Source organism: Dromiciops gliroides, chromosome 1 (genome assembly GCF_019393635.1).
Source record: "Dromiciops gliroides isolate mDroGli1 chromosome 1, mDroGli1.pri, whole genome shotgun sequence".
NCBI lineage: Eukaryota > Metazoa > Chordata > Mammalia > Microbiotheria > Microbiotheriidae > Dromiciops > Dromiciops gliroides.
Window position 1 is genome coordinate 9,007,391 of NC_057861.1, and position 50,889 is coordinate 9,058,279.

A 50,889-nucleotide genomic window follows, 5' to 3' on the forward strand; every position below is an offset into this window, starting at 1 on the left:
CTCCCTACCCCAAAGGCCATCTTCAGCTAAAGCACCACTTGCCATGTGCCCATCTCCTGCCAGGATGTGGTGCCCAGAGCCTGAGGAGGTGCGTGGCCCTGCCCATTTCGTGGCCCGCCCATCCCCCCTGTTTTGCCAGGCACCCCACTCCCGCCAGTGCCCACTGCCCCAGGCAGCTGCAGCCAGAGTTCTGGTGGGAAGGCAGAGGCTGGTGGCTTTATTGATCTGTAGGCTCGGCTGGCCAGGCCACCCTCTTGTCTCTGAGGCTGCCTCCCGCTACCTCAGCTGGTGTGCGGAGCCGGCCAAATTATGCTTCCCGCTGCCCTTCCCTCGGAGTTCCATGTAGGCGATGCTAGTGCTGCCGGAGGCCTTGGACGAGCCTGTGATAGTTAAGGGTGACCGGGGGCACTTCTGGGCGGGAAGAGCACTGGGGCGGCCGGGCGGCAGCCGGGAGGCACGGCCGGAGAGGCTGCTTTCACTGCTGGGGCGGGTGCTGGCAGGACGCTCCCGGCGGGCGCCGGATGAGCTGAGATGGCTGGAGAGGGCAGAGGGCATGGTGACCAAGGGCGGAGGCCTAGCCCAGCTGCCCTGCCTGCTCTCTCCCGGCTGCCCTGGCCGCTCTCTTCCGGCCCCCACCAGCCACGGACTTGTCCTCATTCAGACACTCACCCCGGGGAAGGTCTTCGAGAATGGCTGATGGTCCCTGTTTGGGTCCCTTTAGAAGGTGAAGACCAGAGCTGGGCCTCTGGGACAAGCTGGAGAGAACCAGAGGGTCAGAGATGAGAGGGGCCTCAGAACAGGGGATGTCAGCAAGGAGAGACAGACTCCAACCCTCCCTCTATCCAGCCCTCCCCCTTCCACACACATTTTAGAGATAAGGAAACTGAGTCCTGGGGAGGCCAGGAGGGGTCTCAAGCTCCCTGGGCCACTGACAGAACAGGATTGGAACCTGGGTCCTGACTCTGCCATGTCTCTGGCAGAACCTAGGCTATATGTATCCATGAATACTTAACCCCCCTCGCTCCCCAGGGAGATAATCCTTCCACCAGCACAGAGCTCGGCTCCCCCAGCTTATGTCACCCAGGTAGGTTTTGTGTGCCTTTTAAAATAATCCTTCCTGGACCATCCCAGGGTGTTGGAGGCAGGCTAGGGCAGCAGAAAACACAGTTTCCGGAGTCAGGACCAGGGTTCAAATCCTGTCTCTGATGCTGCCTCAGTTTCCTCAACTGTAAAGTGATTGCAATTGGCCCAGTTCTTGAGCCTCTGAGGCCCTCGTAGCTCTAGGCACATCATCTCCTGATTTGTTCTTTTCCATTTCATGGGCACAACGGGTCATTTAGGACTTTCCCCCCAACAACGGGCAGTGAAGTGGGGGGAAGTACAGAATCTGTCCTCATGGAAATTTCCTCCCCAGTCTGTAGCCTGCCCGGGGCCCCACAAGGCCAAGGAGAGACTGGACCCCAGGCCTTCCTCGTGCTAAGCCCTGAGGCTCTGGCCACTCCAGGGGGTCCTCTCTGCTCACAATAGGACCGTCATGGCCTTCCACAGGAGGACCCCGAACGGGCGGCCATGGTGAGGGAGGAGCCTGGACTGGGCCCCAGGCAGGGGTGCCCCTACTCTGAAGCCCCCTCCCAGGCCAGCCCTCTAGGACTCTGGCTTCTCCTAACCAGTGCTGGGGGCCTGTCCTGCAGGCCCCTCTGCCGGACAACGGGTGGGAAAAGATCTGCTTTGGGAGACGGGGGAGCTGGGTCCACATCTTGCCTTGGGCAATTGCCATCTTCTTGGCCCATTGCTTCCTCCCTCTGGGGGGTCCTGCCCTAAAGCCTTGGCTGGGCCTTCAGCCCTAGGCCCTGAAGGCCTCACCTTGAGGCCTCCTTGCTGGGCCACCTCCTTCAGCTTGGCCAGCGTGGCCCGGAGCCGGCCATTCTCCTCCTCCAGGACGCGGATGCGGATGTCATTGGCCTGCACCTGCCTCTCCATGTCCTCAGCCACGTTCCCGGAGCCTGTGGGGATGGGCGTCATGCACCTGGAGCTGGGCCTTCTCTGGGCTGCCCTGGCAGCCAGCGCAGGGCGGCTGGGGTTGTGGACAGAGGCCTGGAGCTGGGCCCACTCATGGAGGCCACCGAGGCTCTCCCACCCCCTCCAGCCCTGCTGTACTCTGGGGGAGGCTGGGGCCCAGAAAACTGTAGGACCCACTGGGGGCACACCCGCCCTCACACCCACATGCACTCCTCCATTCCTCACTCACACCCACACACCCAAGCACCTAGTTCTGCCCTTTGGGGTCAGGATTACGGCAGAGCCTCACACTGCACTCACCCACACCCTCAAACACAGACACACACATCCGTACACTTATACTCACACACACTCACTCAGGCTTGCACACATACACACACTCACCCTCCCTCACATTTGCACACATATACACACTCACCCTCCCTCACATTCATACCCACACAACCCTCTCTCATACTTGCATACCTTTACTCACACTTCAACACACACACACACACACACACACACACACTCATCTTCCTTCACACTTGCACACATATACATACTCACCCTCCATCACACTCACACTCTTAGACCCACACCCTCACACACACACACACGCACACACACTCATCCTCCTTCACACTTGCACACATATACATACTCACCCTCCATCACACTCATACTCTTAGACCCACACCCTCACCTTCACACACACACACACACACACACACACACGCACACACACATCCCCTGTGAGAATGTGATGAAGGATTTGGTCTCAGGCAGCCTGGGCACAAGGAAAACCGACTGTGCACTCATGAAAGTTCAAGGCACCGGGGGGAAGCTTCCAGAGGGTGCAGGTCACAAACACCCTGGCCTAACATCCTTAACACTCCACTGGCTCTGGGCGCTGTTGGGGAGGTAGTGAGCTCCCCAACCCTGGAGGCCTTAAGCAGGTACCAGATGGTGACCACTTGTCAGGGGGTATAACAGACACTCCTGCTCAGGCCCAAGGTCCCTTCCAGCTGTGAGTCTATACTTCTCATCCCTCTCTAATGGATGAGGAGACTGAGGGCCCAGAGGGACCACAGGGAGCAAAGGCAGGGCTGGCCTGAGCTCTCCCTGCTTCTACCTGGCTGCCTTTGGGTACAGTCTCCTGGGGCATGGATAGCTTCCCAGGGGGGCTGCCCTTCCTTAGGGTAGAATTGGGGGAGGGGGTACCTGAGGTTCCTCCTGGGGGCTTCAGTGGCATGGCATGGCTCGTAGTGGGCAGTATGGTAGGATCTGGGGTCTGATGAGCTGGGTTCAAAACCTGCCTCTGACCATAAATTCTACCGTTGAGACTTTGGATAAGTCCCTTCCAATCTCTGGGCCTCAGTTTCCCCTTTGTAAAACAAGGAGGTTGGTCTCACCAGCCCCACCTGCTGGAGATCTCTGTTCACTCCCCCCATAGGAGCTGACCCCCAAGGCCCCCTCAGAGGGGCTCTGGGCTGGCCCCTGCCCTCTCCTATCATCCTTGGTGGTATCCTTTATCATGTCAGTCCAACAAACATTTAGTAAGCACCTACTACATGCCACACTGAGCACTGGGGATGCAAAGAGAGGCCAAAGGAATCTGATCCTGCTCTCCAGGTGCCAGCAGGGTTCAGACAAGCTAAGTACAAGAAAGGTGAGAGCGAATCCCAGAGGGAAGGGCGACCCTAGAACGCGGGAGGCCCTAGAACCAGGGTGGGTGGGGAAAGGCTTCCTGTTGAAGGGAGGATCAGAGTCCAGGCCTGAAGGTACAGAAAAGCCCAAGGACCCTCACAAGCGAGGCTGGCCCTCCACTCATGCTCTCTATCGTCCTTGGGGTCATCGGTGCTGCTGGGACTTCCAGCCCCCAGGACCCTCGGGAACCTCAGTTCACGGGCTCCCAAGACGGCGCCGGCCCTCTGTGACCCTCCCTCGCTCCTCACTCTCTGGCGCCTGCCTGCCCCCACCTCCTCTCACCATTATCCTTGGGGTCACCTACGCCATGGAACCCTCAGCTGCCCCAGCAGCCTTGAGGCCGGCCCTGCGCCTGCCCACCCTCTCCAGGGCCTGTCCCCCTGCCCCGCCCCCAGCTCTTACTCTCAAACTGGGCCTGGCTGGGGACATGGAGGTCAGGGAAGGCCACCAGCAGCCGCTCCCTCTCCTTCAGCTCCTGGATCGACTTGTTCAGCTTGCAGATGGTCACCTGCAGGTCCTCTGTCACCCGTTCCAGGTCCTGTTTCTCCTGCTGGAGGCTCTGCAGAAGCTCCTGGGGCAGGGGATGCAGGGGAAGGATAAGGCCCGGCCACCCTGGCCTGAGGTCAGGCCCCTCCTTTAGGAGGGACTGCTGGGGCCAGCAGCCCGAGAAGCAGCCAATAAGCCAAAGTGAGGCTGAGCCCAGCGGTCTGCCTGGGGCCCCCCAAGGGGACGGACATCTCTGACCTATGATCCCCCCCTATTCCTTCTCCTTTGCCCTGGGCACCCCACCCTGGGTCCCCTGGGAAGGAGCCTGAAGGTTCACTGGGGCCATCCTCACGACAGCCTTTGAGGGGAGCTGCCATTTCTGCAGAAGGATAAACTGAGGCCTAGGGTCACCCTCGGCCCTTTGGCCCTCTGGCCTCCCAGTGCCTGCCCACCTGCTGGGCCTTGAGCTGGACCTCTACATGTTCCTTGTCCCCACACACAGCCTGCAGCTGGCTTTCGAGGTTGGCCTGCTGCATCTCGGCCTCTTCCAGGCTGGTACGGAGCTCCTCACGCTCTCGGTCCAGACTGTCCAGCTGCTGGAGCAGGGCTCTCTGCTTGGCCTGCAGGGACTGAGGAGACAGAGGGCAGAGGCCCGGCTGGCACACTTGCTGCCTTGGCTGAGGCAGGCTCCGTTTTCTTCAGCTCATTGAAGCCTGGGCCCAGCCCTCGGGATGGACAGCTACGGCAGCCATTTCCCAGAGCTCCCTCGGGCCAGAGGAGCTGGGCCTAGGCCTTGCCGAAGCAGGCTGCCCGGGCCCGCTCACTGGGCCGTGCCTCGCGAGGCTCTGCATCGGCCAGAGCTGCCTCCTTCAGCCGGGTCTCCCAAACCCTCATCCCTGGGGGCCCAGTCGTGATCCAGGGGCCCAGAGCTCTCAGCCTGAATCCTTTGGCCCTGCCACCAGCAGGCCCTTCCCTGGGCCCCAGGTCCCTCTGTTCACCCCTCCCTCCCTTCAGCAGCCCCAGTTCTAACACTACCCCCACAGGACCTCTCCTTTCCCAAGCCTGGCTGAGAGGAGCCTGGTCTGGATAAGCCTTGGCCTTCTCTCAACCCCTGGGTTCCATAGGCTAACAAGGAGATGAGTGGGGAAGAGGAAGGAGGGAGGAAGACCCCTGGGGAGTGCCCACTTTCGCCCTCTAGCATGGCTGACCCATGGGCCAACAGAGGGCAGTGGAGAGGAAGTCATGTCCATCCCAGAGACAGAGCTTCCACGCCAGCAGGCCCCACAGTATGGGCAGCCACAGTCCCCTTGGCAGCACCTAAGGCTGTTGGCAGCCCCCCGCCACCCTGTGCCCACAGAATGCCAGAGCCCTGCACCACACTGGGCACAGAGGAGGCCCTTAGTCGGTGCTTTCTGGCTGTGGCCCCTTCCGATCTCCCGAATGGGGCAGCTGGCCCCCAGAAGGCCACAGCGGGCCTGGCCTCACCTCCTGGTGCCGGATCATGCTGTCCACCTTGGCCTTCTCCTTGTCCAGCTCTGTGCTCGCCCAGCCGAACTGCTGACTGGCATTCTCCAGGCGCCCAGTCAGCAGCTGCACACGGGCCTCTAGCTGCTTGACCTCGCTTTTTTTCACCATGTGGTTCATGTCCTCCAGCATCTGCTGTTTCTTTGCCTCTGGGAGATACCCCCCCTCAAAACTGTTAGGTCTAGTTTACTATGGGGGCGAAGGGGCAGGGCTGGGGAGGCCACAATAATGTCAAATGATGAGGTTGGACTAGATGACCCATGACCCCATGAGCCTGGAGACACAGATACACAACCAGGAGGCACAATCAGCTGCTGGTTTTCTGGGTGAATGACCTTGGACAACTCTCTGACCTTTTCCCCATGTGGACATCACTCCTCCCTGGCCGTCTCTGGGCAGGGGCCTGGAGCAGTGGCAGCTTCAGGAAGGAAGGGCAGACAGCAGCTTCTGCCCTGAGGGAAGCTGACTCTCCAGTGTGGGCTCAGAAAGATTCCTGGCCTGCTTCCCACAGCAAGGTCCATGGAGGTGCCCAGAGGACTCCATCCTCCTTCCACGGAGCATGCTCCCCGCCCCCCCCCCCCAGGCGCTGTGGGCCACATGGGCCAGGTGTGGTGCTGGGCCCACTTCTCTTCCCCCTCTAAATTCTCTTCCTCGTCTGCTCCCATCTCATGCTGATGACTCCCAGATGGATCCATCCAGCCCTAACCTCTCACCTCAGCTCCAGGTCTGATCCCTGGCAGGTCCCTCGCTACCAGCCTAGGGGCCGCCAGGTCTTTAACCAACAGTAACTTCAGGGACAAGTGTCCATCTGAGCCCAGATGGCCCCACCAAGCCTGGCCCACCGACAGAACCATCTCTAGGTCCCTTGCCAGTATGAGAAATAATCATCACTATTTTGGGGGGACCCTGTGATCTCCCCTTCTTTCTTAGTTTATGGAGATGACTGAAGGGCTTTACTGATGAGATTTGGCCTCCACAAACCACACCTAGTTGGAAACTATTGTGCTCAATCATCTCGCGGGGGAGGGTCTTCATTCTTTCTCTGATTTTTTTTTTTTGTGGGGCAGTGAGGGTTAAGTGACTTGCCCAGGGTCACACAGCTAGTGTCAAATGTCTGAGGCTGGATTTGAACTCAGATCCTCCTGAATCCAGGGCCGGCCCTTTATCCACTGGGCCACCTAGCTCCCCCCTCCCTGATGTAAGAATTGAGTGACCTAAGTCAGTATCCCCAGACTTTTTTTTGTGTGTGTGAGGCAATTAGGGTTAAGTGACTTGCCTAGGGTCACACGGCTAGTAAGTGTTAAGTGTCTGAGGCCGGATTTGAACTCAGGTCCTCCTGACTCCAGGGCCGGTACTCCATCCACTGCACCACCTAGCTGCCCCCAGACTTCATTTTAATATAACACACCTCCAAATCACGTTAACCATGTGTGATGGACCTCCTACAGTTAGAAGGGCATGTAAGCTGTGATCCCACTGCCATTAAGGGTCTTTGGTCTGAGAGAGACAGCCAATGACCATCCTTTTGTGAATAACGTGCCAGCCTATGAATAACATGATTAAACTCAGTCTCTCATGTTTTTCACGGTCACACTAGCCAGCCCAGTCAGCCAGAGAACATTCCCTTCTCTTCTTCTTCCTCTCAGCCCCCTCCACAATGTCTGTGCTCAAGGGGCAGAGCAGCAGAGAAAGCCCTACTCCTCCATCAGCATGCTGGGGCCTCAGGAAAGAGGAGTACCTCAGCAGCATCAGAGAGGGCTCTTTCCCCACAAAGCCTGGCAAGGCTGCAGTCCCCACCTGGACTCGGATGGCACATCCATCTCCTGTCAGCTTAAGCACCCTCCTTTGGGCCTCCTGGGTTTCCTTTCCTCCTCCCTGGGGTGCACACGGGGTCACCAGTAACCACTCATTTGGAGAGGCATGTGCTGCCAGGAGAAGGGCTCTGCTTCCTGCTCATTTTGATGTTTCTAAGCTCCAAGGAGCCCTCCTTCCAATGGCTGCAGCATTAATCCCTCCGGGATGCACCCCTCCTCACCCCAGAGGCCCCTCTTTCTTTAAGCTCAGCCCTCTCCTCATACCCTGGCTCCCCTCCCAAGCCACCCATATTTAGTCACTGTTTCCTTTCAGTCTTTCTATCCCCTGGGCCTAGCACGCATGCTCACGCACACGCGCACGCATGCGCGCTCGCGCACACACACACACACACGACTGGTTGAATGTTTTGCAAACTGCAAAGCACCTTGTTAGGGTTCCCTACCCCACCTGCTGAACAGGGTTATAAGGCCAGAGCCAGTGGGATGGAGAGAGGCAAAGGCCTGGCAGACTGCCTGAATGCGGACCCGCTTCTGCCTCGGCCGTGGCTGGGCCCCAAAGGAGCAGGCTTACCCAGGTCCTGGACCGTGTCCCGATTCTGCTTGAGCTCCTCCATCAGCGTGTCCACTGTCTTCTTCAGGAGGGTTGTTTCTAAGTAATCCAAAATAAACACCTCTTAGCCAAGGTGCTGGGCGGCCTTGGGCACCACTCTTCCTTCTCTCTTCGTGTGTCAAATTGGGGCAGGTTCAGCTAAATGATCTCTACAATCCCCCAGTGCTGCCAGGACCAAATAGGACGCCACTGTGAAACAGCACAGTGCAACATTGTAATGGTGCGTGGACAACTAAGGATAGCAAGTGGAGGTACGTGGTAGCTACTAGTATTATTGTGGCGGTGATCCTGATATTCTTAGATGTCTTCTAGCTCTGACATTCAGTGTTCTAACTCCACCCCTCCCAGCTCTGACCTTCCCTGTTCTAAGGCCCCTCCCAGCTCTGACCTTCCCTGTTCTAACCTCACCCTCCCAGTCCTGACATTCCCTGTTCTTTTTTTTTTTTTTTTTTAGTGAGGCAATTGGGGTTAAGTGACTTGCCCAAGGTCACACAGCTAGTAAGTGTTAAGTGTCTGAGGCCGGATTTGAACTCAGGTACTCCTGACTCCAGGGCCAGTGCTCTATCCACTGTGCTACCTAGCTGCCCCCATTCCCTGTTCTAAGGCCCCTCCCAGCTCTGACCTTCCCTGTTCTAACCTCATCCTCCCAGCCCTGACATTCCCTGTTCTAGTCCCACTCCCTCAGCTCTGATGACCCCCCCCCCCCAGGGTTTCAGGCCCAATCTCCCACCCTGGGCTTTGGAACTGCTTCGGAGGGGTGTGGAAGGGGCCCAGCCAGGGGACAGCACAGCCCATGCTCCATAGAAGCATGATTGGACCAGGAAGCCCCCTTCTCTGAAAAGTCACTTCCCCTCTGAGGCTCAGTGTTCTCCTTTGCAGAATGGGTGCAATGTTCACAACTCCTGCTCCATGCACGGTGGTGGAGAAAGCACTTCATGAGCTAGACAGAGCTGAGCTATTATTTCCTTCTCCCTTCTCAATGTCCACCATCATCCCCATGACATTTCCCTAAAGCCTCAGGGCTGGCAAAGTTTGCTTGTGCTTCCCCTCCTCTGAGCACATCACACGTGGGCCCAAGCACATATACTGAGAATGGCCAAACACACGGGCACCTCGCTGCCTTTGAAAATTAAGACAAACTGAGACACAAAGGTCTGACCGAGCTTGTGGGCACCAGTGACCACTTCCCTTTGTCACTAAGGAATGCTGACTGATCAATGGGAACCATCTGCCCATCGTAGACCTTGTTAGAGACCTGAGTGAGCAGAGGCACCTAGAAAGGTTTGTCAGGGAGACAATGGTGCTCCTTAAGGGTGTAAGGACAGTCCAGGGACAATGCATCTCTTAGGGCTCAAAGATTACACCTGATATCTTTTTTTGGTTTTGTTTTGTTTTGGTTTTTGCAGGGTAATGAGGGTTAAGTGACTTGCCCAGGGTCACACAGCTAGTAAGTGTCAAGTGTCTGAGGCCAGATTTGAACTCAGGTACTCCTGAATCCAGGGCTGGTGCTTTACCACTGTGCCATCTAGCTGCCCCACACCTGATATCTTGGTGAAAGTAGGGTAGATGACAGTTTTTCTCATTAATTATAACTTTAAACTAACTCAGAGGAAAAGCTAAATTCCTGAGCTCAACTCAAGGACACAGAAAACTGTGGCTTTAAGCAGATGCAGGCTCAATTATGAAAATGAATACAGTGGCATGACATTGGAGAATTACTACTATAGAGCCCTGAGGTCCTATCAATTTTGTTCTCAGTCCTCAGGATTCATAGAATCCTCATCATGGACAAGTAAAGTAAAAGACCAACACGGAGTCCCATAGAGGGGGCGGCTGGGGGCCCAGTGAGCAGAAAGGACTCATGCAGAGCACCCAGAGATATCAGATCTTGTTCTCTCACCTCAGAATTGGGCAATCACCCTGTCTGCATGGGGGTGGGGGGAAGAACCGTCAGGAGGACACCAGGGACCCCTGGGATTTCCAGCCTCTTTCTCACCTACCCCCCTCCAGTAGCAGAGCTGTTGTGTCACAGCTGGAGACCTGAGCAGCCTCCAGAGGACTCAACAGCTTTCCCCATCCCCAGTGCCCCATTCATGCCCCTCCCAGCTTGCTAGGTATGCTCTATAACCCAGGGAGTGCCTGGGCTGCCTGGAGCTGGTTCGGATGGCCAAGGAAGGCCACTGCCCTGGACAGGAGCCCTCCTCCCTCCCTACTCTGGGAGCAAGAGGCTGGGTCTCTATCTCAGAAAAGAAGAAAGACCCCTGCTTCAGATAGGGATGGATTCGGTCACCGTTCTGCCTCTCAAAGGCCTGAGATCCTGCTCTGGAATCACCCATTCTTGGATGTGAAAGGGGCCTGTGTGACCCAGATGGAGAATCCCTCTGGTGACCTCTTTGCACCCTCAATCTGGGCTGTGCAAGGGCCTCCCACCCTGGCAGGGGGCAGCTCTGAACCGACCCCACCACGGCTGGGTCTCTGACAGCTTTTCTCACGGCCCCTGGCAGCCCTCTCATTACTCAGAAAGGCCGTCGGGTGCAGCACCCCTCTCCTATTCTCCATTTTATAGATGAGGATACAGAGACCCGGGGAAGTTCAAACGAGGCCATGTGCCTCCCTGGCCCTGGGCAGGCGACTAGCCGAGGTTAGCCTGTAACACCCCCCCCCCCAGGCTGGCCACCAAGCGGCTAGTGGCTAGAGAGACAGCCAGAGGGAGGGCAGGAACCTGAGAGCAGCGCCTGCTTCTCCCCCTCCAGCTGGGCCAGGGCCTGCTCTTGCTCCTGCTCCTTGCCAGCCCAGTGCTGTTGGGCATCCAGCTGCCGCTGCTGCTGCTCCGCCCTCTCCTCCTGCAGCTCCCGCCCCAGCTCCTCCACCTGCTGCTCCAGCTGCTGCTTCAGCCGCTCGGCCTCTTCCAGCTGTACCCGCATGGGGCTGACCGCCTGCAGCAGGGCCGCCAGGTGCTTGTTGATCCGGGACAGGTCTTTGCTCTGCTCGGCAGCCCAGTAGCTCAGGTCCAAGGCCGACATGGGCTGCAGCCCCATGGTCTCCTGCAGCAGATGCTGAAACTTGCCCAGGGACGAGGGCAGGTTCTGGCTGGCACACAGGCTGATGATGGCCTTGCTGACCTCCCACAAGCTCCGCTGGACGCTGCCACACGCATCACAGGGTATCAAGGCCGTGTCGATGGTCTGGGCGTGGACACTGCAGGTGGCAGCGGGGGAGGCAGCGGATGCCAGGTGCCCAGGAGGGCTGGTGTCCTTGGCTGAGCAGGGATCAGGGAACTCCGGTGTCACAGAGCAGGAGGCCGGGGGACTGAGTGTCGGGGCCTCGGTGGCCTCATTCTCACCCCCTCGCGAGGCCTTGGGCTTGGGGCTGACGGGGTGGTGGTTCTCGGCAGCCTCACTCTGGTCCAGGAGGACCGGGGAGTCTTCCTGCTTTGTCTTCTGTTAAGGGGGAAACAGAGAAGGAGAAAATGACATTGAGAGGGCCAGGACGCCCAGCTACGTTCAGAAGTGGGGACGAAACCCCGGCTAATGGGGCAGAGCCCCTTCATTCTGGACTCCCCTCTGCCCCAGGCTCTCTTCCCTGAGTAACAGCTCCTAATTTATCCTGTCTCCAGCATGTTATATATGTACTTGTTTGCATGCTCTCTCTCTCTCTCTCTGTCCCATTAGACTGCAGTCCCTGAGGGCAGGGACCGTCTTTGGCCTTTCTTTGGGATAGTGCCTACCACAGTGCCTGACACATAATAGGTGCTTAGTAAATGTCTGTTAGGTGACTGACTTGGTGCCAGTCCCTCCAAAGCCCCAAGGTTATGAGCCCTGGCCTGGCCCTACAGGGGCTGGGGCCGGGCCACACAAGGGGCTTGTTTTGCCTGGGAGGCAACAGGATGTACGCAGAGACTTGGATCTGGGGGCCCTGAGGGCCAGGGCTTCCATCTGTTGGGATCTGCGGCTTTAGTGTGTGGGTGACCCCCCCCAACTGCAAATCTCACTCCCCCTAAGATCAGGCAGGGGCCTCCCTGGGACAAAGCCATGCCAGCTTGTTCATCTGAGAGCCAAGGCCTACGGTGTAAAGGCCACTGGATTGGGAACCCACTGCTGGCTAGGCCACTGTGAAACTGTGTAACGTGGAAAATGGGGAGAATAATCTCTACTCTCTTCTTGAGGAGAGGGATTTCCCACAGTTTGAGGCACATCTCATGTGATTTGCCTCATCTGTGGAAGGTCCTCACTTCAGTCTCTGATGGAAAGAGAACTATCTTTGGAATCAGAAGAGTTCCACATCCCAGCTCAGATATTTCCCTAGTTCCATGACCCATCCCTTCTATAAAAGAAGGTACTGGAGGCAGCTAGGTGGCGCAGTGGATAAAGCACCAGCCCTGGATTCAGGAGGACCTGAGTTCAAATTCATCCTCAGATACTTGACACTAGCTGTGTGACCCTGGGCAAGTCACTTAACCCCCATTGCACCACCCAAAAGAAAAAAAAGGAGGTACTGGATTCCGTGATCCCTAAGTCTCTTCTAGCTCTTGGTTGGGGGTGCTAAGCCCATAACCAGTTTGGCTGGAGATCAAATGCTTGTATCCAGAAAAGATGGGTAGTACCTGATTGTGGGGGCCTCAAATGCCAGAATGAGCTATCTGGACTTGACTCTGGAGTTAAAGGAAGCCAATGAAAGGTGCTGAGTAGACTTCTTTGTCAAGGGATCAACAAGATGAGGGACAAGACATTTTGTCTTGGGGCAGCTAGGTGGCACAGTGGATGGAGCACCGGCCCTGGAGTCAGGAGTACCTGAGTTCAAATCTGGCCTCAGACACTTAACACTTACTAGCTGTGTGACCCTGAGCAAGTCACTTAACCCCAATTGCCTCACTAAAAAAAATAATAAAATAAAAAAAATAAAATAAATTTTTTAAAAAAAGACATTTTGTCTCGTGCTCACAACCTCCCAAACCTCTCCAAATTAGGAACTGTGCACCCCAGATAGAGCAAGCTCAGTGCCAGTCCTGAACATCAAGAACCCAAACAAGGTAAAAACCCAATGAATTACCCACAAAGTAGGCCAGCCATCCCTAACACCCCCTCCCTGCCTTCCACCACAGTTGACCTCAAGGCTGTGCAATTCCCCACCACAGGCTTGCAATAGCATTCAACCGTGCACCACATCCCCCACCACCTTCTGCTCTTCTAGCGGAAGAAATCCAAACTACAGAACTATGCGCAGGCTGCAATCGCAGCAGGAAGAGGTCATGCTCTGTGTCACAACAAAGCTCGGCTGTGTGTGGAGCAGGGAACTGGGGGACACTCCAGTAAACCTGAGGGCAAGAGCTCAGCGTGTATCTGTGGCCCACTCTGTCCCTCCAGAAATCTCTGGGGGAGATCCATGAATGACCCATCAAGGGAAAAGGCTGAAATCAATTTGAGGTCCAGGCACAGGGAAACTGACATCAAAGGAGAGGGAGGGAGTCAGAAAGTAAGCAACAGGAAGAAATGAAGAAAAAAGACTGAAATTTCCAAAGCTCTCAGGAGGAAGAAAATTCAGTCAATGACTGAGTATAAACAGCCAGCAGGGAAGACACTAATAACAGAAGGGCAAAGAGCCCCTAGATCAGGGATGAGAATTCAGGCACCTGTGGTGATTAAGTTTTTCAAGACAAAGGAAAATGAATTAACACCTGATGAGGTTGAGGATTCCCAAGAGAAAACAGAACTATAGCAAGATGTTCCTAAGTGGCTTAAAAGAAAAAATAAGAACTGTGAGAGAAGATTTATGGCCTGCACAGCAGAAATAACTGGCAGAACAGAAAAACTTGAATCCACAGTGCCAAGTCTCAACAAAGAAACAAAAGAAAGACTGTTGGGGAATAAAGACACACGGAAGGAAAGGACAATCTGGAAGAAGACAAGCAAAAAGCAATAACATTAAAAGAAAGAATGATCTCCATGTAAGCAAAACATAGTGATCTTGAAGAAAGACATAGAGATAACCCAAGGATTAAAGGTCTCAAGGAAAATGCAAATTAAAAAACCTGAACACCATAATGTAAGGAATAATACAAGAAAACTGCCTAGAACTTCTGAACACAGAAGACAAAATGCCAATTGAAAGAATATATAGATTGCTTGCCTTGAGGGGAAAAAAACACCCTAGGTTGCAAACTCCAATTTAAACTTAACAATTTTACCAACAAACAACACATTCAGCAAGAGACCAGGAGAAAAGACCTTTAAATATAAAGGGAAGAAAATTCAAATAATATAAGACTATTCTACAACCAGCAGAAACCATGAGAGGGAATGGAAAAATGTGTTCTAAAGAGCTAAGGAGCTCAAGATGAATTCAGCCTAAGGTGACCTACCCTGTACACATGAGCCTAAGCATATATGAAAAAAAAAAACATGTTCAATAAAAAGAAAATATTCAAAACATTCCTAAAAAGAAAAGTAAAATTGAAGAAAGTATTTGCTTTTTAAACAGTCCAGACAACAGAAATGCAAGAAGGGTTAACAAATACATTAACCAATGACAGCAACAAAGCCATTCAGATATTTCTTTCTAAATGTACATCAGAAGACAAGGATAAAAGCAGAAGTCAAATACAAGGGATGGTGGAGAAACAGGCCTGAAACAATTCTGGTCTAAATCTTACAATCTCGCAACACACTATCTAAAGGTGAATCAATGTTTTATTTTGTTTTGGGGGAGCTAAATTACAGAATAGGAGAGCACATAAAAGGAAGGAGGGGAGGAAGAAGATGGAGGGGAATATGTGATGTATCCTAATCAAGTCAAAGGCTAACAATGAAAGGAAAATAATTCTTTCAGTCTCTTAGGAAAAGAAGATATAGAAGAATGCATAAGAACATAAAGGAAGGAATTAGAAACAGGAGAAAGAAAAGGGAAAACCTTGTTCCAGTGTTGAGAGGGGGTACCACTTATGAACATTCCTTTGGGAGAAAAGAGAGATTCTATAAAAGGAGTTGGGGAGGGCAGTTAGGTGGCACAGTGGATAGAGCACTGGCCCTGGAGTCAGGAGGACCTGAGTTCAAATCCAGGCTCAGACACTTATACTTCAATAATGAAGTATACAATCAAGGACGCAAGAATATCCCTTCCATTGGAAAATCTCCTATCATCTGCTGGTATTTCTAAGAATAAGGCACAACAGAAAAAAGGGGGGCCATGGGGCAATGACAGAAACTCTTTAGAAGAGGGAGCCCAGGGGCAGCTAGGTGGCGCAGTGGATGGAGCACCGGCCCTGAAGTCAGGAGTACCTGAGTTCAAATCCGGCCTCAGACACTTAACACTTACTAGCTGTGTGACCCTGGGCAAGTCACTTAACCCCAATTGCCTCACTAAATAAATAAATAAATTAATTAATTAATTAATTAAAAAAACCTGGTTTGTTTGTGGAAAAGAGGCTGCTAATCTCCTTTCTTATTAGCCTGGGAGAAATAACTAAAAAAAGGCAATTTGGAAAGGAGGAAACTTTGGAATTAGAAGTCTCTCATTTTCTGAACCCAATTAACTCTCCCCATAATAAATTTGGCCCCTACACTAAGAATTATAAAAAAATACTAGTTGAGACAATAGGGTAAGCAAAGTTGAAGGCCCCAAAGTAATTGGTTGAAAAAAAAAATAATATTAATTAACAAATTATATAAAATATATACAGATATTAAGAAATTATAACAAATTATATTTACTAACAAATATTAATATTTGTTATTATATAATAATAACAAAATCTAAGAGACAATAATAGAAAGGGAAATCCCATTCCAAATAATTCTACAATGCATAAAGTTGACCACAGCACACAAAGGACTTGTATGGATTCAATTACCAAGTGATCCTTAAAGAATAAAGAAAAACTTAAAGAGCCAGATAAATAATCATTGCTCATGGCTGGGTCATGCCAATGTAATAAAGACAATACCATCAAAGTTAATTTATACTTTTAGTGCTATACCAATGAAATTATCAAGGTGATACTTTGAAGAACTTGACAAAATTGTAACAAACTGGAAAAACAAGAGCTCTAGAACATCAAGGGAAAGGATGAAAGGAAATAGGGATGAAAGGGGAATATTACTTCTAGACCTAAATTTGTATTATAAAACAGCCATCACCAAAATATTTGGTATCAGTTAAAACAAAACAAAACAAAACAATAGATCAGTGGAACAGACTAGACAAGGGAGAATCAGAAAACCAGTATTTGATCAAATAGAAAACATAAATTACCTAGGAAACAACTCTTATTTTATAAAAACTGCCGGCAAAACTGGAAATCAGTCTAGCAGAAATTAGGGCCCACATTACAGCACACTCCACATTCTAAATGGAAATGCAATCTTAATATTAAAGATCACAGTATGAAAAATCTAGATGAGAAATGGGTTGTATTTCTCACAGCTATGGGGAAGAGATCTAGTCTCAACCTAACAAGAGATGGAAGTAATTGCAAAAGATAAAATCAATCATTTTGATTATGTGAAACTGAAAAACTTCTGCACAGACAACATTGGTGCATCCAGGATAAAAATGGAAGTGGTCAAATAGGAAAAAAAATCTTTGTATCAAATTTCTCTGATAAGGCTTTAGTATCCAAGGTATCTGAATTTTATATTTAATATATGTATGTATACATAAAATATACATATCTATGTATATGTATACATAAAAATACACATATACACATTTATGTGTGTATGAGTGTGTGTGTAAAAAACCAAAAGTCATTCTGCAATAAGTGGTCAAAGGATATGAAAGAACAATTCTCAACAGAAGAACTGACAAATGTTCACAACTACAGGAAAGACTGCTCCAAATCACTAATAATAATAGAAATGCAAATCAAAAAAACTCTAAGGATTCACTTCACACCCTGCAAATTTGCCAAGATGACAAGAGATGGAAATAGTCAGTGCTCATGGGGTTGTAAAAAGATAGACACACTAATACATTATTGGTGGAACTGTGAAATGGTACAACCAAATTTTTTTTTTTTGCAGGGCAATGAGGATTAAGTGACTTGCCCAGGGTCACACAGCTAGTAAGTGTCAAGTGTCTGAGGCCAGATTTGAACTCAGGTCCTCCTGAATCCGGGGCCAGTGCTTTATCCACTGCACCACCTAGCTGTCCAGGTACAACCATTTTGGAAAGTAATTTGGAATTATGTAAATGAAATAACCAAATTTCCACACCTTTTGACCCTGAGATTCTATTACTGGTCTTATACCCCAAGGAGCCTATTGATAAAAATAAAGATCTCATATAAACCAAAATATTTATAGTAGTACTTTTTGTGATAGCAAAGAATCAGAAACAAAGTAGATGCCCATGCACTGGGGGACATAAATGTAATGGAATATTATTGTGCTACAAGAAATGATGTGTGTGAGCATTACAGAGAGACATGGAACGATCCACATGAATTTATGCAGAGTAAGGTCAGCTTAGCAAAGAAAACAATGGAAATGGAAATAACAACCAAATGCCAAAAAATCTAAAGTAAATTTTGTAAAATACAAGAAACAAACTTGGCTCAAAAGCAAGAAATGAGAGAAGACATGCCCCCCCCCCCCCAGCAGAGGGGGGATGTCCCAGCATGGGACACAGTGCACACATCTTCAGTCTTCCTACCAGGAAAGCTGTTAGCCCATCCTTGGACGGGGCAGAGCCTGCTGTCTGGAGGCCAGGCCCCAGGAGGGCCCGGCTGGGAGAGTCATGCCTACCTCAGTCAGTGACTGCCGGTAGAGCTGTCCTAGCCTCAGCATGCTGGTCCAGTACCTGCGCACTGTGAGCCCAATGGACATGCAGGGCCCCACCTCACGGGGCATGGGGATCAGCTCATTGCTGGTGATGTTGTCCGTGTAGCTGGTAAAGCTCTGGAGAAGCAAAAGGAGCCTGGGGGACAGAGAGAGAGAGGGATGCAGACTGAGGGGCCCAGAGCCTGACAGGCCCCAGAGGGCTGGAAAGCCTGACCCTGGGGAGGACATTCCTGGCCATGCAGCCTGGCCAGCCTGCAGAGGCGCCCTTATCCCTAAGGCTGCCACTGGGCATCCCAGGGCTGGCGGCCCCCATATCCAGAAAGCCTCTCCTGAGGATGCTGAAAGGAACCCTTCTGCAGCCTTGCTCCAATTCTAACCTGGGTCAAAGAGAATGAGCCAAACGCCCCCAGGTGTTCTGCTGGTTTCCCAAGGGCCGTCTCCTCTGGGTACACCCCACGTTGTCAGGGCCCTTGGAAACCAAGGCACCCCGGGGAACATGTTGGACAGCACCCAGCCTGAAAAGTGGCTTGGCCTGCAAGCCCCTCCAGGACTGAGACCAAGCAGAGGGGCTTTGGGGATCACTCTGTCCTGTGCTCCTTCTCCAGATGAGAAATAGGGAGTGACGGGGAGAGCAGCCCCTGCAAAGCCACGCAGCCAGGCAGAGGGACCTGGACCTAGAACCAGGGTCCCCCGCCTCCTGCTGGCGATTTACAGATCTCAGCTCACACCAAATGCAGTCTAAATTTCTGTCTCTAAATGAAAATGATTTCTAAGGTCCCTCCCAGCTCAGACATCCCCTGTTCTATGTTCTTTTTTTTTCTTTTTTTTTTTTGGTGAGGCAATTGGGGTTAAGTGACTTGCCTAAGGTCACACAGCTAGTAAGTTTCAAGTGTCTGAGGCCGGATTTGAACTCAGGTCCTCCTGACTCCAGAGCTAGTGCTCTATCCACTGCCCCACCTAGCTGCCCCCCCTTGTTCTATGTTCTAAGGTTACTTCCAACTCTGACATGGTAGGGTTCCTGATTTAAGATTGCTGAGAATAGGGCCTAGCTCTTCATCAGTGCTACACCTGGTGTCCAAGAAATCAACAAGCATTTACTTCGCTCCTTCTCTGAGCCAAGCACTGGGGATAGAAAGAAAGACAATTCCTCTTCTCAAAGAACTGGGCGGTAGGAGGGAGGACAGCCAACAACTCTGTGCAAATAAGACAGAGTTGGGGAGAATGGGGGTGGTCTCAGAGGAGACGCATGAACATGACCTTCCTCCATATGAAGGATATAAATCCTGTCCTTGAGCTCTAACAGTTAGCTCAAAGAGCCAAGCCATTGAGGAGGACTCTGATTAAAGTGGCTGGATTGGTCCCAGGGCTCTCATGCTCACATTTTTTTTCTTTTTTTCATTTTAAAAATTTTTTGCAGGGCAATGAGGGTTACATGACTTGCTCAGGGTCACACAGCTAGTGTCAAGTGTCTGCGGCTAGATTTGAACTCAGGTCCTCCTGAATCCAGGGCTGGCGCTTTATCCACTGCACCACCTAGCTGCCCTGCTTCGCTCACATATTTTTAAAAGCATTTCAGTGTTATTATGTTTTCAGATCCAGGTCCTGCTCCCATCCTCCCTGAGAACACAAGAAAAAACAAACCCACGAGAGCCCTGAACTGGCCAGGCCCGGAGCCCCTCCCTCCCCATCAGGAGCTCCATGGCCCGGGCTCACCTGCTCTCTGTAGGGTCCTGGCCTGTGGCCTCACCCTCCTAACCCCTGAAAATGCAGTCCCTGCTGTCCAGCCGGGTCCCTGTCCCCTCACCTGTCAATCACCAGCTCCAGGAGCACCACGTGGGAGAGCTGAGTGAACTCGGGGTTGCCCTCCACATGGTCGTAGTGTTCCAAGAGCGACACGAGGTCCAGGTCACAGGACACTTGGTCAGGGTACTTCCAAGAGGGGAAGCGCACGGCCCCAGCCCGGGAGAACACGTCCACAATGGCTCCTTGCAGGTCCGTGATGTCTTTCCGCAGGCTGTCCATGCAGCTCTGGCTCCCCAGCAGATGGGCCATCCTGCGGCCACAAGATGCCCTGGTCTAGCTCCGTGCGCTGCCTCCCCTCCCACCCACCCCTGGGGCCTCAGTTTCCTCAAGTGTAGAATGAGGGACCTGCTGGTTCAGAGCCTCCATCACATCTCCCACCCCCAACACTGTTGAGCTTGTGTCTCTTTCCCCTTGAAATAGAAACTCCCAGAAGGGAGGGATTGCTCCGGGGGCTCGTCATTGGGTCCCAGCACTTAGCACAGTGCCTGGTACAGGGGGAATGTTTACTAAGTGCTTGCTGAAGGACAGATTTGTGATCCTACAAAAGAGCCTGGGAGACCATGGGGAGGTGTGGTCTAATAGATAGGCTTGTGTTTGTCCTTTGTTCTCAAAGAGGAGCATGACAGATGTCATGACTTGCAGTGAATTGGATTTAAGTGAGGGAGGGCTGGGCAAGGTCACCAGCCTCCCTCCCTCCTCCAGAGCCATCTGGGTCCAGTGGCAAGATACACATCAGGACAACTGCAGATGGCAATTGGGTTAAATTGTTTGTCCAGGGTCACACAGCTAGTGTCTGAGGTGAGATCTGAACTCATGTCCTCCTGACTCCAGGGCCAGTGCTTTATCCATGGTGTCACCTGGCTGCACTAATGGATAGGAACCCTGGACTCAAATCTCAGAGCTTTCTGACCCAGAGCACTGACCTCTCTGGGCCTCAATTTCTCCCCAGAACTACTCTTTTTTTTGGGGGGGGGGCAATGAGGGTTAAGTGACTTGCCCAAGGTCACATAGCTAGCAAATGTCAAGTGTCTGAGGCCAGATTTGAACTCAGGTCCTCCTGAATCCAGGGCCAGTGCTTTATCCACTGCACCACCTAGCTGCCCCCGCCCCAGAACTACTCTTAATTTGAGATCCATGACCTTTTTTTTAAAAACAAGTTAATAACTATATTTTAATGTAATTGAAATCTATTATGACTTGGCAAGGTCCCTGGTACATAGTAGGCATTTAATAAATACTTGTTGACTGACAAACTCTACTTGGCTTGCTTTGTAACCCTATTTTAAGCATTTAAAAACATTGTTCTGAGGAGTCCGTAGGTTTCAACAGACTGTCAAAGGGGTCCATGACCCCAGATGGTTCGGACATCTGGTCACAAAGGGTTGGGATCTGATCTGCCCTCTTGGAGGGATCCCTGGGGAGTTCCTCATGCTGACACAATCACACATGGGCCCAACTTCACAGAGGTATCAAGGAGCCCAAATCTCTCAATTTGAAGTCCAACCTTCTAAGTTAAAAAGGTGGTGGTAGGGGCAGCTAGGTGGTGCAGTGGATAGAGCACTGGCCCTGGAGTCAGGAGTACCTGAGTTCAAATCCGACCTCAGACACTTAACACACACTTCCTAGCTGTGTGACCCTGGGCAAGTCACTTAACCCCAATTGCCTCACTAAAAATAAAATAAAATAAAATAAAAAGGTGGTGGAGAGAAAGGCTGAGAAGGGCCCTGCAGAATCAAGGGTACTTTCAGATTTCCTGGAGGGAGCTAAGTTAGCCTCAGTCTCTTGGTCCCATATGTGTGTGAACATGTCACCTGTGATGGAACATAAGGTCGTTGAAGGCAGGGTCTTTTTCATCTTTGTACTTGTAACCCTGGCTCCTAACTTGGTGCTTAACGCATAGCAGGCACTTAATATGGGCTAGTTGATTGGCAGGGGGAGGACCAACCTGATGTGAGAGGGGGAGAGTGAGGGGTGAAAGCTGAGGAGTCTTAGATGGGACAGGAGGGAGACCCTTGGGGTGAGGAGGCAGAACCTGAGGCAGGAGAGGCACCCAGGGGTGGGACTAGGGGGCGGGGCGGATGGGACGGGGACACGGTATACGAGTTGGAAGGGTCTCTAGAATGGGGGAGGGAGCATGGCTTTTGATTGATGGGGGAGGCTTTGGGGGGAGGGTCTTCTTCCAGGACCACAGGGCTCCTGAGGTGAGGGAGCAGCAGATGGGAGGAGCCCGGGGAAGGGACAATATTGGGTGGGGCTACTCAGGAAGGGCAGGGACTGGCTCCCCAGGTGAGGACAGGTGCTCTCTGAGATGGAACGGGCGATCCTAGGAACGGGGTCTAGATTTCGGGGCGGGGGGCGCCTTCAGGGAAGGGGGTTCCCAAGGGCGAGGTACGGGGCTAGAGGTGGGGGGAGTGAAGGTGCGGGGCCCAGGTGGATTGGAGATCCTGAGGCTGGAGGGGGGCAGAGGGGACCCCGAGCCGTCACTCCGAGCTTACCCGCCCCCGGCAGCGCCGCTGCAGCTCTCGGAACTGATCCCGCAGCTCCCGCCCCCCGGAGCCGCGGCCTCGGCTCCTTAGATCCGCTGCCGCTCCCAGCCGAGTACCCGAGGCCACACGCCCGGCCGTCTCCATGGCAACGGCGTCTCCACGTCTACGTGTTCGGTGGGAGGGGAAGAGGTCCACCGGAAGACATGGGGCGGGACCGGAAGCGCGTCGCCCCGCCTCCTTCAAGGCGGTCCGCCGCTCGGCCGCCGCCATCTTGTGAGCGCCCGGCTCGGCCCGGACGCAGCGCCGCTCGCGCCTAGATTGCCGTTGGAGCCGCAGTCCTCTGTGCTGCAGCCATGCCGGCAGGACCAGTGCAGGCGGTGCCGCCGCCGCCGCCCGTCGCCACGGAGCCCAAGCAGGTAGCCGGTTGGCGGGTGGGGAACCCTCACTGCCGCCCTGGGCCCTGTCAGCTGGTGGGAGGGGAGGGGAGGGAAGGGGAGAGGAGCCGGGAGGCTTTGGGGCCGCCATGGTCGGGAGGGAGAGGGACTACAGATCCCAGGAGGCATCACGGTGCCCGCGCCGCGCGGCAACCTGAGAGCCGGGCGGGGACGCTCTAGGGCAGAGGAGGGCTTGCTACTCTATGGCACTCTCTGGAACCCGGACGTGTCCTGAGCGCCCGCCGCGGGCATCAGAGAGCGCTTACTGTGTGCAGAGCAGCGCTACCCCTGCTCGTCGTCCTGGACCGGCTCGCGGAGGGGAGCGAGCGTAACTCTTTGGACATGCCCCCTCTCCCCCCCCCCCCCAAACGCTGTATTGATCACATTTGTTGCGGTTCAGTCGTGTTCGGTCCTGTCCGACTCTACGTGACCCCATCGGGGATTTCTTGGCCAAGACCCTGAAGTGGTTTCCCGTTTCCTTCTCCAGCTCATTTTACAGATGAGGAAACTGAGGCAAGCAGCGAAGGAACTTGTCCAGAGTCACACAGCTAGGAAGTGTCTGAGGCTGGATTTGAACTCAGGAAGAGGAGTCTTTCTGAGTCCAGGAGCCTCACTCTGCCCTCCGCTTCCCTGTGACTCCCAGCCCAAAACAACCCTCCCCGGCTCCCACTATCCCCTCTGTGTGGTCTCCCTCCATCAGATAGCAAACTCCCGTACAGTAACAACATTGTAAAGAACCATGATATTGACAAACCCAAGGGATGATCAGTGCACTAACCACCGCTCCAGATGATTGATACAGATAGTGGAAAGCTGATGAACTTGGGATGAAAAAGGAGACACAGCCAGTGTTTTCAGACCTGGATAATGTGTCAGGTTTGGGCTTTTTTAAGGGTTTTTCTTGTTTTTCAATGAGGGAAATGGGGGGGGGTCTACTGTCCCTCATTCAGTTGCCAAAAAAAGAAAGAAAAGAAAGGCACTCGTTGACGTGTTTAATAATAATAATTGCTGGGGGCAGCTAGGTGGCCCTGGGTTCGGGAGGACCTGAGTTCAAATTCGGCCTCAGATATTTGACACTTACTAGCTGTGTGACCCTGAGCAAGTCACTTAACCCTCATTGCCCTGCAAAAAATAAAAATACATTAATAATAATAATAATTGCTAGCACATATATAACACTTTACAAATATCCCACTTGGGTGGATATTATTCCTATTTTACAAATTAGAAAACTAAGGTAAACTTAACAGAAAAGGAAAAAGTTCAGGACAACTGATTGAATTTATTTTTTTTTTAAAGCAAGCACTACATAATAGACATTTGTGCTGTTCTTATATGGTTATCTTTTTTCTGTTCTGCTTTATATTTGGAAGTGGTCCCTTTTTGGTGTTAACTCAAATTGAGAATTAATAAAACATTTTTTAAAAAATATATAGAGGGGTCAGCTAGGTGGCGCAGTGGATGGAGCACCGGCCCTGGAGTTAGGAGTACCTGAATTCAAATCTGGCCTCAGACATTTGACACTTACTAGCTGTGTGACCCTGGGCAAGTCACTTAACCCCCATTGCCCACAAAAAAAAAAAAAAGAATTTAACGTATTTGAGGGTAGAAACTGTCTTCCGGTTTGTATCTCCAAAGCTTAGTACCTAGTAAGTGCTTAATCATTTTTTCAGTTCATTCACTTACCCAACTGCCACCCCAGCCCCGGCTCCTCCTCTTTCCCAAAGAATTCCATAGTCTCCTGTTGCTTCCAGAATAAAATAATCATCAGTATGACATTTCAGGCCTTTCACAAAATCTGACACCAGCTTGTCTCTTTTTAAAGTTTTTTAATTGTGAGTTAATTATCAGTAATTCAAGTTACCAGAAAAGGGGAGGAAGATCATACAAGACATTGTTCTTTTGTTTCATGGTTATAAGAGATGTATACAAAGTCTTAACAAGGTGGTAACAAAAGTGCTGTCTTTGGGTCCCCCCCCCCCACTTTTCTGTGCATGTAAAAAACTTTTTATTGATGCACAAACCCACCTCCCTTCCCCAAAGCCCTTCCTTGTAAGAAACTGACCTAGTCAAGCAAAACACATGAGCTCATTCAGCCTCTCTCTGTCCCCCAGTTTGCCTTTACTCCCTCTCAGGCCTCTGTTTCCATAACTGGCCTCTGCACAACAAGAAGTCCTTTCTTTCCTGCCTTGTGGGCTTTTGGATACATTGTCCCACATGCCTGGGACCTCAACCATGCTCGGAATAATCAGACTCTTTTGAAGGCTTCTAAGGTTCAGATGGAGCGCCACCGCTTCTAGGAAGGCTTTCTGGATTCCTCTGGAATCCCTGCATTTCTTTTTTTTTTTTTTTGGTGAGGCAGTTGGGGTTAAGTGACTTGCCCAAGGTCACATGGCTAGTTAAGTGAAGTGTCTGAGGTCGGATTTGAACTCAGGTCTTCCTGAATCCAGGGCCAATGCTCTATCCACTGCACCATCTAGCTGCCCCCCTGCATTTCTTTGTGTGTATTTTTGCATCTAGTTATTACTGAAGGAGCTGCCCCACCCCCATCCCCCATGGAAGCTCCTAAGGACAGAACCTTTGATTTTTCTCTTCATGGCCCTAGTGCTTGGCACGAAGAACCCAGGGGATATTCACTGAATTGTTGTGGTTCGGCCCATCCTCCTCTCTGTAGCCCCTCAGGTCACAGAACGCCAGGCCCTTCTACCCGCCATCATCTCTCAAACTCCTGCTTGTTGCTTCCAGGGCTCTGCCGCCCCCTTCTCCTTTTGCTTCCATCTTTCCCAAGATCTGGGGCTTTCCCTGTGAGTCCCGTCTTCTCATTCTGTGGCCAGAGTTGGCTTCAGTATTTGAGCTCCCGGGGAATGGCCTGAGTTCATTTCTTTCAGTATTGACATCTTCTCCAGCATCACAGTTTGAAAGTGTGGAGTCTGCGGTGCTCAGCTTTTCTCTTAGTTCATCTCACAGCCTCCTGTCACTATGGGAAAATCCCAGCTTGGACCCCATGGACCTTTGTGGGCCAGGAGATGGCTCTGCTTGTTAGCGCACTGTCCAGATTTGCCAGGGCTTTCATTCCAAAGAGCAGCCGTGGTAAGAAAATCAGACTGAGCCAGCCTGTCGAGAAGCCCCAACAGAGTGAGTGTGCCAGCTGAGTCCCTGCCTCTCAGCCCACAGGAGGAGTTCTGGTTCCCCATCAGTCCCCAGGAGGGTTAGTCATAGGTGGAATCTGAATTCTGCCTCTTAGTGTGGCCTTTGTATCCTGGTGGTCCTTGGGATCTTTGCCCTGGTGACTGGAGGGGCCATCTAATCAGAATAGCCTGCTTATTGAGCATGCTCCCTGCCCCTGCCCATCGAGCACCAGATGCTTGCTGGATGTTGTAGTTGAGTCCCTGGGGGCAAGAATGCTTGGGAACACATCTTGTGAGGCTGACACCACCTCACAACAAAGAACCCTGGGTCTCTTGGGGGAGCGATGAAAGGAGAATGAAGACTTCCAGAGGGAAGGCCCATGCTGCTCTGGGACCCTTTCTTCTTTGGCATTCACCCGCCTTGTCCTGGCTGACTGAAATGGCCTCCCCTCCTTGGCAGCTTGCTCTGCCTCCCCTCACCTGTCTGTTTTGCACAGACCTTGTCCTACCTACACTTTGTATCACCCCGAGGCATGGCCACTACAGATGCTTAATAAATTCTAAGCCTCCTTGGGGGACACCTCCCTGTAGACTCCGGTTTTAAGAGAGCCCTAATGAGCCAGTCAGGCTCCCTCTTCCTATCTTCCCCTTAGAGCTTCTCCCCTAATACTTCTGGAATGATAAACAAGGACAGCACCCTTCTCTGCCTCTCATCCCGAAATAAGGAATGGGGGCTCGGGACCTTTTTGCTCTCGTATTGGCCCACTCGAGAGTTTCCCATGGTCAGAGCTGGAAAGATAGGCCTCAGTCCCAAGGAATAGTTCAGAAATTGTCCACAGCGGGGGCAGCTAGCTGGCACAGTGGATAAAGCACCAGCCCTGGATTCAGGAGGACCTGAGTTCAAATATGGCCTCAGACACTTGACACTTACTAGCTGTGTGACCCTGGACAAGTCACTTAACCCTCATTGCCCTGCAAAAAAAAAAATTGTCCTCAGCCATGTCCTGTACTCCCCCCCTTCTCCCCCCCCCTCCCTTTCAGCCCTCGGGCCCCCCAGTCAGCCTGAACAGCCGGGGTCCCTCATTGGCACCTTTGTCCCTACCAGCCTCCTTGCCCAAAAGGTCTCCCCTGCTACCCCTTCATCTGGCCAGGCCTCCTTTTCCTGTCCAACTCAAAAGTCACTCCCTCACCCCGGGACAATCACTCCAGCTCACTAGTGAACACTGGCAAGGAGCCAAAAAAGAGCCTTCTGGGAAGGGGTCCTGGAGCAAGGCCAGGATGGCTAGAAGAAGCACAGGGGCCCAGTGGAGACGCTTTGTCCATCGCCTTTTGTCCCCTTCCCTTAAGGGGCCTGCTGTGTTGTTTGCCATGCCTTCCTAGTAGACAGCTCCTGAATGCTCAGCCTTCCACAGACAGGGAAAGTTAACTGGGGGAAGAGTGGAAGGAGGGGGTGGGGAAGAGATGGGGGCGGCTGGGTCTGTCCAGGCCTCCATGGGGGAGAGAGCAGGGGATGAAGAAGCGTTTGTCCAGGACAGAAAATCCCAGAAGTGATGAGACAAGGGAGGGTTTGGGGTTGTCTGCTCCTTCCCTTTTTGTCCCCTCAGACCAAGGGGCCAAGGATTTTCATTAGGTTCCCCTTGATGCCCTGCAGTTCCCCTTTAGTGCCTCCCCAGGGTGGGGGGATGGAGGGGGTGGGGTTTGCCCCAACTCTTCTTCTCTGGCCTTTGGGACTGGGGGGAGGGGAGGAGGAGCCAGCGGCTCTCACCTGCAGAGGTTCTGAAAGTGTTAAGTGAACACCTGCTGCTCGTCTCATGGCCCACGTCTCACCTGCTGATTTCTGCGGGATCTTTCTTTTCCCCTGGGTGGTAGGAGCTTTGTTTTAATGGAATAAGGGGGGTTTATTCCCCTCACGGAGGGCAGAAGAGCTAGGAGATCAGTTTTGTCAGTTAATCAGCATTTATTAAATGCCTACTGTGTACCAGGCACTGTGCTCAAGACTAATGGGAGTGATGAGCCCAGTAGAACTGGAGTTAAAGTGTCTTAGAAAGTCCTCATGCAGTGGGGCTTTATGGAGTAGTATGATACCCAGAGCAGGGGGTAAGGGGTGTCCTAGAAACATTAGGTAAAAGTGATCTGGGGGCAGCCAGATGGCACCACAGTGGATGGGGGAGGGGAACAGCAGTCAGGAGGACCTGAGTTCAAATCTGGCCCCAGACACTTGACACTTACTAGCTGTGTGACCCTGGGCAAGTCACTTAACCCCTTTTGCCTCAGTTCCTTATCTGGAGAAGGAAATGGCAAACCACTCCAGCCAAGAAAACCCCAAATGAGGTCACGGAGAGTCGGACACGACTGAAACAACTGAACAACAAGAACAAGTGAACGGTGTGTGCTTTGGCCACAACCAGGGTAAAGGGTGTCTAGGGGGGATTTACCAGGCTAGGAAGGGCACTGGAGACCAAAGCTCATGAGGCTGAATGAGAATGAGGGCGGGGGATTGAGCTGGGAAAGAAAAGACTGGGGGAATATGATAAACACCTTCCAAGTACTTGAAGGACCTTCCATGAAACGCTCCTCAGCCTGGTTCTGCTCGGCCTGGCAGCAGAACTGGGAGCTTGGGGTGGGGGGGGCCCTCCGGCAGAGGCTTCAGAGGGCCCTTTGGACCAGTCCTGTCCCAGCCAGGTGACCCGAGGCTGTGCCCCAGCCCCACCCTTCCCTCCTGGCTTCCTGGGGGCCTCTGTGGGTCTACAGGCAGTTCCTACCTTGCTCATCCTTTATTGTCCTCGCAGCCCCCTGAAGAGGAAGCTTCCAAGGAGGACTCTACACCTTCCAAGCCTGTTGTGGGAATCATCTACCCACCTCCTGAGGTCAGGAATATTGTGGACAAGACTGCCAGCTTTGTGGCCAGGTAGGTTGTTGTGGGGTGCAGCACCCCCCACACACACACATTCAGAAACCACACAATTGTGTGGAGATCCCTGTGCTTGGATTGTCTTAAAGGGCTTCCTGTAGCTGCTCTAGCTGACACTGAACAATAACCGCATCTCTGTCGCGCCTGCTCAATGCCCTGGTGCCGCACTGAGCACATTCAGAGATCTCCTTTGATCTCCATGGTGTCCTTGGGCAGGAGGTGCTTTTATCCCGTTTACAGCTGACAGACAGCGGGTAAGGGACTTGCCCAGGGTCACAAAGCTGGTCACTGTCTGAGGGTGGATTCACACTCAGGTCATCCCAGCTCTCAAGCTGAGCCTGGTTGGTCCCCTCTACCACCATGGGCTGAATCCTTCTAAGATGTTCTCTGGGGCTGCTTCCCTGCTGCACCCAGCATGCTCTAGAAGCAGTTTGAAACCTGCGGGCCACACAGCTCATGGTTCCCCTTCGCCCAAGTAAAGGAAAGGGGCCGAGTGGGTCCGTCCCCCCCACCTCGCTCAGCTTGGGGGGCGGGGCTGGGGCTCCCTTTCCCTCGGTGTCTGTGGCACTGATCTGGAACAGAAAACCCAGCATACCCCACCCCCACCCCCCAGCTGAGTGAGCATATCCGGGGTCAGTCATTTATAGTAGGTGCACACTTGCTCCGCGCTTTTGGCTGGTCCTCGAGACCCCCTTGGTTTCACTCGAGTTCAGAGAGGCCCAGACCTCCCTCCCATTGACTCCTACATGGGGCCAACCAGCCAGAGCTGCATCCAGCCCACCCGGCAGGTCACAGCTGCAGAGCCTTCCAGAACGTGGGCCTCTGTGAGGGTGGCAGGGCGGGACTGATGTTGGCCAGGAGAATCCGGGGAGGGTCTCATAGGGTTCAGACCTGGAAAGGACCTCAGATCTGGTCACAGAGCCCACTTCCCTCTTCTGACCCATGAGCAAATCAAGGCTGAGACGGGGAAGCTTTCAGGAGACCCAGGTAACAGGGAAGTGGCAGGGCCAGGATTTGAACCCGGCACCCTGACAGGTCTGAAGGTGCATTCCTGCAGTTTAGTGCCATTATCCCAGGCTTCCAACAGCTGGGGAGGAGGGGCAGGATGGGAGCCTACTGCTCATCTGGGTGAGAACACTAATGAGTCGCCTGAGGTAGACAAAGGGGCAGCACCCACTGTGTGCCAGGCCTTGTGCCTCGTGACAGCCCCTGGAGTGCCTGTTATTATCCCCATTTTACAGATGAGGGAACTGAGGCAAGCAGAGATTCTGGGACTTGCTCAGGGTCCCACAACTAGGAAGGATCTGGGAGGCGAATTTGAACCCAGGTCTTCCTGACTCCAGGTGCAGTGCTCTGTACACAGTCGGTGCCCCCTAGCAGCCCACATTTGAACCCAGGTCCTCCTCCAGTTCCATGGTTTTTCCCACTCTGCCCTTGGTGTGCAGCCTCTGGTATGCTCTCCAGTTAACCCAGGTGAAGGTACTGAAGCTCAGAGGGGCCCAGTGGCAGTGACTGGCCCTGCTCTTACAGACTCAGGAACCCCACCCAGGTCTTCTCTTCCCCAGCTCCCGGCCTTTCTGCCTGGACTGGGCAGGGGTGGGGATGTAGGTGTTGTCTAGGCCCTGCCTCTGTGGTCCTGTGAATGCTGCTGCAAGTGGGAGGTAAGACAGACAGGCCACCCTGGGCAGGGCGGACCAGGCGGAGCCTTCGAGTGGGATTCAGACACATCTCCACCTCGGGGCAAGTTTACCAGGACTCCCAAGTGACTTCCAGGCATTGGAGAGTGCTGAAAACCAAAGCCTGCCCTGCTGCTGACTTTCTCCTCTTTTCCAGAAATGGTCCTGAGTTCGAAGCTCGGATTCGCCAGAATGAAATCAACAACCCCAAGTTCAACTTTCTCAACCCTAATGACCCATACCATGCCTACTACCGGCACAAGGTCAGCGAGTTCAAGGAGGGGAAGGCGCAGGAGCCCTCGGCCGCCATCCCCAAGGTCATGCAGCAGCAGCAGCAGGCCTCCCAGCAGCAGCTGCCCCAGAAGGTAGGGCCCCCCCCCTGCCCCGACCTTCAGGCAGAGTAGGAAGGAAGCCACATCCCAGCCTGCGATCCCCAAAGCACCTCCTGGCCTTTCCCTTGTGCCCCCTGGGCACATCTCACCCCTCGCCTTTGCTTAGTCCTCAGGCCTTCCAAGTCTCTTCTGACTCTTTCTCCGCTCTATTTAACCCCTTACAGCACAGGGGAAGCCCAAAGAGGGGGCCCCATTCCCAACCTTCCAGGAAGAGGGTAGACCAGCAGGCTCCTAGGAGGCTCAGTAAGGGACAGGGGGTTTGCTCTCTGCCTGAGCTCGATTCCCCCAATTTGAATGAAGACACATTTCTTACACCCGCCTATTCTCTGTCTCCAGAGGTGAGGGTGGCATTAGCCACTCCTCCTGTCACTGCTGTACACAGCACCCCCAGATGGGCATGAGGGTGCACAAGCGTGGGGCAGGCCATCCTGGGGCTGCCCATGCCCATCCCAGGCATGTTGTTCAGCATTCTGTCCCCTTGTTCAGAAAGATGTGTGCCCTTGGATGAGCAAGTCTTTGTGTAGAGACAGAGACTTAGGCTGTCACCTTGCAGTGATTGAGGTTTGAGGTTGGTCTTTCTAGCCCCTTCCCCTCCCGGTACCGCTGGGCTGGGGGAGCTGGTCCCCTCACCAACCCCTCAGCATTCTGGGGAGAAGCCGCCCACCCGCACTCCCTGCTGAGCCCTTTGAATGATAGAATGTGTGTCAGAGGCCGGGGAGGGCTGGGTTTCTCCTGCCAAGTACATCAGTTAAAACAAACCCCGAGGCTGTGGCCCTCACCCCATTTCTTGGGATCCTTGGATTTAGAGCAGGAAGTGCCCTGGGGGTGAGGCGGCCTCAAGAGTCCTGCTATTGGCCATGGCTGCCGAGCCTTGTCAGATGGGGAGTCGGGGGCGCAGCTGTGCTGCTCACCTTCAGCGGGGGGTCAGCTTTTCTGGCTCTGCTGCACCCTGGGCACAAGCGAATGAAGAAGAACAGGTACCCAGGAGAGGGCCAGAAAGTTCCCCCTCCTCCGGAGACCCCCATGCCCCCTGGCCTTCCATGGGCTCGCACCCTGATTCGTGCAGAGTGTGAGGAAAGTCCAGCGCTCTCTAGGGTCAGCCAACAATACCTGGGGCCTCCAGGCAGAAGGCCCGGAGGTCCATAAGGCAGGCAGAGTGAGCCGCCATGGCCTTGCCCATGCCCGGAGACAGGACCCTGAGTGGAGTCCCTTGGGAGGAAGGGAGTCCAGTGACTGGGGAGCCCTGGGGCAGAGGAAGGGAGGGCTCTCTTGGGTCTGTCCATGCCAGGCCTTGGGGCCCCTGTTGGGATTTAGGCTGAGACTGGAGGGGAAGAGCTCGCCTCTTGCTGTTTTTCACAGAGGCATCAGCGTAAGAATGGTGTCTACACCTGTAAGATGCCTCCCTCGGCTGGACCTCTCTTAGCACTAACTAGGTCGATTTGTTCAGACTGTTAAGTCAGCTAAGTCACTCTTAACTTTTTCAAATCCTTCCCCTCCTCGTGCATGGCTGGGACACAGTACTGACTCCAGGATTAACTCCTGCGCTTGTGCTCTCAGCTGACCCGGACACTGGCCTTGTTTCTCCAGCTTGGCCAGATTTGTGCTCTCACTGTCAACACAGAGGTAGCATGTCTGACAAATGACATGGGTGGCCACCCATCCTCCCTTAAGGATGGCTCCCAGACTCCTCAGGTTTATCCCTTGAGCACCAAGCCAGGACATAGCAGAGTAGTTGGCAATGTCTCCATTGGGTTTATCAACAGCCCTGCGAGGGTAGGAGGGAGATGTCCCCTGATGCCAGGGGTTACAAGCCAGTCAACTCAGCAGTTACCACCTAGGTGACTGTGGCAAGTGCCCTCACCTCTCTGCCTCAGGTCCTCCTGACACCACCAGGCCTGGCGCTCCCTCCACTGAGCCACCAGCTGCCTCTTCAGCAGTATTTATTGGGTGCCTACTGTGGGTAGAGCCCTTCACTGGTCACTGGGGGTACGGTCCCATTCACAACATGTCCATACTCTATGTCAGGGAAAGCTGAGCATTTCAGGACAGGGCTAACAAGGCCCTAGGGGCCAGGAAAAGCTCCTCCCTCTGACCTTCGGAGCCCCTTTGATTTCACTATTCTGCATCTCAGTTTCTTTGTGTGTCAAATACTGCTGCCCTTTGAGGGGGTGGGGGTTGTAAGAGAGCTCTGGTGGGGCAGTGGCTGCTATGCAGGCAGTGAGTGACCAGTTGGCAACGTACCCTTCTCCCTCCCCCTTGACACAGGTCCAGGCCCAGGTGATCCAGGAGACCATCGTGCCCAAGGAGCCCCCTCCAGAGTTTGAGTTCATCGCTGACCCCCCCTCCATCTCAGCCTTTGACCTGGATGTGGTGAAGCTGACCGCTCAGTTTGTGGCTCGCAACGGGCGCCAGTTCCTGACCCAGCTGATGCAGAAGGAGCAGCGGAATTATCAGTTTGATTTCCTGCGTCCCCAACACAGTCTCTTCAACTACTTCACCAAGCTGGTGGAGCAGTATACTAAGGTGCCCACCTACCTGGGTAGGGCAGGATGGGCAGGGATGGACAGGGGAATAACCCTGGGGAAATGTGAAGAGGGAGAAAGAAACCCTTCATCTGGGGACTCGACCAGCCAGGAAATGTGTCAAGGGCCTCCCTGTGTGGCTGGCTCTGGCTCAGGTGCCAAGACAAAAAGGGATCCTTCCCTGCCCTCCAGGATGTTCTAGCACAGCAAACTCCAGCATGCACCTGGACGGGCAGAAACAGAAGTCACCCTAGGTAGTTCTGTGAGGGAGCGAGGCACAAGTGCCATGGGGCTGGGCCCAGGAAGATACCCCCGGGAAAGTACCCTGAGCTGCTGTTCCCCAAAGTCTTTGGAGCAGCTGAGGGATTCTGAGAGGAGGTACAGTCAGTGAGGGGAGCAGGGAGGAGGGTAGGGAAGAGATCCCCTTGTAATGAGACTGGCAAGGCTGGTGGGGGCCACGGGGAGGGGCTGGGCTGTTGGATTCAAGAGCTCCAATGGAGCAAGCGGCGGCCCCTGCTGTGGGAGGTCACTTCAGCTGATAGATTGAGCTGGGGGGGCTTGGGGGAAGATGAGTGTTCAGGGCCCGAGTCACGAGCCTGATGGAGATGCAAGGGATGCTATGAGGACAGGAAGAGGGAGGGGGAGCAAGGGGCAGAGGGAAGCATGCCCAGGTCCTTGACAGCGCATGGGCAAGTTTGGGAGGGGGAGCAGGTGGGGTCTGTTTCCTACAGGGATGTCTGTGGGACATCCAGAGGAAGAGACAGACAGACAGACAGGCTGGGGCTGCATCTAGAAACAGAGAGAGGCATGGAGAGGAGTGAATCCATGATGGATGAGAAGGTTAGCGAGAGGAAGGAGGGGGAGACAGAGGGGAGAGGCCCAGAGACACACAGAGAAAAGGAGAGGAAGGGCAGGGGAGAGAGACAAGGAGTGAGTGTTGGGGAAGAGGAGAAGCAGGCCCAAAGCCTTGGGGAGAATACCTGGGAGGGGCATGATAGGGAATGGTGAGCCAGCAAGGGAGACTGAGAGGAGGAGAAGCTGAGCAAATAGAGGGGGCGGACAGGAGAGACAGATGTAAGGTACAAATGCATCTCCACCTCAGGGACCGTCTGCCTGCCGGTGTGGAGTGGAGATGAGGCAGAAGGGCACAGCGAGTGAGCCTGCTGGGGAGGCCTGAGGCAGCTCATCGAGAGCCTTGCGGCTAAACCAGGGCATTTGGGTTTTATCCTATAGCCAGTGGAGGACAGAGGTGGAGGCAGGAGGGCGGGCAGTCATGGAAGGGTCAGATACAAGTCCAGACTGTAGCAGTCAGCGTCCCCCTGCCAGCCTGTGGGGCGAAATGCCCTCTGGCACCCCGGGCTTAGTGACAAAAGACCTGATGCCTAGTCTGGACTCTGCTGGGCAGCTCAGCTCTGAAGCACTGGCCCATCTCTGAGCGATGGGCTGAGACATTGTATGCATTGTTCTCAGTAGCTACAAAGTGCTGCAAATAAGGTTTCCTTTTTGTTGATGCCCACACTTAACATCCTAGGCCAGCCAGTCCTGACCAAGAATCCCCCTCCAAATAGCCCTGACAATTGGTCGTCCAGTCTGTTCAGACTTCTCCAGTGAGGAGGGGACACCCACCATCCAATTGAGCGGTTTTTCCTTCCGAAATCTGCCTTTTCAACACCACGCGCCCCCCACCCCCAGTGCTTGTGGGCTACCCAGTCAGCCTACACCCCGTCACCAGGGGATCGAGGGCACCTGAGTAACGATTGTTTGAACCTGCCTCTTTTTCAGATCTTGATCCCACCAAAAGGCTTATTTACAAAACTCAAGAAAGAGGCAGAAAACCCTCGGGAAGTTTTGGACCAGGTAAGTGAGAAATGATCCCCAGAAAAAAGTGGCTTGCTGCTTAATTATTCTCTGTGCTGCACTGGCTCCCTTGGTTTCAGGGAGGGAAAGGACAGGCATTACCAGAAGCCTTTTGAGTTCAGCATTGCTCCAACCTCCTTTGTCTCAGCTGATGACCAAGGGACTCTGTTGGAAACTTGTGTTCCTCCCAGTACAGAGAACTCTCAGCTCCCACCTCGCCGCCCCCCTCCTTCTATTGGGATGTGATTCTTGAAATGAAAGGGTGGGGGGGCAGCTAGATGGCGCAGTGGATAGAGCACGGGCCTTGTATTCAGGAGGACCTGAGTTCAAATCCGGCCTCAGACACTTAACACTTACTAGCTGTGTGACCCTGGGCAAGTCACTTAACTTCAATTGCCTCACCAAAAAAAAAGAAGAAATGAAAGGGTGTTTGTTAAGCAGCCTGGTCCCAGCCCAGCTCCTGCAGGGGTTGGAGCCACAAAACACAGACCAGGAAGTTGGGGTCACCAAAGTCCATGGCACTGCCCAGTGGGTCAGGATCAGAATCTGGTCTGATTCTGTCAGTGGAAGTGACAGTAAAGAAAAGGGATCACCCTCTGCTCTGCCCCTGCACACCAGGCAGGGACTGTCTGACTTTGCACACAGTAAGAGCTTAATAAATGCTTCATTCACTCATGTGCCCGGCATCGTGCTAAACAGTGGGCATAGAAAATAGAGACAGTCTCTGCCCTCAGCGAGCTTCCTTTCCAACAGAGGAAGCAGATGCCTGAGGAGTGCTGGCCAGAGAGGGCAGGGCGTGCTGGGCTCGAAAAGTCCAGCTGAGATGGGCCTCTGTGCGGCCGCTCTCCATTGGGCCTGGTTAGCCGGCCTTCTGGAGCTCTCAGTAGGCCCCCCCCCCTCCCTGCCCCCACATGCCGGCCCTTAGGATACATGCAAATGGTTCTCATCACCCCAGACTTTCTCCTTTGCCTGGAGAGAGCAGAGCAATTCAGGGGTCCTCCTGAAGTTTCCAGCTCGTCGCCACCCCATCCACCCTCATCTAGAGCAGGGATCACGTAACTGAACGTGGGGGTTGTGAACAATTTGGCAGTAAATGTGTGATCTGCGTGCCCATTTTATATACCTGTGTATATGGGGTCGCATAAAAATTTCTCAGGCCTAAAGGGGTCGTGGGTGGGAAAAGTTTAAGAAGCCCTGGTCTAGATGAACACAAACTTGTCACCGTCCCCCCCATGTGGGTCTGCAGGGCAGAGGGGTCCTCTCTGCGTGCCCTCTGGCCCTGCTGTCCTCTGCTCAGAGGTCGAGGGTCACACAGCCAGGTCTCTGGAAGCTTCTCAGGCAGAGCAGGAAGATCACCTGGCACCTCTCATGGGCTCTCAATTTTCTCAGTTCTCTCACCATCTCCTGCCGCTGCCACTGCCACAGCCTGGGGCCCTCCAGCCACTAACATGGCCCTGCCAGAGCTTCTCCCGGGGGTTGGGGGCACGTCTTGTGCCTGTGGCAGTGCTGCTCGGGCGGGGGTGTCGGAGGCTTCTCTGGGCCATGGCAGTGACCAAGCCCAGCCTCCGCCTCTCCCCGTCTCCGTCATCCTGACTTGTCTCGTGGCCCTGCCTGCAGGTGTGCTACCGCGTGGAGTGGGCCAAGTTCCAGGAGCGTGAGAGGAAGAAGGAGGAGGAGGAGAAGGAGAAGGAGCGGGTGGCGTATGCACAGATTGATTGGCACGACTTTGTGGTGGTAGAAACTGTGGACTTCCAGCCCAATGAGCAAGGTGGGTGCTGGGTGGGGACTGAGTCCTTGTGGGGAGAAGGGACCCGTGTGCCCTCTGCCCCCACCCCCGGGCACAGTCGAAGCACCCCCGCCTTGACCTTGGCTTGGTCAGTGTCTCTTCTGTGCCCGCTTCTGAGGAGCCACAGGCCAAGTCCCTCAAGACAACAGGGGCCCAGGGAGTGCTGGCCCAGCCCCTTAAGGAATGCCTGTGATAACTCGAGGCCTTCCCTCCCCAGGAAACTTCCCACCCCCCACTACCCCTGAGGAGCTGGGCGCCCGAATCCTCATCCAGGAGCGCTATGAGAAGTTTGGCGAGAGCGAGGAAGTGGAAATGGAGGTGGAGTCCGACGATGAGGACGAGAAGCAGGAGAAGACGGAGGAGCCACCGTCCCAGCTGGACCAGGACACCCAAGTGCAGGACATGGACGAGGTGAGCTCCCGACAGGCCGGGCCGGCGTGTTCTCTGCTGGAATCCGGGGCAGTGCCCCTGCGCTTGGCTCGGGCGCTCTCAGCCCCTCCCTCCCTGCCTGGCCCAGCGGGGCCTTCTGGCCCAGCGGCTCCCCGAGCGTGCCCAGAGCTTTCCCACACGGCCCCTCCTCCTCTGTGTCCTCTCCAAAGGAGAGTGTGCGTGCCACAAACAGAGAATGGGCCCCTGTGTCTGTGGGAATTGCCCTTTCCTCTGCCTCCCAGCCCCAAGTGAGCTGTGAGAGGCCCCATTGAAGCCTGCCCATTGCCAGCTGCTAGAAGGGCCCACAAGAGCTTTTGCCCTGGGAGCCCGCTGTTCCCATTCACTCAGTGAGGAAGCGGCTTGGCCTGGCGCCATTGGCTTCTGCCCGAAGAGGGAAGCCGAGCTCTGGGGAGCCACGGCCTTAAGCCATGGCCTCCTGCTGCCCCCGGGAGCGGCCAGGCCAGAGCATGGGGCAGCCGCTGGCCTCAGCTCAGCCTCTGCCCGGCGGGGGGCCGCAGCATGCGGAGTGGGGGTGCTGATCCTAAACCATTTCTTTTCCCCTAGGGTTCTGATGATGAAGAGGAGGGCCAGAAAGTTCCTCCTCCTCCGGAGACCCCCATGCCTCCACCACTGCCACCCACTCCAGATCAGGTCATCGTGCGCAAAGACTATGACCCCAAAGGTATGGGCGCCGCGGACTGCTGCCCATCGGTCATCCCTAGGCCTGGCAGGCTTTGGGCTTTTGGGGGTGTCCCCACCCCAGAGGGCTTACCTTCTATCCTCCTTTTCAGCTTCCAAGCCCCTGCCCCCGGCCCCAGCTCCAGACGAGTATCTCGTGTCCCCCATCACTGGGGAGAAGATCCCAGCCAGCAAGATGCAGGAACACATGCGCATCGGCCTGCTGGACCCACGCTGGCTGGAGCAGCGCGATCGCTCGATCCGGGAGAAGCAGAGCGACGACGAGGTCTATGCCCCAGGTGAGGCCCGCCTTCGCTGCAGCCCTGATGTCCCTGGCGGGGGCCACTCCATAGCAGGGGCCCCTCCCCAGCAGGGCTCGCCTGGGCTCTCGAGCAGGCCTAGCCCCAGAGTGAGAATTTAAACCCAAGAATAAGCGGGTGGGGGGGCCCTCAGAGTCCATTCTCCAGTTTCTACTGGGAACGCCCGGCCCTGGGCATGGTGGGCATTCCCCGAAGGGATCGGTGGGCAAGCAGATTTCTAAGAAGGCTCTGGAAAAAACTCCAGCGTGTAAAACCAGGCTGTTCAGATCCTCTCCACCTGTTAGGGGCAGCTGGCCACCCAATGGAGAGAGCACTGGACTCTGAGTTCAAATCCAGCCAAATCTGGTACTGCCCAAGTGACCCAGGGAAAGTCCCTTAGCCTCTGTCTGCCTCAGTACCCTCAGCTGTTAAATGGGAATCATAACAGCTCCTGCTCTCAGGGTTGTCAGAGGACCCGGTGTAGAGCCCTCTATAAACCTCCGGGCCCCTCAGCAGGTTAGCCCTCTTCATGCTGAGCTTGTTGGGCAGGATCGAGTCTGCGCAGCTGCTTTCTGTCTGGGCTGCGCTGGCGCCATGGAGCAGCATGGGCTCTGGGGGCTGGGCAGGTCCTGGCAGCCGGCAGAGCCCAGGATGACACCTCTTCGTCTGTGACCCAGGTCTGGACATCGAGAGCAGCCTGAAGCAGCTGGCTGAGCGGCGTACAGATATCTTTGGTGTGGAGGAGACGGCCATCGGGAAGAAGATCGGCGAGGAGGAGATCCAGAAGCCGGAGGAGAAGGTGCGGCTGGCCCAGGGCCCACCATCCTTCGCTGTCATCACCGGGCAGGGTCTGTGCCTCCTGGGTGAAGGCAGCTCAAACCCTGACGCTGGTCTTGCTTTTTTCCAGGTCACCTGGGATGGCCACTCGGGCAGCATGGCCCGAACGCAGCAGGCCGCCCAGGCCAACATCACTCTGCAGGAGCAGATCGAAGCCATCCACAAGGCCAAGGGGCTGGTGCCAGAAGATGACAGCAAGGAGAAGATCGGCCCCAGCAAGCCCAATGAAATCCCTCAGCCGCCCCCTCCCTCCTCGGCCCCCAACATCCCCACATCTGCCCCGCCCATCACCTCGGTGCCCAGGCCTCCCTCGGTAAGTTGCAGCTGCTCCCAGAGCCAGGGCCCGCGGTCCCCAAACCAAAACCCCGAGGCTGGGGGATGTGCCTGACCTGTTGCAGGTGAACTGTGCCCCTAACTCCAATGTGCTGTCCCCTTTTACCAAAGCTTCTCCTTCCTGTCAGGATGCTCACACTGCTCAGCGGAGAGAGGAGGCCGCGAGGGGGGTCTTGGGGCTTTGTGGGTAGGAGGTCAGTGGGTGACAGAATCCTAATGGGCCTGCCCCGTGGCACGTAGAGGGAGGTGGAACGGGGCTGCAGGAGTTAACATCGCCTGGAGAACTGTGGCCAGAATCCAGTTTTCTCCAAGAGGAGGCTGGACTGGGGTCAGACCGCTTAGCTTCCCGCTAAGTGTCTGCTGCTCGAGGCCTGTTGGTTTCTCTGAGGGGGTCCTGAGTCCTTAAGTGGAGACTATTTACTGTAAAATCGTGGGGTGTGAACCAGCAGCTGGAACCCCGGAATTTGGAGTCAGCGGGCCCAGGAGAAGCTGACGGAGGGTACAGCGGTCAGCCCTGGGTGATCTCTGGCCCTCGTGTTTTCTAGATGCCACCTCCTGTCCGGACCACAGTCGTGTCTGCTGTGCCTGTCATGCCGAGGCCCCCAATGGCCTCGGTGGTTCGCCTGCCTCCGGGCTCAGTGATCGCTCCCATGCCGCCCATCATCCACGCTCCTCGCATCAACGTGGTCCCCATGCCCCCCTCAGCTCCACCCATAATGGCGCCACGTCCACCTCCCATGATTGTGCCAACAGGTCAGTGCCGCCTCTGGGCAGAGGAGAAGCTCCTCTGTGAGGCGGGGTCACCCTAAGAACTTGGGACGGTCAGAGCTCTCCCCAGAGAGGCTGGGTGGCCACTTGTGCAGGCTGGCAGGGCTCTGCTTTGCCTTGGGGGGATATTTCTGCTTCTGCATGACCTCCTGGGTCTCGAGCGCCGGCACTCAGTTCCTAGACAGACCTAAGGACTACAGGCCTCGAGCCGGAAGGGCCCTTGTTGTCTGGCTATCTCACTGTACAGATGAGGAGCCTAGAGTACATGGATGCCAGAATCCACTGTCTGGGTAACAGCCTTGGGTGCCCGGAGGCCTGGGAGTCTGGGGGCGGGGGGTGTCCATTGGCCTCTGGGCCCCACGGCTGAGACCCTCCCTTTTGATGGGCTTGCGGTCAGTGGACTGACTCTCCTGTGGCTCCACTCCCCACCCCTGGGAGTCCCTGAGCAAGACTCCCTTCCCAGGCCATCCCCTCCTATCATGTCCTCCGAGGGTGGGGGCCATCACGGCTCTGGCATTTGTAGGAAGGGAAGCCCCCTCCCTCCAGCCCCCTGAGGGATTGCCTCTCCTGGGTCCCTGCCTGCCTGACATGCTGCCGGCAGCCCTGGCCTGAAGCCCCCGCCTCAAGGGGCAGCCCTTGCTCACCCAGGTCAGCAGTGGAAGGGCACCAGACTGGCAGAATTCTCCCCCCACCCCCAACCTTGGCTCCCATTCCCTAACGATATGAGACACTTAGCAGCTGCTCCAGCTAACGGCTTGGAAAAGACGTGGTCTCAGGCGGTCATGAAGCATTTATTGAGCACTGCCAAGGCACTGGGCTCAGGGCTGGGAATACAGATATCAAGAACAAAGCCGGTCCCTGCCTTCAGGGAGCTTACTGTGGGGGGAGACAGCACCGCGTACAAAAGGAAGCTTAGAAGGCAGGGGAGCCTGGAGGAGTGCAGCCAGATGGGAAAGGAAGAGGCCAGCCTGGGTGCCCCTCTGATGAGCTTCACCACCGAGACCCACTGGATTAAGGCAGGGACAAGAGATTGAGCTGAGCCCCGTCTCCTCGGTGCTGCCTTACACGTGTCTGGTGTACAAGGCAGTTAAATAGAGCAGGAAGGCCCCGCTGGCGCTACCGGCTTGAGGAAAATCTTGTTGAAAATGCACGTGTGGCCCGGTCCCCATGGTTTTCCTCTTGGCACAGTGTCGTGGTTGTCAGAATAGGGGGCGCTCGGCCCTGGGGGTGGTTGAGGTGGGAAACTCTAGGCTGGCTCTGGGGCCAGGCCTGTGACGGATTGGTGCGCGGCGGGCATGCACATACCCTTCATTCTAGCTGACGGCATCCTGGGCAGGCCGTCCTGTGGGCCATTCCCTGGGCTCGGTGAGAAGGCTGAGGGCTGGGCGGCTGCATTTCGTTACCTCCCCCAGGGCTCCTGGCTAAACAGACCGCCTGTGTCTTTGTGCCCCAGCATTTGTGCCGGCCCCTCCAGTGGCGCCAGTCCCAGCACCGACCCCGATGCCTCCTGTGCACCCACCGCCACCCATGGAGGATGAGCCTGCCTCCAAGAAGCTGAAGACAGAGGACAGTCTCATGCCTGAGGAAGAGTTTCTGCGGAGGAACAAGGCACGTAGTGCAGCCTGGAAGGCTTCCGTTGCACGTGGGGCTTCTGGTTTGTGAAGCACGTTTGTTATCTTAGAGAAAGGAGGTCTCCAAGCCTCCTGCTGGCCGGGCTGCCCTGGTACCTCGTCCTCCTGCTGGGCTCCTTCCGTCTGGGAAGGTTCTTGGGGCTTTCCACCAAATGCCGACAGTCAGTAGTCAGCAGGAGAGTGGGCACAAGCTTCTGCTGGGCTCCCCACTCTCCCTGGGAGTGCCCGGCATCGGTCATGAACTCGGGCTGAGCTTTGGGGGCAGCCGACGACTTTCCCAGGCGAGAGAACAGCTCAGAAGCCGGCAGCAGCGTAGGTGGAACCTGGCATCTGATTCTCTCGAGCTAGCCAGACTGGCAGACCTGTGGGGTTCAGAGCACACACAGGCCTTCCCCTGGTCGTCCAAGCCTTAGCCAGTCAAAGGGGGTGGAAAGGAGAGGGTATCCAGGGAGGGAGCCCCAAGGGCAGGCCTGGCCTCTCCTCCCAGGTCACAGGCTCAGCCCAGCCCCTTCCTGTCCTAGGAGCTCTTCCAGGATGGGGCCAGGAGGTGGGGGGGGGGGGCAGTGGCCCTCCCCTGGCTAGTGCTGGGCATCAGCTGAGGTCATTGATGTACCTCGAGTGCTTGGCAAACCTTCCCATCTTCTAGATGTGGCTGCTATTGTCCAGTCCTCACCTTGGCCCTCTCTCCTTCGCAAATCTCATTAATCAACCCCTCGCTAGGCAGGGGTCTCACCAAGCAGCAGGTTTGGGGTTCCCCGTCCTTTGTTTACCTTCTGCTTTTGTTGGTCACAGGGTCCAGTCACCATCAAGGTTCAGGTCCCTAACATGCAGGACAAGACCGAATGGAAGCTGAATGGGCAGGTGCTGGTCTTCACCCTCCCGCTGCCAGACCAGGTATGTGCCTGGGGACCCCGGCCAGGAAGGGGTGGGACCCCACAGGGCCCCACAGAGAGGGTCACCTCTGCTCTGTCTTTGTCCCGTAGGTCTCTGTCATCAAGGTTAAGATCCATGAGGCTACTGGCATGCCGGCCGGCAAGCAGAAGCTGCAGTATGAGGTGAGCCAAGCCTTCCCCCTCCTTCCCCCCACCCCATGTTGTTGCTTCTCTGTTTGGGGGATCCTGGCAATGTGTGCTTCACTAAGTGCTTGGGGCAGGCTGAGCCAAGGTGAGGGTGCTTTGGGGGGGGGGGGGCGGAGTGAGGAGCCTGCCTGGGGGAGGGGGGTCAGCCTCACATGGGACTGTGTGTCTTTCAGGGCATCTTCATCAAAGACTCCAACTCCCTGGCGTATTACAACATGGCGAATGGCGCTGTGATCCACCTGGCCCTCAAGGAAAGAGGCGGGAGGAAGAAATAGAGCTGCCCAGGGCCACCTCTGCAGCCCCTGTACCTTCCCTTCCCCCCAAACCAGATCCCCAGGCTGGCTCCCTTTGGGGCTTCCCTGCCGAGGTGCTGAGTCGGGCAGCTTTCTGGGGGAGTCTCTGGTGTCTTTCTGGCGCTGGAGGGAGATGTTTGTGTCCTATTGATTTTGTGTTCCAAGACTCAGTTCGACATGAAGGCCCCGGGCAGTACCCAGAAGCCCTGGCCCAGCAGCCCCTGCTGTGGCCACAGAGCCTGTCCAGTAACCCTGTGACCCTCTTTATGAAGGGGACATCGCGCTCTGTCGCTCCAGCCCCACGCCCACTTGGCTCTCGGCGGCCTGGTGTGGGATGAGAGGAAGTAGCACAAAGTAGTTTCCTGGTCTTCTCTTGTGAAGGTTACGTGTTGCTTCATTTCAATTAAACTCTTGCCTCTGTCACACCTTGTTGGTCTTGGGTGCTTTGGTTCCTGACAATCGAATTTTCCCCAAATTCATCAGTAACGGTATCCCAGGTTTAGTGGCGTCATTCTTTCCAGGGGGGTTATTGGTGACCTTGCTTCTCATTGTACCGCCTGATGTTCACTTGGCCAGCGTACCGTGAATGCCCCTGACGTCCTCCGCACCCACCAGGCTGGGCAGTCCCCACACGGGGCTAGAAAGCCTGGGTCTGCGATCCTGCATCTTGAGGGCAACTTACACAGGTGTGTGTGCCCATTTTTCTGGGCCTTTTCTCCTCAGGAAAGGGAGGAGGCCGCACTGGGTGGCCTCAGACACCGCTTTCTCTACAAAACTCCCGAGGAAACAGCCCCTGTTCTCAGACCTGAGGCTTTGGCCTTCACTCCTCAGATTCAGTTCCTCTTCACTGCTTCTGGAAGCAGAGACGGCCTGGGGCCATGCTCCTGGCTCACAGATGGACCCACACCCGCACACACTTGACCTCCAAGGAGACTGGCCTGTTGGGTTGGAGCAATTTGTCCTAGGTTACGCCACCATGAAAGGGCAGCATCTGGATTGAGTCAGCACTGCCTCCTTAGGCAGGCCTGACAGAGGCCCTTCCTTAGCCCCAGAGCCCTCTCTGTTCATGGCTACTGCTTACCACCCTCGGAAAACATTCCCAAAAAGAGACTTACTGTGTGGTTGCACAGGCTGAGCTGGAGAGACCTCCCCTCTGGCCACCCCCATAACCTGTTTTCTGACCGGCTGTTGTCTGCTCCATTGAGCTTCCTTAATGCATGGGCATCTCAGCGTCTGGGCACCCAGTACCCAGGACCTACCTCTGCTAGCAAACATGCATCGGAATTGAGCAGCTGCCGTGTAAGCAGGGCCCTCCCTGTGCTGGAGATGCAGAGATAAAAGGAGTCCACAATCCACAGAAAGGTGGCGTGCCACATGCTAGACACACAAACCCACAGGGCAGAATGTAGATTCTTACCGGGGAGGGTCAGGGAACTCTGCATGGGAGAAACAGGCATCCAGCTGAGCCAGTGAGGGAAGGGAAGGCCTTTGGTGGGCCCAGAGCTGGAGGCAGGGCATTCTAGCCACAAGAAGCCAGCTGCCCAGAGAGCCAGGTGATGTCGGCATGCACTGGGGCCAGGAAGAAGCCTGGGACTGAGCCAGAGAGGCCGTGGGATGTCGAGTAAAGAGTTTATTTGGGTGCTTCCATGTAGACAGTGGGAGCCTCCCAAGGCTCTGGAGGGAAGTGGTTGCAGAGAAATCGTGTTGGCAGCTTTAGAGCAGACAGATTGGAGAGGCCAGGGCCAAGGGGCTAAGCTCATTAGTCCTCTTAGCATTCCCTCAGCATCCAAGGTGAAGCACGGGCACAGTATTGTCCTAGAGGGGACCCCGCCAGTTTGTCTGGATCTCCAGGTGAATTCTGCTTGGCCTGCCGGCTGAAACGCCTTTCCCACAAGCACAGAAAACAGCGCCAGGAAGATGGAAAAAAAAAAGCCAGTCAGCTTTGACTCGGCACTGCTTCTCCTGGGCTGGAAGATAGAAGCCGTCCCCCCTTCTCAGTAGCATTGTCCAGGCAGGGTAGCACAGGGAGCTGGGTTTGATCAAGCATTGGGTGGGTCAGGCAGGAACTCCGGCCCTCAATGCCTGTTTGTGCAGGCCCAGGCCCCTTGCTGGGCTCGGGGCATCCAAGGACAAAGAACAAGACCCACCAGGATCTCAAGGATCTTAGACCCAGCAGGGACAGAGATAAGCAGAGGTAATCAATCATTTGTCAGGTCTTACTGGGTGCTGGGCTTGTGTCAGGTCCTACTGGGTGCCAGGCTTGTGTCAGGCCCTACTGGGTACCAGGCTTGTGTTAGGCGCTAGTGATGCAAATTCAAAGGTTAAAATAATCCTTGCTCTCAAGCACCTCTCATTTATCAGGCCAGACCACATATCCATAGATAAGTATATTCAAAACAAAGTCAGTCAAAAAGTGTTTATGAAGGAATGAGTGGCCCACTCTGGCTAAAGCATAGGACAGGAAAGGGAGTAGTGGGTTTTAGGTCCATAACAAGATTGTTGTTTGTCCTTCATTCTCAAAGAGGAGCATGACCGATGTCATGACTTGCAGTGAATTGGATTTAAGTGAGGGAGGGCTGGGCAAGGTCAGCAGCCTCACTCTCCTTGGGAGCCATATGGGTCCAGTGGCAAGATACGCATCAGGATGACTGGGGATGGCCCTGGATGTTTCAGGCACATAGGGTAAAGTGACTTGCCCAGGGTCACGCAACTAGTATCTAGAACTAGATGGAGGGGCCTTGAATGCAAAGAAAAGGAACTTGGGCTTTAGCAATAATAATACTAGTTGACATTTGTAGAGTAGTTCATCATTTCTAAAATCCTCAGCTGAGCCTCCCAACAGCCCTGTGGGGCAAGTGCCACATGGTATGGAGAAACTGAGGCTCAGAGTTGTAGTAAGAGCCCAGATCAGAGGTGGGAATTGAGCCCAGCTCCCCATGCAGACTGCCACAGTGACCGCAGCCCAGCAATGTGATGCAGCACTTGTAGCTCACTGAGTTCCAGACTCAGAGTCGGGAAGACTCAGGCTCTACCCCCTCCTTCTTCCTCACCTCCTGCCCCAGCTGGCTGGGCATCACTTAATTTTCTCAGACTCAGGTCCCCATCTGTAAAATGGGGGTGATAATTCGGGCCACATCCTCCCAGTCACCTCCCCTGCGAATCCCCGTGGGCCCTATGACCCTGGGCTGTGGTTATTCCTGAGGGCAAGTTTTAAGCAAACTCCTGAATCTGGCACAGGGCATGAAGTGGATAAGGCAGAGGAGAGACCCACCCCGTGGCAATAGTGTGGTGACAAACTCAGGTGGGAAGGAGCTCGCTTAGGGTAGTGGGGAAAGAGCCCGAGGTCCTGGGTTCAAATGGCGTCTTTGTTCCTTCCATCCTGTATAGCCTAGGGCAAACCGCTCTGTCTGTAGAATGAAGTGTTTGGAGTAGATGGCTTCTGGATCCTATTTAATCCTCAACAAAATCAGCTGGTAGCCCTGCCCCTTCCAGCCTCAGTTTTTCCATCTGTCCAAAGGAGAACGCTGTACCCTGTGAGGTTGTGAAGATCAGCTCGGAGACAAAGTGCTCTGTGAATGCTCCTCAGCCTTGGGGGCAGAGTTGGCCTTTCCTGGGGTTGGGAAGTGGGGGTCAGTGGGAGAGGGGAGGGAAAGGGCTGCTGCCTGCACCAGACCCACCAGTCGCAAGGAAAGGCCGGCTCCGGGAGTGAGAGCTGTGTCCGATGTGCTCATGGCCCAAGAGGGGAGAGGCCAAGAATGCCGCCTGATGGAATGAATGTGTGTGAATAGCCTCTTTGAGAGGCAAGAGCCCAGGGAGGGAACCGAATATGGGGCTGGGGGTTGGCAAATATGAGCTCACACTGTGGTATTTGTGAGATGCCTAATGATGCTGGGGAGGGCAGGCACTGCTGGGGGAGGGGAAAGCCTGGGAAGGATGTGTGGATTCTGAGAACAGGATGGGAGGGCCCGAGAACAGGGGATGTCAGGGCTAAGAGGGCCTGAGAACAGGGGATGGCAGAGCTGGGAGGGGCCTGAGTCCAACTGAATCCAATTTCCTCCTTTTCATTGTTGTTGTTTAGTCATGTCTGGCTCTTTCTGACCCCATTTGGGGTTTTCTTGGCAAAGCTACTGGAGTGGTTTGCCATTTGCTTCTCCAGCTCATTTTACAAATGAGGAAACAGAGGCAAATAGGGTGAAGTGACTTAGCCAGGGTCATACAGCTAGTGTCTGAGTCCAGATTTGAACTCAGGTCCTTGCTCTGATTCCAAAGCCTATTCCCTAAAGCCACCACTAGCCTCACCTAAGCCTCTAAATTGTTCGAACATCAGTTGTTGGTTTGCCTTTCTCCCTTTCTCACCCCCCCCCCCACACACACACGCACATTCACACACTCCCCATTTGCAGCTTGGGGCTGGAATCAGACTTATGTAAGAAGCATCTCCCTGTCTCTCCATCCCAGGCTGCAGGCCATGTTCCAGCTCAGCCTTCCCTACATGCCTGTCTGTCCCGTGTACTGGCTGGTGTGACAGCTGCTGTCAGCCACTGGCTCAGTTGTCCCACATGCCTAACTGCGGCCACCTGCAGACTTGTAAGCCCCAGGTTTGGGGGGCGCTGGGTTGGGGCCCTCTGCCCATGCAGGGTGAATCTCAAATGGATGCGGTGAGGCTGGGGACTGAGTGTCTCACTGAAGAGAAAGGGCTCCCAGAGGGGCCAGGGGCCTGCCTGCTGCTCTTCACCCTGGATGGGTTGTACCCAGAGTGAGGCTCAAGGGTCAGGAAAGGGGAGAGCCCAGCTAGGGTTCCCACTGGGTGACTCTTCCCCTCTCGAGCCAAGGTCTCCCCATCTGAAAAACAAGAGGGTTAGCTTAGGGGTGGTTCCAAGAGTCTCTTCATGTTCTGTCATTCTCCTTTCTGAAGTCTCTGCCGATCCATCATCCATCATTCTCTATTAAGGTTCCTCTTAATTCTGACACCCTGAAGTCTAACTCCCAGCCCTGGCATCCCCTGGTCTAAGGGCTGTTGAGTGATTTCAGGAGTGGCTTTCCCCATCTTTTGTCTTGTTGGCCATTAGGGGGCACCCCTGCCTGCCCAGTTGGTGTCAGATGCCCCTGGGCGAGGTGATGCTGCCCGACTGGCTGCCTCGGCTGGGGTGGGTCCGCTCAGGCCTGTTTGCACAGGCTCCAGGACTCCTCACAGCTCCCCTTTATCCCCCTAAGGCCAGTGACCCATATTTTCCTAGAGTCACACTTGCCCCTCCCCCCAGAACCCCAGCAGTTTCTATTCTTGGGCTAAGTAGTTTACAAAGCACTTGTCCTATTTATTTCATTTCCCACAAGCCACAGCCCTGAAGTCAGGGCTGATCTGACTATTCCCATTTTGCTGATGGGGAAGCAAGTTCAAATGAATGAATATTCATTCATTCATTCACTCACTCACTCACTCATTCATTCACTAGGTGCTGCCTGAAGCTGGGAAAACAGAGACCTCTAGGACAGCTAGGGTCCCCTTCTCCACCCAGGAGTCTCCACAGGCCAGTTCAAGGCCAAGCTTGGCCTTCTGAGCCCAGAGCCCAAGCCCCTGCGGTGCCCTCCACCCTCCGCCCTGAGATGCTGTCCAGAGCCTCCACCAAGCCATTCTGTCCCAAACTGCTTGAAGGAAGGAACAGACCCTTTGCTGGGGACTAAAATATCCATGGCTCCCCTCCCCCCAGCCTCTTTTGGGCCCACATCTGGTTTTTGACGTCTCTGTGTCTACTTATGGAAAACCAGAAGTGCCAGAGATTTTTTGGGCTGTGTTGAAACCCTGGAGAATGTCTGAGCCACTGTCTCAGGCTTAAAGAGGGCCCCGGGCTCCCCAGGCTTTCAGGGAGGGGCCTTAGACACCTCCTCACTGACCCCCCTCATTCTCCCAGTGAGACCCAGAAAGGGAGAGCTGTGCAAACCAGAGGAGAGGCTCCACCTTGAGTCGGGCCGGTCCTGGCTCCCCTGTCCAGGGAGATGGGGAAGCAAGCCATCTGGTCACAGTTATCAAGCTCTCAGGCAACAGGCATTTATAAAGCACCCACTGTGTGAAAGACCCTTAGGTCCAGTGGGGAGACCACATGCAAATAGCTAGGGATGTGTAAGAGCTAGGTGAAATAGGGATAAGGTGATCTCTGAGATCTGGAGCCCGGGGCTGGCGGGGACAGGACAGGAAATGCCTGCAAAAAGTGGGATTTGAGCTGTCTTAAAGGAAGTCAAGAATTTCTAAGAGGTCTAGGTGAGGAGGGCAGGCATGGTGGGCCTTGGTGGGAGAGGCAGTGTGGGTGAGGAGGCCAGCGGACTAGATAGTGGAGAATATGGAAGGGAGTAAGGAGGAGGAAAAGGTAGGAAGGCTTTCCATAACAAATAGAGGCATTTGATTCTGCTGGGAATAGGGAGCCACTGGAGTTTATAGAGTAGGAGAGTACCACTGTCAGACACATACCTTAGGAAAATCACTTTGGGGCTGAGTGGGGGATGGATCAGAGTAGGGAGATGATTGAGGCAGGGGGATCAATTAAGAAGCCGTTTCAATAGTCTAGGTGAGAGACTAATGAGGCCAAAATTAGGCTGGTGGCTGACAGAGATATTGTGAACAAACCCCAAGACTGGGCCTAAGATTGGCTTTCTGGGCTAAAAGCTGAGGGCTAACCAGGGGGTTCAAGCCTGGGTGATCTGGAGGGAAGATGGCAAAAGAATGAACTCTGTTGTGGAAAGGTTGATTTTGAGGTGCCTCGGGGGTTATCTCCTACCAGTGACCCAAAAGAAAGAGAGGTTAGGGCTGGATCTGTAGATGTCCAGAAATGATTCCTGAACTGAGAGCTGGCACATAGTAAGGGGCTTAATAAATAAATGCTTGTTGACCTGACGGGGTTGATGAGATCCCCACACAATGGAGAGAGGAAAGAAAAGAGACTGGGTGTGACTGGGATGGAGATCCAGCCAAGGACACTGAGGAGTGGTTAGACCAGTTAGGGGGAGGTCAGAGAGTGAGACCGAGACAGAAACAGAGAGTGAGAAATCAGGAAAACCGAAGGAGGGGGGAGTATCTAGGCGGAGAAATTGATTCTATGCTCAAGGCTTTCCCCACAATAGTCCTGGGAGTGCAAGTCGGGTACCCACTGTACAGATGGGGAAACTGAGGCCCAGAAATTAGAGGTACCCAAAGGCACAGGCAGCACTGGTGTCCAAGCTGGGTCCCCTGGCTCACAGATCCAGCAGAATTTCTTCCACAGGCATGAGGAAGATTCCCTACTTGGTGCTAAGACAAGTCCAGTCCCTTGCCGGCTCAGGCCCCCCACTGTGAGTCAGGCTGCCTTCTGGGAGCCTCTCCTTCCACTTAATCACCAAGTGGATGCAAAGGAATTGGGGGAGGGGGAAAAGACAAAAGCCTAAGGCCGGGGGTGACTCTGGCTGCGATCTGAAAGAAGCACAGGATGAGAAAGAAGGGCATTGCGGGCATCGGGTATAGCCTGGGCAAAGGTGTGGCGGCTGGAGATGTATGTCCCCTTAAGAGAAATGAAAGAAGAGCAAGGCTGAGAAGGTCCTTGACCGCCGTCTTACACACAGGCGGCGGTATCTGCCCTTAGAGGTAATAGGAAGCCCCTGGAG

At 54.4% G+C, this 50,889-nt stretch overlaps 2 protein-coding genes across 6 annotated transcripts; one reads left to right on the forward strand and one right to left on the reverse strand.

The window, feature by feature from the left end:
* Positions 1-209: 209 nt before the first annotated feature.
* Positions 210-22,344, reverse strand: CCDC157 (coiled-coil domain containing 157). Of its 5 annotated transcripts, XM_043975733.1 has the most exons (11): positions 22,217-22,344; positions 19,723-19,971; positions 17,883-18,054; positions 10,865-11,582; positions 8,104-8,181; positions 5,680-5,867; positions 4,647-4,823; positions 4,111-4,279; positions 1,864-2,003; positions 670-755; positions 210-535 (listed from the first exon to the last, which is right to left on the reverse strand). In XM_043975733.1, exons 2-11 carry the CDS (start codon positions 19,968-19,970, stop codon positions 277-279), a joined length of 2,235 nt encoding a protein of 744 aa, XP_043831668.1. In that variant the 5' UTR covers position 19,971; positions 22,217-22,344; the 3' UTR covers positions 210-276. The 5 variants fall into 5 exon arrangements, with proteins under 5 accessions (XP_043831668.1, XP_043831669.1, XP_043831670.1 ...); XM_043975734.1 differs by lacking the exon at positions 22,217-22,344 and having other exon boundaries at positions 19,723-20,014; XM_043975735.1 differs by lacking the exon at positions 22,217-22,344 and having other exon boundaries at positions 11,486-11,582.
* Positions 22,345-22,460: 116 nt separating this feature from the next.
* SF3A1 (splicing factor 3a subunit 1) lies at positions 22,461-43,685 on the forward strand. Its single transcript, XM_043975732.1, has 16 exons — positions 22,461-22,623; positions 28,559-28,677; positions 30,514-30,721; positions 33,014-33,271; positions 35,053-35,127; positions 36,745-36,895; positions 37,131-37,324; positions 37,907-38,024; positions 38,134-38,319; positions 38,997-39,118; positions 39,227-39,469; positions 40,035-40,242; positions 41,711-41,865; positions 42,681-42,782; positions 42,872-42,943; positions 43,141-43,685. The coding sequence occupies exons 1-16, from the start codon at positions 22,561-22,563 to the stop codon at positions 43,240-43,242; spliced, it is 2,376 nt and encodes a 791-aa protein (XP_043831667.1). The 5' UTR covers positions 22,461-22,560; the 3' UTR covers positions 43,243-43,685.
* Positions 43,686-50,889: the final 7,204 nt, after the last annotated feature.

Coding starts and splice junctions, on each gene's coding strand:
- CCDC157 (XM_043975733.1), bottom strand. CDS start 19,970: ATGGCCCATCTGCTGGGGAGCCAGAGCTGCATGGACAGCCTGCGGAAA. Junction 4,280..4,646: donor TCCAGCTCAAGGCCCAGCAG/GTGGGCAGGCAC, acceptor CCCCTGCCCCAG/GAGCTTCTGCAGAGCCTCCA. Junction 536..669: donor TCTCGAAGACCTTCCCCGGG/GTGAGTGTCTGA, acceptor TGCCCTCTCCAG/CCATCTCAGCTCATCCGGCG.
- SF3A1 (XM_043975732.1), top strand. CDS start 22,561: ATGCCGGCAGGACCAGTGCAGGCGGTGCCGCCGCCGCCGCCCGTCGCC. Junction 36,896..37,130: donor CTTCCAGCCCAATGAGCAAG/GTGGGTGCTGGG, acceptor TTCCCTCCCCAG/GAAACTTCCCACCCCCCACT. Junction 38,320..38,996: donor CGACGAGGTCTATGCCCCAG/GTGAGGCCCGCC, acceptor TCTGTGACCCAG/GTCTGGACATCGAGAGCAGC.